We start from the raw sequence: 72,089 nt of genomic DNA, 5'->3' as shown, positions 1-72,089 counted from the left end.
CTAGGGTCTCAGCTATCTGAAGAGCAAGAGAAGACTTTGCTAAGATTTTTATTCAATAACAAAGATGTCTTTGCTTGGTCAGCCAATGATCTCTGTGGTGTCAATAGAGATGTCATTGAGCACTCATTCAATGTGGATCCATCCTTTAGTCCAAGAAAGCAAAGGCTTCGGAAAATGTCTGAAGATAAAGCTGAAGGTGCTCGGAACGAAGTGAAGAGACTTCTTAGTGCTGGTGTTATCAGAGAGGTCAAATACCCAGATTGGCTAGCCAACACTGTTATGGTGAAGAAGGCCAACGACAAATGGAGAATGTGCATTGATTTTATAGATCTCAACAAGGCTTGTCCAAAGGATGAGTTCCCATTGCCAAGAATATACTCTCTAGTAGATGCAGCAGCTTCTTTAGAGCTCATGAGTCTACTGGTTGTTACTCAGGCTACCACCAAATTTGGATGAAGAAGGAAGATGAGCCGAAGACTAGCTTCATAACCCCCAGTGGCACATATTGCTATCTTCGGATGCCTGAGGGGCTTAAAATGCTGGAGGAAGCTTCAGCAGAATGACAGCTAGGGTTCTTCATTCTCAAATAGGCAGGAATGTGCTGACCTTTGTTGATGATATCATAGTCAAAAGCACGAAGCAAGAAAATCATATTGCTGATTTGCAAGAGACATTTGCCAATTTCAAGCAAGCTGGTCTGAAGTTAAATCCAGAAAAGTGTGTTTTTGGGGTGAAGAAGGGCAAGTTCCTTGGCTGTCTAGTATCAACGAAGGGAATTGAAGCCAACCCACGCAAGATTGAAGCTATCCTTAGGATGGAGCCGCCAAGCACAAAGAAAGGGGCTCAACGGCTGGCAGGTAGATTAGCATCATTAAACAAATTCATATCCAGATCAGCAGAAAGAAATCTGCCATTCTTTGAAATACTGAAGTCAGCCAAAGTTTTCAATGGGGCCCGGCTCAGCAAAAAGCCTTCGAAGAGTTGAAGCAATACTTGATTGATTTAACAACACTAATTCCACCTTCGCCAGGGGCTCCATTGCTCTTATATGTGGCAACTTCGCACTCTGCAGTTAGTGCGGCGCTTGTGCAGGAGAAGCTAGATGGTGAAGTCAAAAAGCAGTCTCCAGTGTACTTCATCTCCAAAGTTTTAAGTTTATCAAAGAAAAATTACACAGAGTTGGAAAAGGTGTTGTATGCTGTGTTAATGGCCTCCAGGAAGCTTCGACGTTATTTTCAAGCATATCACATAATTGTTCCTTCGTCACAGCCTCTGAAGGACATAATGAGGAACAGAGAAGCTACTGGAAGGATTGGAAAATGGGTTGCGGAGCTTAACGAATTCACTATTGACTATGTGCATAGATCCTCAATTCAGTCTCAGGCGTTAGCAGACTTCATCGCTGATTGGACGCCAGGGGCTCAGGAAGAAGAAATAAACAAAGACACCGAAGCTTGGACAATATTCTGCGATGGTTCTTGGGGAACCTTCGGTGCAGGAGCGGCTGCTGTCCTAGTAGCGCCTTCGAAAGTCAGAACATGTTATGCAGCCAGGCTTGACTTTATTTGTACAAATAATATTGCTGAATACGAAGCACTTCTGTTGGGGCTTCGGAAGTTAAGGGCAATGGGAATAAGAAGGGCCATCCTGAAAACTAATTCTCAAGTCATTTCTGGCCATGTAGACAAAAGTAGCAAGGCAAGAGACCCGAAGCTTGAAAAATATCTGGATACAGTTTGAAGGTTGGAGGCTTCTTTCGAAGGGTTTTCTGTCTAGAATATTCCAAGAGGTGAAAATGAGCATGCAGATCTACTAGCCAAATCAGCGGCTTAGGAGCTCCCTCTACCTTCAGAAGTATTTTTTGAAACAATAAAAGCACCTTCGGTCGAACTCATAGAGAGAGCAGTGCTTGCAATTTCCCCAGTACATAGTGAAGATTGGAGGACTGAAATTATATCTTTCCTCCAAGGTAATTGTCTTTCAGATGACGAAACTTATAATAAGAGAATGGAAGCAAGGACAAGACCGTATGTGATAATAGAAGGAGAATTATATAAACAAGGAGTCTGTTCTCCACTCCTCAAGTGTTTATCAAGAGCTGAAGGTATTGAATTAATGAAGGAGATACATACAGGTCTCTGTGGATCTCATATTGGGTCTAGGCCCTTGCTGGAAAAAGTGTTTAGACAAGGATTTTACTGGCCGAAGGAAGCTTCGGATGCAGCAGAGCTAGTCCAGAAATGTGCAAATTGTCAAAAATGTGCAAAAGACCAGAACCAACCTTCATCTCTCACCCAGCTAATACAGCCTACTTGGCCATTGCAAAGATGGGGCCTGGATTTGTTAGGCCCACTTCCACCAGCGCAAGGTAATTTGAAATATGTTGTGGTGGCTGTAGAATATTTTCTAAGTGGATTGAAGCGAAGCCTTTGGCTACAATAACTTCGATTACAGTCTAGAAATTCTTCTGGCAAAATATTGTTTGTTGCTTCGGCGTGCCGAAGGCTATAACTGTTGACAATGGAACACAGTTTGACGTCGAAACGTTCAAGGATTTCTGTGACTAAATTGGCACGAAGATTCATTTTGCATCAGTTAGGCATCCGGAGTCAAATGGGCTGGTAGAAAGAGCAAATGGCATTATTATGACGAGAATAATGAAGCTAATCTTCAATCAGCCCAGAGGAAAGTGGCCAGATGAGTTGATTAAAGTGGTGTGGAGCCACAATACAACCATATCAAGATCAACAGGATTCACACCTTTCAAGCTATTATTTGGTGACAAAGCTATAACTCCAGAAGAAGCTAAAGCAGGGTTAATAAGAACAGCAGCTTCGACTGAAGACGAAGCTGATTATCACGTAGCAAAAGATACTATATAAGGGACCAGACTTCAGGCTGTGGAGAACATCAATAAATATCAAGCCGAAACAATAAAATGGCATGACAGAAAAGTTCGGTTGAAAAATATTAAGCTAGGGCATTTGGTGCTTCGGAGAGTGGCCAATCCGGACACGGTAGGCAAATTGCAGCTGAAGTGGGAAGGACCTTTTCTGGTGGTATCTTCGTCGAGGCCCGGTTCTTACAGATTGAAGGATATGGACGACAACGACATTCTTAGATCTTGGAATGCGGATGAACTTCGGCGATATTATGTGTAATTTGATGTGATCTTTTTCCATTTTTTCTATGGCACCCTTTTCCTTTCCAAAGGGGGAGGAAGGTTTTTAATGGGGCCATAGCTTGTAAATTTTTCTTTCTTATTTAGCTCCACGAGAGCCAAATCCCCAAAAGAATATAAAATGTAAAATCTGAGCATGCACCATTGAGTGCAGAAAAGGAAAAAAAGCAGGGAGAAGCTCAAAAGTCATCCCCAAGGGGATGCAGAGCACGACGAAGCTACAAAAAGTCGTTCCTAAGGGAGCGCAACATAAGTTTTCTGCTCAAAAGTCGCTCCTAAGGGAATGCATAGCCAAATACTGCCGAAATATAAGGCGAAGAAGTTTAAAAGCCGTTCCTAAGGGGATGCAGAACTTATACCACCGAAATAGAAGGCGAAGAAGTTCAAAAGACGTTCCTAAGGGGATGCAGAACTTATACCACCGAAATAGAAGGTGAAGAAGCTCAAAAGACGTTCCTAAGGGGATGCAGAGCTTAAAACTCAAAAGATGTTCCTAAGGGGATGCAGAGTCTGGGTGTGGCTTCGTAAGCGTGTGTTTGGACATTCATTTGCACATTACATCACATCATTCATTGCATTCATACACATTCATTTAGACATTTATAGGATCATCATCATAATATGGAATACAAACAGATGCTTCGGCTCTGATGACAAAGCTTCGATGAGTACAAAGAAGCAAAGATATGCTTCGTTGTGAACGAAAAGAAGGGAAGGTGTTTTTCGCCTTCGGCTCAAAAAATACAAGTTTCGTCCACATCAAAGCAGTTCATACATGAATGGAAAGGTAAAAATATATTACAAGGTATGGACAAATTTACAGAGTAGTGTTTGATTCCTAAATTACAATATCTTTTACAAAGTTAATTCAAAATTTCTCTAGAGCTTTTTGCAGCAGCTTCATCAGTATCCGTCAAGCTTCGGATCATTGATCTTCGGCTTCGTCATCCTGTACATAACAAAGTGGTATAAGGAAAATAGAAATCTCAGGAGAAGGTAAGCAACAGGTACAAGTTTAATACCGGCTTGAGATGACTTCGAGCTTCGTCACCAGCTAAGTCTAGCCCACCCTTCGTCCAGATTTGTGTTATAAATCTATTTCCAATGCTTCGGGCCAGGCTGGGGATGTCAGTCAAGTCCGCTGGTGATAGGCTGATGTTTGGCCTGTTTACAATTTTTCCATGCGTGCAACTAGCCTTCATAAAAGCTACAGTTGTGCCGCGAGAAGCTAGCAGGGCACAAAAGTCACCATGCCCAGCTATAACTTCGTCAAGCGCCTCAACTTCGCCCTCAATATGTTCGAAGGTGCTTGACAGGTCTTCAATCGAAGGTTCAAAATTTTCAGAACTGGCTCCCACCGAGTTGAAGACCTGTTTCAGCCGTTGCACGCTCTGGTTGCCGATGTTTAGGCATTTGTCCTGAAGCTCCTTCAAGGATTTTTGCAAATTCGAACTTTTTTCAACTTCGGTTGCAAGCTTCATATCAAAACTCTTCTTTTCTTGCTTGAAGCTTTCTGACTTTACGAGAAGTTCACTGTTTAATCTGGCAATTTTGGCTTGGGCCTCTGCCAATGAACCCTCCATAGTTTGAAGAACAAAATCTTTCTTTTGAAGAGCAGCTTCATGATCTTTGATTTTACTTTCCAAGTCTTCAATTATAACCTTATTTTTCTTATCTTCGAGGTCCTGTTGCATCCTCAAGGCTTTACTTAGTAGCATACTCTGTGCAAAATAACCTTCATCAGAAATCACCTTCATCGCAAAACAATAAAAAGTTGAGGGAAAAACTTTACCTTAAAATTAGAATAGAATAAGCTGCCGACGATATGCTGTCGTCGGTAGCGACTGATGTCGGCTTCAAGCTTCGGATAGCCAACACTCTTCGACAGAGTGCTGATAATCTTTGCTCCAGTTCGGTCTCGAATACATCCTAAGATTTCTTCGTTAATTCAGCCGAAGAGCATTGCTCCTGGCTGGTAGCCACAGGATATAGCATACTCCTGCAGCTCCTCTTTCTCAGCCTTGGATAATTCTTGACCAATTATATTTTGAAAATTGAAGCCTTTTTCTTCCGAAATATCTTCGGCAATTTCCTTCCCTTTTTCAGGCACTGTGGCCAGGACTTCTTCTGTTGAAGCAGTAGCCTCCTCCGCAGCGAAATCCAAGAGCACTTTATCGATATCAGATAATGTACTTTCCATGTTGGTAGCTTCGGTAGTCGCAGCTTCGGCAGAAACAACAACTTCGGCATCTGGTGTTATTTTTGACGCTAAGGCCAGCGGTGGCGTTTTTTCAATAGCTTGCATAATAGTAACAATCCTTCGCCTTTTTGGCCCAACCGCCTTCTTCGCTGCCGAAGGCTCGTCCTTCTTCTGTAAAAGCTTCGTCAGTTGCGGCCCTAGTGGACTTAGCAGCTTGATAGGTAAGGATTCGGTCATTACCTTTTAAATTTCTTCTACTTCAGCAGCAGAAGGTGTTGAAGGAGTTTCTTCTATCTCAGCTGTTTTTGGCTCCGGAGTTGCAGCCTTTCTCTTCTTTGAAATAGTCACCTTCTCTCAGAATTGGATTTCCTCTTTTTTATAGCTTCTTCATCCTCTTTCACCATTCTAGCAGCCTGTCTGCTTAGAACACTGACAACTCTCTTTCTTTTTGGACCTTTGGCACCCTTGCTTAGTCGTTCATAGTCAGGGTATTCAAAGTTTAGAGCATCCATTACCCGATTCAACCTTCGTTTTGGTCGGGTGCTGAAGGCTGCAGTCATCAGTTGATCTTCTTTTTTGGTATAATTACCCAAAATTTCGTTGCACATAGTTTCTATCATTTCTAACCACTCTTGGCAAGGCCCTTTGAATTGTTTCTCAAATTTGAAGCGATAGGGCAATCGGACAAGTTCATCCTTCTTCGTTCCTTTCAGCTTCTGCATATTCCAACCACTCAATGTTGGAGATACCCTGTTCGCAAAGTATTCTTGCACTAGATCCCTGGCACTGATATGTTCAGCCACCACTCTGAATTCTGCCACAGCTAGCTGGCATGGTAACCCTAGCTTCATGTTGCACAAGGGTCTAGTCATCCCAAAGCTTAAGCTCAGAGGGCTCATCACCAGTGTCTTTAGCTTCTCCCTCTTTTTCTCATCAGCCTTGATATAAAACCACTCACGTTTCCAGCCAGTTGGCCATTTGGTCCGATAGCTGAGGACCGGGACGTTCGTATCCTTGCGATACGCGAAGTTATAACAGCCAAAATTTTCATGTAGGCCGTCTTCTCTAGCCTTTGTTTGGTAATGTAGCTCATGCACTCGGCAAAAAGCTTCGACATTTGGGTCCATCCCTTGGCTTCGAAGGGCCCAAATGAAAATGCTGAGCCTAACGATGGTGTTAGGGGTCAGCTGATGAAGAAATATTTCATAATTGTCCAAAATTTCTCCAATTATCTCGTTTAGCAGAAACCATAATCCTGCTCTAAAAAAACTTTTGAAAACTAACACCTCATCATCTTTCGGTGTCGGAGTGGTTTCTTCCCCGGCAAAATGAATCAGCTTCTTCTCAGCTTCTCCGATGTAGCCCAGCTTCATCATCATGGGCATATTAGCTTCAGAAACAGTAGATTTTTCAAAATCCAAGTGGCTGGGTTTTGACGGGATCAGAATGCTATAATCCTCTTCTTCTTCTTCATCAGCGATTTCTTCCTCAACATCTTGTTCAGTTTTAGCAGCAGGTGCACCTTCTTCAATGGCTCCCTCTGTCACAACTAGTCCCGATTGTCTCATCACTTCGGAGATCGGAGCAGTCTCGGTGGCTTCGGCCTCCTCTCCGTCACGGGTCACCCTCGCAGTTGAGCGTACTCTGGCCATCTGATGTTGAATTTCTTGCAGTTCTTACGAAGTTGATGTTTTTTACAGTCTTTTGACGAAGCTCCCTCTATTGACGAAGCTAATTCAAGACGATGGCTTGCTCGAAAATGCATTGAAAAAGCTTCAGCTATGGTTAAACTTTTCAACAGCACAATAGTGCAATGGCAATGAATGTTGTGGTAACTTCACACCTACCCATCTGTTTATATAGTGTTGCAGGTGGAAAGGTGGATCGCCAAGTTGCCCACACCCGCTGAACAGTTACTCGCACCCGCTGAACGATGGACCACCCGACGCTTGGGAGGAGAATCGCTAGACCGTGCGTACCCGCAGCATGGTGGGCCACCTCGCGCTCGGAATATTTTAATCGTTTCTCGACAACAAGCTTAGGGAAGGTGTTTTTTGGACCTTCGGCATTCCGAAGGCTTGGAGATATTTTCACGGATCAAGCTCGTTACGAAAAATGATCTAGCACCGCGAAGGGGCTACTGTTGGGGGTCTGCTTCGTCGCCGAAGGCCCTTTAATAAGAAACACCTTTAGAAGATCAGCACAGAAGCAAACATAGCGCGAAGGTACACGCCGAAGCTACCTTCCAGGGAGCTTCGGCATAGCAACATGCCTTGATACGAAGGGCTGCACCGACTTAAAGAGGAAAAGACCAATCGACCCATGGTAATTTGTGCCATGATTGTAACTAGTTGTAGAAGACATAAATGTAATTTTGACTGGGCTGCGTCCCGTGCCTATAAATAGATGAACAGTACCCCTGTACTGTTCACGCTGATTTGTATTCGCTCGTGCGTTACGCTTGTACTTTTGCCTTCTGTCAAGACGAAGGTACAAATGTAATTCAATATTGTTCTTATTCATTCATGATTATATAATAAAATATATATTAACGATGTCACATGATTATTCGTGTTATTTCTCATGTTTCATATGCTTCGTCTTTCATTAATATATGCTGCGATGATGAATGTACGTCCTTCATGAACTTCGTCCGAAGATCGTTATATCCTTAGGGAAATAATGCTTCGAAGGACGAAGGGCATTAACCATTAACCTATTTTATGTTGCCTTGTTCTTAATTCATAGCATTTCAGAACAAGTCCTCAACATAATCCTTTTCGCTTACTCCGATAATGTGTAATGTCTGCGTGATGGGTTAAACGCTCTTAGGCGATATGATGGAGATACAGAAAACTGGACATGCCGAGTCATGGTGCACACCTGCACGATTGTCTGAGGTCCTCAGGACAAGGACATCTGTAGGTGGGCCTAATACAAAAAGGGAAATAGGGTCAAACCTTTTCCTAAATGATTTTGGTGGTTGAATTGCCCAACACAAACAACTGGACTAACTAGTTTGCTCTAGAATGCATGTTCTACAGGTGCCAAAGGTTCAACACAAACCAATAAAAAGGTAAAGTTAGGGTTCAAAAAGAAAGGAGCAAAAGAAACCGAAGGCTGCCCTGGTCTGGCGCACCGGACTATCCGGTGTGCCACCGGACAGTGTCCGGTGCACCACCAGACAGTGTCTGGTGCACCAGGGTGAATCAACTCGAACTCGCCACCTTCGGGTTTCTGGAAAAGCCACTTCGCTATAATTCATCGGTCTGTCCGGTGTGCCAGCGGTGCAACGGCTACAGTGCAACGGTCGACTCCAACGGAAACCTGTAAAAGCGCTATAGTGCACAGACAGTGCGCGCAGAGTTAGAGCAAGCGCCAGAAGGCGCACCGGACAGTGAACAGTGACTGTCCGGTGCACCACCGGACTGTCCGGTGGTACCAGCTGTTAGAGATCCAACGGTCGAACCCTAACGGTTGGGTGACGTGGCTGGCGCACCAGACAGTGTCCGTTGGCGCACCGGACTGTCCGATGCGCCCATCAACAGACAGCCTCCCCAACGACCATTTTGGTAGTTGGGGCAATAAATACCACCAACCACCACACTTCAAGGCATCCAAGTTTTCAGCCATTGCATTCAATACAAGAGCTATAGACTTCACTCCAAGACACAAACAAGAGATCAAATCCTCTCCCAAGTCCACAATCACTCCAAACATTTAGTGACTAGTGAGAGAGAGATATTTGTGTTCATTTGAGTTCTTGTCGCTTGGATCGCTTTTCTTCTTCCTCCATTCTTGTTCTCGAGCAACTTGTAATCAAGCAAGAGACACCAAGTTGTGGTGGTCCTTGTAAGGGGTCTAAGTGACCCGTTGATTAAGGAGAAAAGCTCACTCGGTCTAGGTGACCGTTTGAGAGAGGGAAAGGGTTGAAAGAGACCCGGTCTTTGTGACCACCTCAACGGGGAGTAGGTTTGCAAGAACCGAACCTCGGTAAAACAAATCACTGTGTCATCCGCCTTATTTGCTTGTGATTTGTTTTCGCCCTCTCTTTCGGACTCGCTTTTATTTCTAACGCTAACCTGGCTTGTAGATTATGCTTAAAGTTTATAAATTTCAGATTTGCCTATTCACCCCCCTCTAGGCGACTTTCAATTGGTATCAGAGCCTAGTACTTCATTAGATCCTAACCGCTCGCTCGAAGTGATGTCAGGAGATCACGCCAAGAGGGAGATCAGGAACGGCAGCGACAAGTCCACAAGCTCGGGGAGAACCCATTCCAGGGAGTCCGCCCACAAGCATAAGGAGGAATCCTCTACCTGTATCAAAACACAACGGAAGGGTGACAAGAAGAAGAAGATGAAGAAAGTGGTCTACTACGAGACCGACTCTTTGTCACCTTCCACCTCCGGCTCCGAATCGGTATCCGCCACTTCTAAGCGCCATGAGCGCAAGAAGTATAGTAAGATGCCCCTCCGCTATCCTCGCATTTCCAAACGCACTCCATTACTTTCCGTCCCATTAGGCAAACCAACGGTTTTTTACGGTGAAGACTATTATATGTAGAGTGATAAAATGAGGCATCACCTAACCTCACTCCACAAAAGCATATGGGATATTGTTGAGTATGGAGCGCAGGTACCGAAGAAAGGGGACAAGGACTATGATTCGGAGGAGGTAGACCAAATCCGGCACTTCAACTCCCAAGCCACTACTATACTCCTCGCCTCTCTAAGTCGAGAGGAGTATAATAAGGTGCAAGGGTTGAAGAGTGCCAAAGAAATTTGGGACGTGCTCAAGACCGCACACGAAGGAGATGAGGTGACCAAGATCACCAAACGGGAAACGATCGAGGGGGAGCTCGGTCAATTTATGCTCAACCAAGGAGAGGAGCCACAAGCCATGTACAACCGGCTCAAGACCTTGGTAAACCATGTGCGCAACCTCGGGAGCACAAAATGGGATGACCATGGAATGGTCAAGGTTATTCTAAGATCACTCGTTTTTCTTAATCCTACACAAGTTCAATTAATTCGTGGTGATCCTAGATATAAGCTAATGTCTCCCGAGGAAGTGATAGGAAAGTTTGTGAGCTTTGAGTTGATGATCAAAGGCTCCAAACAAATCATCGAGTGAGGCACCACCTCCACACCTGAGGTGCAACCCGTTGCATTCAAAGTGATGGAGGAGAAGAAAGAAGAGTCTACATCAAGTAGGCTCCGCATCGACGCCTCCAAGCTCGACAATGAGGAGATGGCGCTCATCTTCAAGAGTTTCCGCCAAATCCTCAAGCAAAGGAGGGGGAAAGATTACAAGCCCCGCTCCAAGAAAGTTTGCTACAAATGTGGTAAGCCCGGTCATTTTATTGCTAAATGTCCATTGTCTAGTGATAGTGACAGGGGCGACGACAAGAAGGGAAAGAGGAAGGAAAAGAAGAGATACTACAAGAAGAAGGGCGGCGATGCCCACGTATGTCGGGAATGGGACTCCGATGAGAGCTCCACCGACTCCTCCTCCGATGAGGACGCCGCTAACATCGCCGTCAACAAGGGTCTCCTCTTCCCTAACGTCAGCCACAAGTGCCTCATGGCAAAGGAAGACAAAAAGAAGAAGTTAAAATCTAGAGCTTCTACTAAATATGCAACATCTAGTGATGAGGCTAGCTCTAGTGATGATGAGGATGATTTGCTCACACTTTTTGCCATCCTCAACATGCAACAAAAGGAAAAATTGAATGAATTAATTAGTGCTATTCATGAGAAGGATGAACTTTTGGATAGCCAAGAGTACTTCCTTATTAAGGAAAACAAGAAGCATGTTAAGGTTAAAAATGCTTATGCTCAAGAGATAGAAAAATGTGAAAAATTGATTAGTGAGCTTAGCACTTGCCATGATACTATCTTCAACCTTAGAAATGAGAATGCTAAATTAATTGCTAAGGTTGAGAAGTTAAATGTTTGTGATGATTCTCTTGTCAACCTCAAAAATGATAATGCTAGTTTAATTTCTAAAATTGACAAGTTGAATGAATCACTTTCTAGCCTTAAGATTGAAAATGATAATTTAATTGCTAAGGCTAAGGATTTAAATGTTTGCAATGATTCTATTTCCAATCTTAGAAATGAGAATGCCATGTTACATGCTAAGATTGATGAATTAAATACTTGCAAACCCTCTACATCTACTGTTGATCATGTTTCCATTTGTACTAGATGTAGAGACATTAATGTTGATGCTATCCATGATCACCTAGCTTTAATTAAACAACAAAATGATCACATAGCTCAACTTAGTGCTAAGATTAATGAGCATGACTTAGAGAATGAAAAATTTCAATTTGCTAGAAGTATGCTCTATAGTGGGAGACGTCCTGGCATTAAGGATGGCATTGGCTTCCAACGGGGAGACAATATCAAGCTTAATGCCCCTAAGAAATTGTCTAACTTTGTTAAGGGCAAAGCTCCCATGGCTCAGGATAACGAGGGCTATATTTTATATCCTGCTGGTTATCCCAAGCATAAGATTAGGATAATTCATTCTACGAAGTCTCACTCTAGCTCTCATCATGCTTTTATGTATAAGAGTGAGACATCTAGTTCTAGGCAATCCACCCATGTTAAATTACCTAAAAGGAAATCTCCTATTGCATCAAATGAACCCAATGTTTCATTTAAGACTTTTGATGCTTCTTATGTGCTCACTAACAAATTAGGAAAAAATAGTTGCCAAATATGTTGGGGGCAAACACAAGGGCTCCATGACTTGTGTTTGGGTACCCAAGGTGCTTGTTTCAAATGTCAAAGGAACCAAGACCGTTTGGGTACCTAAGAACAAGGCCTAAACTTGTCTTGTAGGTTTATGCATCTGGGGGCTCAAGTTGGATCATTGATAGCGGGTGCACAAACCACATGACTGGGGAGAAAAGGATGTTCTCCTCCTATGAGAAAAATAATGATCCCCAAAGAGCTATCACATTCAGGGATGGAAATCAAGGTTTGGTCAAAGGACTTGGTAAAATTGCTATATCACCCGACTATTCTTTTTCCAATGTTTTTCTTGTAGATTCCTTAGATTATAACTTGCTTTCTGTTTCTCAATTATGCAAAATGGGTTACAACTGTCTTTTTACGGATATAGGTGTTACTGTCTTTAGAAGAAGTGATGATTCAATAGCATTTAAGGGAGTATTAGAGGGTCAGCTATACTTAGTTGATTTTAATAGAGCTGAACTCGATACTTGCTTAATTGCTAAGACTAACATGGGTTGGCTCTGGCACCGCCGACTAGCCCACGTTGGGATGAAGAATCTTCACAAGCTTCTAAAGGGAGAACACATTTTGGGACTAACAAATGTTCATTTTGAGAAAGACAGGGTTTGTAGCGCATGTCAAGCAGGGAAGCAAGTTGGTGTTCATCATCCACACAAGAACATCATGACGACCGACAGGCCGCTTGAGCTACTCCACATGGATCTATTCGACCCGATCGCTTACATAAGCATCGGCGGGAGTAAGTATTGTCTTGTAATTGTGGATGATTATTCTCGCTTCACTTGGGTGTTCTTTTTGCAGGAAAAATCACAAACCAAAGAGACTTTAAAGGGATTCTTGTGACGAGCTCAAAATGAGTTTGGATTGAGGATCAAAAAGATTAGAAGCGATAATGGGACGGAGTTCAAGAACTCTCAAATCAAAGGCTTTCTTAAGGACGAGGGCATCAAGCATGAGTTCTCTTCTCCCTACACACCTCAACAAAATGGTGTAGTGGAAAGGAAGAATAGAACTCTACTTGACATGGCGAGGACCATGCTTGATGAGTACAAGACTTTGGATCGGTTTTGGGTGGAAGCAATCAACACCGCTTGCTATGCCATCAACCGTCTCTACCTTCACCGAATCCTCAAGAAGACATCATATGAACTCCTAACCAGTAAAAAGACCAATGTTTCATATTTTAGAGGCTTTGGTAGCAAATGTTTCATTCTTGTTAAAAGAGGTAGAAAATCTAAATTTGCTCCTAAGGCTGTAGAAGGCTTTTTACTTGGTTATGACTCAAAGACAAGGGCATATAGAGTCTTTAACAAGTCCACTGGTCTAGTTGAAGTTTCTTGTGACATTGTGTTTGATGAGACTAATGGCTCTCAAGTAGAGCAAGTTGATCTTGATGAGCTAGATGATGAAGAGGCTCCATGTGTCGCGCTAAGGAACATGTCCATTGGGGATGTATGTCCTAAGGAATCCGAAGAGCCCACACAAGCACAAGATCAACCGTCATCTTCCATGCAAGCATCTCCACCAACTCAAGATGAGGATGAAGCTCAAGATGATGAAAATGAAGATCAAGAAGAGCCACCTCAAGAGGAGGACAATGATCAAGGGGGAGAAGCCCATGATCAAGACAAGGAAGATGATCAGGGTCCAAGACCGCCTCACCCAAGAGTCCACCAAGCGATACAACGAGATCACCCCGTGAACTCCATCCTTGGCGATATTCATAAGGGGGTAACCACTCGATCTCGTGTCGCACATTTTTGTGAACATTACTCTTTTGTGACTTCTATTGAGCCATACAGGGTGGAAGACGCATTAAGGGATTCAGATTGGGTGTTGGCAATGCAAGAGGAACTCAACAACTTCACGAGGAATGAGGTATGACATTTAGTTCCACGTCCTAACCAAAATGTTGTAGGAACCAAGTGGGTATTCCGCAACAAGCAAGATGAGCATGGTGTGGTGACAAGGAACAAAGCCCGACTTGTGGCCAAGGGATATTCACAAGTCGAAGGTTTGGATTTTGGTGAAACCTATGCACCCGTAGCTAGGCTTGAGTCAATTCGCATTTTACTTGCCTATGCTACTTACCATGGCTTTAAGCTCTATCAAATGGACGTGAAAAGTGCCTTCCTCAATGGACCAATCAAGGAGGAGGTCTATGTTGAGCAACCTCCCGGCTTTGAAGATAGTGAGTACCCTAATCATGTTTACAAACTCTCTAAGGCGATTTATGGGCTCAAGCAAGCCCCAAGAGCATGGTATGAATGCCTAAGAGATTTCCTTATCGCTAATGGCTTCAAAGTCGGCAAAGCCGATCCTACTCTCTTTACTAAAACCATTGCAAATGATTTGTTTGTATGCCAAATCTATGTTGATGAAATCATATTTGGGTCTACTAACAAATCTACTTGTGAAGAGTTTAGTAGGATTATGATTCAAAAATTCGAGATGTCTATGATGGGGAGTTGAAGTATTTCTTAGGATTTCAAGTGAAGCAACTCCAAGAGGGCACCTTCATTAGCCAAACCAAGTACATTCAAGATATACTTACCAAGTTTGGAATGAAGGATGCCAAGCCCATCAAGACACCCATGGGAACTAATGGGCATCTCGACCTCGACACAGGAGGTAAATCAGTAGATCAAAAGGTATATCGGTCGATGATAGGATCTTTACTCTATTTATGTGCATCTCGACCAGATATTATGCTTTCCGTATGCATGTGTGCAAGATTCCAAGCCGATCCTAAGGAAGATCACCTTAGGGCCGTAAAAAGAATCTTGAGATATTTAGTTCATACACCTAAGTTTGGTCTTTGGTACCCCAAGGGATCCACCTTTGATTTGATAGGTTATTCATATGCTGATTGGCCAGGGTGTAAAATTGATAGAGTATTAGCCCAAAGCAAAAGGACCGCACCACCATGCCAATTTCAAAAATTTTCGAAACAAGTTTAAGTTTTTAAATGTTCTTCAATTGGTATCTTTGAAATTAGTATTCCTCTAAGAAATTCTATCTCAAGTGGTATCTACATTTTAAGGAGGAGTTTGTCAAAAATTGGTATCTAAAATATTTGATATTCTTTCAATTTGTAAAACCCTCTTGAACACTAAGAGGAGAATTTCATTAAGGGGGAGTTTTGTCTAGTCAAAGGAAAAGCATTTGAAACAAGGGGAGAAAATTTAAAATCTTGAAAATGCTTCTCGAAATCTTACTCATAAACCTTTGACTATTTGCAAAAGACTTTGAAAAGAATTTCCAAAAGCATTTGTAAAAATAAAACAAGTGGTGCAAGCGTGGTCCAAAATATTAAAAAGAAAGAAAGCAATCCATGCATATCTTATGAAAATGTAAATTGGTTTAATTCCAAGCAACCTTTGCACTTACCTTATGCAAACTAGTTCAATTCTGCACTTATATATTTGCTTTGGTTTGTGTTGGCATCAATCACCAAAAAGGGGGAGATTGAAAGGGAAATAGGGTCAAACCTTTTCCTAAATGATTTTGGTGGTTGAATTGCCCAACACAAACAATTGGACTAACTAGTTTGCTATAGATTACATGTTCTACAGGTGCCAAAGGTTCAACACAAACCAATAAAAAGTTAAAGTTAGGGTTCAAATATAAAGGAGCAAAAGAAACCAAAGGCTGCCCTGGTCTGGCGCACCGGACTGTCCGGTGCACCAGGGTGAATCAACTCGAACTCGCCACCTTCGCGTTTCTGGAAAAGCCACTCCGCTATAATTCACCGAACTGTCTGGTGTTGCACCGGATTGTCCGGTGTGCCAGCGGTGCAACGGCTACAACGCAACGGTCGACTCCAATGGAAACCTATAAAAGCGCTACAGTGCGCGCAGAGTCAGAGCAGGCGCCAGAAGAGTCATAGCAGGCACAGAGTCTGGGACTGTCCGGTGGTCCCAGCTGTCAGAGCTCCAACGGTCGAACCCTAACAGTTGGGTGACGTGGCTGGCGCACCGGACAGTGTCCGATGGCACACCGGACTGTCCGGTGCGCCCATCGACAGACAGCCTCCCCAATGGCCATTTTGGTGGTTGGGGCTATAAATACCCCCAAACCACCACACTTCAAGGCATCCAAGTTTTCAGCCATTGCATTCAATACAAGAGCTCTAGACTTCACTCTAAGACACAAACAAGAGATCAAATCCTCTCCCAAGTCCACAATCACTCCAAACATTTAGTGACTAGTGAGAGAGAGATATTTGTGTTCATTTGAGTTCTTGTCGCTTGGATCGCTTTTCTTCTTCCTCCATTCTTGTTCTCAAGCAACTTGTAATCAAGCAAGAGACACCAAGTTGTGGTGGTCCTTGTAAGGGGTCTAAGTGACCCGTTGATTAAGGAGAAAAGCTCACTCGGTCTAGGTGACCGTTTGAGAGAGGGAAAGGGTTGAAAGAGACCCGGTCTTTGTGACCACGTCAACGGGGAGTAGGTTTGCAAGAACCAAACCTCGGTAAAACAAATCACTGTGTCATCCGCCTTATTTGCTTGTGATTTGTTTTCGCCCTCTCTTTTAGACTCGCTTTTATTTCTAACGCTAACCCGGCTTGTAGATTGTGCTTAAAGTTTATAAATTTCAGATTTGCATATTCACACCCCTCTAGGTGGCTTTCAAATACCTTGGGAGGTTCCGTCACAGCTGTTATCGGAGCGAAGCCCATTTCTTCGGACATTACTTAGTGTTTCAAAAGATTTTAAAATACTTACCTTTGAATATTCTTTCATTCTTACCTTGATCTTTTCTTGTAGCAACTTATCTTTTGAAGTCGGGTAAAAGACTGTCAAATAATAGGTTATGCGTAGGAGGTATGGGATCAACAAGAGGTTGTTTCCATAATCGCAGGTCATGCATGCATCATATTTAAACAATACTAAGTAATCTTCCCCCCTTATAGAGACATGGCACGCACCAAGACTACTCAGCGGAAGGCGACCGGACCTCGGGGCGTACCTCGGCACCAGTTGGCTCCTCAGCATGAAGGGAACAATAGTGGAAGTAATGATCCCATAGGGGATCTGGAGTTTAAAGTTGAACGGCTAATGGTGGAACTGTGCCATGGAAGCAGGGAGCGTGCGCGTGATAGACACTGTATTGCTGAGCTGTCAGCAGAGGTTGACCGTTTGCAGCAGGAGATTGTGGAGCGAGATAGGGCTATAGACTGGGATGTAAATTCACGATCTATAGACTGGGATTGCGAGGTGACTGCTCGAGGTGGAAGAGCTAAGTGCAGCCCCGGAAAATATGCAAGCATATAATAACACTATGCACGAAGAAGTGCACGTGCTGTATGACCAGTTGCATCCGAACATGTCACCGGAGGTTGCGGCGATGGGAGCCAGAACATCAGGAGTAGCTAGCGGAGGACCTTATGGGGAGTTGGATCTCTTTGAAGGCCCTCCTTCCATGAACCTCACGGATGATCGTTCTCCTGAAGCTAACAGTGGAGCGGGGGCAGCCAAGGACACAAATAACTAGAGTAGTATAGTAGTAGATTGTTTCCTTATGTAATCTAAATAAGGAAAAGTGAGTTGTATAAGTTGAGTATGTATAATTAGAACCAGTTTGGAATAATGTAACATAGGTTGTGCACTCGTGGCATGTAATAATCAAGTATGTTTTCTTCTTCAGATGCCATCCATAACTCATGCTCAAGATGGGGCTGGAACTTCTCGCGGTGGGGAGGAACTCCGAATCCGTCGCCTGTACCTCCCACGTTGGCAGAGGCTATCGCTGCCTTAATTAATGCCACTACTGATAATACTCATTTTCTTCGAGAAATGATTGGGAATCAAATTCATCAGCAGGCAGGCAGACGTCAACCCAAGGCCCCAGAGACACCACGTACCTGGAGTTTTCAGAAACTCGTCGTCCGCTTTTTGTTAAAGCAGAAGAATCTTTGGAGGCGGATGAATGGATTCGGGTCATGGAACAGAAATTTGGATTAATTCGGTGCATAGAGACCCAGAAGCCCCTGTTTGCTGCCTAGCAACTGAGAGGTAACACCAGTACCTGGTGGGCAAACTTCACAGTTGTTCAACCTGAAGGACATCTGGTCATGTGGGCAAAGTTCAAATAAGTGTTCAGGGAACACTACATTCCAGTTGGTGTTTTTACAGATGAAACTTGAAGAGTTTGTATGCTTAAAGCAAGGGGGAAACTCGGTGATGCAATACCTCGCCAAATTCAACCATCTCTCCCAGTATGCTATAGAGTAAGTTGACACAGACCTGAAAAAGAAGAATTGCTTCATGAGAGGTCTAAATGATTGACTACAGCGAAAGATGGCCACTTGCCTAGATCTTACTTACAGCAGGGCCGTGAGCACAGTGCTTCCGGTGGAAGCCAAGAATTCGGGGCAGGGAAAGACAAAGAGATGTGGGCGTGAAGGGGGTGAAGGATCCTCTCAAGGATCGGAGAAGCGGACAAGGTTGGTGATTCGTCCTTATAACCCAAATCGCTCTTTTCCTCATCCACCCACCTATCCTTTCAAGCAACCAGTTTTCTTCCGTCCCACTCCTGCCCCTGCTCAGAACAATCAGCTGAGTGCCCCTGGTTCTCGTTTCTCTGCCTTACCCAGTTCATCTAACAACTACTTTAACTATGGGAAGTCTGGACACTTCATCAAGGACTGTCCCTATCCAAAGCAAAATAAATCTAATTTCCAACAGACTTCTAGGAGCACATCTCAAGGCAAGGGAAATGTAGCAAGCACTCAGGCAGGTAAAAATACAAGAAAAACTAGGCTAGTCTACTATACTCAAGTGGCTACCACCCCGAAAGGAGAGCCTGTGATGATGTGTACGTTTTCCGTTGCTAATCATCCCGCTGTCATCCTTTTTGATTCTGGTGCATCACATACTTTCATGAGCAAGACTTTTGTTGAGAAGCATTGCATACCTAGTGTTGAATGAAAGGAGGGTTTTGTTATTCAACCACCCGGGGGTCAAATTTTTACTAAGGAAGTAGTCTTCCACGTACCCGTGAATTTAGCCGGACATGAGTTCCCTACCAATATGATAGTTATAAAGGGGCAAGATGTAGATGTAATTCTAGGCATGAATTGGTTAGCCCCGAATAAGGCTATTATCAATGTTGATCAAAGGACTATTCAGCTAAGTCATGGACAATAAGAAGTCAAGTTGTCCATCCCTATATCTGTCTTAGTTAAAGTATCTAGACAAGTTTTTGAAGCCGTAGTGCAAGAGATACAAGACATCTCGGTTGTGTTTGAGTTTCCAGATGTATTCCCTGAAGATTTACCTAGATTACCTCCGGAGAGGGATGTGGAGTTTGTGATTGAATTGAAACCCGGTATGGCTCCTATTTCTAGAAGATCGTATTGTATGCCTCCCAATGAGTTGGCAGAACTCAAGACGCAATTGCAATACTTATTGGAAAAAGGATTTATCAGACCAAGTTCATTACCATGGGGATGTCCAGCCATCTTTGTCAAGAAGAAGGATCAAACCCTACGAATGTGTGTGGACTACAGACCCCTTAATGTAGTGACCATTAAAAACAAGTATCCCCTTCCCTGGATCGATCTTTTATTCGATCAGCTTACTGGAGCCCTGGTATTTTCTAAAATTGGTCTCAGATCGGGCTATCATTAGATCAGAATTCAACCTGAGGATATACCCAAGACAACTTTCACCACTCGATATGGGTTATTTGAGTATTTGGTTATGCCATTTGGATTGAAAAATGCTCTAGCCCATTTCACATACTTAATGAATTCGGTATTCATGCCCGAATTAGACAAGTTTGTGGTGGTCTTTATTGATGACATTTTGATCTATTCAAAGAATAAGGAGGAGCATGCAGAACATTTGTGGATTGTTTTAACGCGCTTGAGAGAACATCAACTTTATGCTAAATTCAGCAAGTGCACGTTCTGGTTGGAGGAAATCCAATTTTTAGGACACATTTTATCAGCTAAGGGAATTGCGGTTGATCCCAACAAGGTTAAGGATATTCTAGAATGGAGATCTCCTACCACAATGCATCAAGTTAGAAGTTTCCTTGGACTGGCTGGATATTACCGCAGGTTTATCCCAGATTTCTCCAAGATCGTTAAACCTATTACTGAGCTACTGAAGAATGATGTTAAGTTTGACTGGTCTCCCAAGTGCAATGAGGCCTTTCAACAATTGAAAACCTTACTGACTACTGCATCGGTTTTGGCTCAACCGGATGTTGAGAAGCCATTTGATGTATATTGTGACGCATCAGGCATTGAGCTTGTATGTGTTCTGATGCAATAAGGACGAGTAATAGCGTATGCCTCAAGGTAGCTGTGCCGGCATGAGGAACATTACCCATCACACGATTTGGAACTAGTCGCAATAGTTCACGCCCTTAAAATTTGGTGTCATTATCTACTGGAAATGTATGTCATATGTATACCGATCACAAGAGTTTAAAATACATTTTCACCTAGTCGGAGTTAAACATGAGACAGAGAAGATGGCTCGAGCTGATCAAGGACTATGACCTAGAAATTCATTATCACCCATGGAAGGCTAATGTGGTAGCTGATGCCTTGAGTCATAAAGCCTTTTGTCATTGTCTCACTATGGGATTACCTGACACCACCTTATGTCAGGAAATGGAAAGATTAAATCTGGGGATAGTGCAACATGGAACCCTGATGCATTTGAAGCTTGAGTCAGTCATTCAACAAAAGATTATTGATGCTCAAAGGATTGATAAGGGTATGAAGCATATTCACGAGAAAATGGAGGCCGACAAAGCTACTTATTTTAGGAATGATAACCAAGGAGTGTTATGGTTTAAAGACCGCATAGTGGTGCCTAAGAATGCTGAACTCCGTCAACAAATCATGGATGAAGCCCATCTTAGTCTGTATTCTATTCATCTAGGAAGTACTAAGACGTACCAAGATTTAAAACAACATTATTGGTGGACTAAGATGAAGATTGAAATCGCTCGCTATGTGACAAAATGTGATACTTGTAGACGAGTCAAAGCAGTGCATATGAAAACTGCTGGACCTTTGCAATCATTGCCTATCCCAACATGGAAATGGGAGGATATAAGTATGGATTTTGTTGTGGGATTATCCAAGATATCTAAAGCACATGACTCTATTTGGGTTATAGTGGACCGGCTTACAAAGACAGCTCATTTTCTTCCGGTCAAAACTGATCACCCAGTTGTTGTTTATGCTCAATTGTACATTTCTCGTATTCTCAGCCTGCATGGAGTGCCAAAGATGATATTGTCGGACCAAGGGTCGCAATTTATATCCAAGTTTTGGGAAGAGCTGCACAAATCTTTGGGCACTAAATTGCTCCACAGTTCGGCCTATCATCCTCAAATGAGCAGACAAACAGAAGGGGTAAATCAAATACTAGAAGATATGTTACAAGCCTGCGTCTTGGAGTTTTCACAAAAGTGGGATGATTGTCAGCCGCTGGCAGAATTTTCTTATAATTATAGTTAGCACGAGAGTATTAGAATGGCACCGTTTGAAGCTCTGTACAGACGGCGATGTAGAACACCCTTGAATTGGTCAGAACTAGGAGAACGGTGGTTTTTAGGCCTGATTTGGTTAAAGAAACAAAAGAAAAGGTTCAACGCATGAAACATAACTTGTGAGAAGCTCAAGCACGACAGAAAAATTATGCGGATAAACGACATCGACCATTGACTTTTCAAGTCGGAGATCATGTGTACTTGAAAGTATCATCGATGAAGGGTGTTAGTCGATTTGGGGCTAAAGGAAAGTTAGCACCCCGATACATTGGCCCATTCCCTATTCTTGAACGATGTGGGTAGGTTGTGTATAGACTTTGGCTGCCAGAATCACTGTCTGTTGTACATAATGTGTTCCATGTATCTCAATTAAAGAAGTGTCTTCGGATCCCTGATCGAACTATGGAAGTGGCTAATGTTAATTTGGAACCGGACTTAATCTATTCAGAACATCCCATCCGAGTTTTGGATCAAAAATACCGAATTACTCGAAGAAGGACTCTCAAGTTTTACAAAGTACAGTGGAACCAACACACAGAAGAAGAAGCCACATGGGAGTCTGAAGATTTCTTAGAAAAACATTTACCAAGTTTTTAGCCTCCTGTAATCTTTAAAGTTTATGTACTTTATTGTAAAGTTAGAACAAACCCACACACCCACCCCCTGCTATGTAAGAGAAAGTAGGAAATAAAGTTGTGATGTGTTTCCTTGTCCATTACTTACCCTAGAGCCTTAAATCTCGAAACGAGATTCTTTTATGGGGGAAGGATGTAACACCCCTGGTGTTACGAGAACTAAAACTTTGGCATGACATCATATGCATTGGAATTTAATTTTGTATGCTACACCTAGAGTGCATCCACTAGGCTAAAATTTCAAAGCAAACAGGTGATGTGATGATCTGACTAGATCAAAGAGGTTCTTGACCCTAGGATAGGGTATTTTCGCAAGGATTAGAAGCATGTAGATTTGTGAGATGAGGACTAGGGGATGATCTCAAAAGTTAGTAGAAATGTTCAAGAAAGATTAAACTTAGAGAGATTAAGTGTTATTCGAACCCTAGAACACTCAAAACCCTAATTGGAACCCTGAAAACCCTAATTAGTGCCCTATAGGGTGATCTCAATTTCTATGCACTTTTGGTCAAAAGTGTATATATCAAAGTGAAAGAGTAACAAAAGTTAAGCAACTTTCATGTTTGGGGATTTCCAAGTTTTGTGGAGCAAATTGGAGTAAATTTCAAAAGATACCAAAAGCACCCATATGGCTAACTCTGAATATAGTGTTAACAGGCCAAGTTCAAGCCTTGTTATCTCCTGATCTGTGAGGATTTTGTTATGGGTCATCACAACAAAGTTGTAGAGCTACCATAGTAGTACAAATTTGATTAAGTGACCAAGCCCTAGAACCGTATGAAATCTAGTGCAAAATACATCCAAAGTGAGGCTAATAGATTCCTAAATTTCAGACTTGGAACAGTAATCTGAAACCTGAAATTCAGTGCTTAGTGTAACACCCCAGGTGTTACCCAAAGCCCTGGCTAAAGGAGCACACTTGTGTCCTACTCACCCTATATGCTAGATTGGAAAGTAAAGGCACTAAAAGCTTAGAAGCATGGTTAAGCCAAGTATTGATCATCAAAAGAAAGGAACCCTAGCCTTCATATAATTTTCACCCATGAACAAGGTTCTAAAACCCTAATTCCCCTCTTAAGCGATTAAAACCCTAAGCATGAGATTAAAGGGGAAAGAGTGGGCAAATGGCCAAATCACAAAAGGGAACCTTTACCAAAGATGAAGTATATTAGTAAATCTACAAAATGTATTAAGAGAGGTATTGCAAAAAGGGCCAACAAAAACCCCAAAACCATTCACCAAGTGGGGAGCACACTAGAGCCATTCAAAATTTTCTAAGTCCCCAAAACCAACCATAGCCCAAAGATCAAATGTGTTCACCCTTGTGCTGGCGCCAAAACCACTTGGACTAAATAGCAAAAAGTGGCCAAATTACACAAGGCATCCACCTGCAAAATTTGAAATCAAACCATGGTCATTTGACATGGTTTGGCATCAGTTTTGTTGCTGGTGAACAGTGCAGACACACAAGACTTGGCGCCCACATATCTCACAAGCTAGGGCAGATCTTCCATTAAAACTTACACAAACTAGCTAGCCCTAGGTGCCAGGAAGAGATCTTGCACAAGACATTTGGCGAGATTTGCATGCTTTGGAGCTCTGCAGGCGCAAGAACTCGGGCAGATGAACACGACCACGTGTTCGACGCGCCCTGGTGATGCTAGAGCACGCCCTCGACGTCCCGCCCACGCGTGTAGCCCCGCGCCGTGCCAACCCCGCGTCCACGCTCGCGCCCGCGGCTATAAAAGTCACCTCGACCTCGACCGTACACCCCCGCGCGTCCCAAACCTAGCCCGAGCACATGTTCGCCAGCGTTTGCCTAGAGAGCAAAGTGCCAGCGGCCGAGCAAGCCACGACCACTGTAGACCGGCCAAACCAGCCACTCCCCGTCCCGTCCGATCCTCGGGTTAGCTTCTACAGACCTTAGTGAAGCTCCCCAAGCCGCGGATTGAACCATACCTCGCCGGAGACGTTGGATCAATGTCGCCGGACTTCAACCGGCCGCCGTCGCACGTAGACCGAGCTCTATGGTATGCCATTCGTCGATTCCTTGTACCTATAGCATCCTTAGCATCCCGTGGAGCTCCCTGTGCCATTTGATTGAACCCTACCGCCGTGAGCAGGCCGGAGCACACGCCGCCGATGAGCCCGACCGCCTACGCACGCGGTCAGCCATATTCCGGCCATCACCGTCGACGACCCGCACCTCGACGTGACCGCCAGGACCTCCCGGACCTCACCCAACCCTTCATCGGACCTCCCTCACCGCTGGTAAGCCGCGCCACCCTTTTCCTCTCCACGGTTACTGTTGCAAGGGGGAAGGAGCTCGGGTTGAAAGAAAGAAAAGCCAGGGGGGTTTTGCGAAGTCAGTGACTTAGAGGAATAGTTCCGCAGGGGTACGGTTTAAAGGATTAGTTAAGGGAAATCCCAGGGGCCTCGGCGCAAACTGGTTTTCATTAAACCCTTTTAACTTTATTCTTTTAAATGCATACAGAACTTGCAAAATTCATTATTCCAATTTTATCCAGCCAAATTTGGTCAAACTAATTTTGCTAGGTTCTAAATAATATGAACTACTTAGTAAAAATAACAAACACCCTAAGTACTGCAAGAATTTTTAAAGTTTTGATTTAAATAAGTATACTGCCAAAACTAAATAAATAGAGGAAAAATAGAAACACTTTTGGACTGAGGGTAAGAAAAATCAGAGGCATGCCCAACTACTAACTACCCTGTTTAAAAATGTTGAACTCCCCAGTATACTAGATTAAGAAGAGATTAACGACAAAAACTTGTTTTAGTCCAAACATTTAAAAAATGGATAAGGGGATTAAAAATAAGAACCAGAGGGCAACAACATTTTTCCTAGCTTACTTAAGTAGCATAGTTTACAAGAAAATTTAATTGAACCCTCTATTAGCACAAAAGAAATGCACCACATTTCATTTCATGAAAACAATGAGAACTTAGAAAAATCCTAGAAAAATAATCCTAAGAAGAAACCACCGCAATCCATAGGATAACTAATAATATGCTTATTTGAATTTAGGAAAAATATAAGTTCTGTTGTTTGACATTTTTCAAATGACAAGTTAGTTATAAGTACATTTTTGACATAAAACTTTAGAAAATCAAAATTAAATAACCAACAGGACGTTTTCTGTAATTTTTGGCACAGAGACCTATTATCACCCATGAGTCTTGGCAAAAATAAATTTTAGTCCAGAAACCTCACCTAAATCAGAGCTGTAGTGCAAAGTGACTATCTACCCCTCACTTTCGTTATTTTTGCACAAGGATTATCTGAATTAATTCTAACCTCAAATTTTTAGAATTAACTCCGGAGATCCATGTTAACCCACTGTAATTTTTGTAACATTTTTGGAAAATTCTAAATTGCCATGGTAGTTCAAAGGCACTCAATAATAAGCATAATAGAAAGTAAAAGGGGAATTGTGGAAGAAATTAATGATGTACATTTAAATCCTCCTAAGAGTCCAAACAAAACATAAAAGGAGGTGGTTAAAAGTTTTAAGTTCAATCAAGACCCTAAGATGAGTGCATGGAACCCTTAACACACCCTCCGACAAAGAAAACCCTAGTGTACCCACTATTTTTCAAAATTGTTTCACCCTACATAGTGCTTACAAATTGCCCTATCATTAATATACATGTACCTTATTCATTGCATTCGATAGATTGTAATCTCACTGACGGAGAGTACATTCTCGTTCCGGAGCAAGGAGTTGCTCAGGAGGTAGTCCAGGAACCAGCACCAGAGCCTGCCATCGAGGATCTGCCTGCCCCAGCTTTGGAAGGCAAGCCCCGATTTTATGCATAACCGTTTATTATGCTATCTTACTACACTTAATGTTTGTAGGTTTGTAAATGTGCACTTAAGTGTAGGAGTTGATTGAAACCCTAGTTGCATGAACTTAGGAATCCTTTTGAGATGGATACTAGTATGCTAGGTCGAGTAGCTGCTTTGCTAATTAGGGATCTCGGTAGAAGTCGAGTGATTTTTCTAGCACTCGCGCGAGGTCAGGAATTGATTGTATCAATTTTTGATAACAGAATGATGATAGTCTATGGACATAGATCCATGGGGATGTGTGGTCTACGAGACAAAATTGGAATAAGGATTAACGTGCGGATACCTGTGTCAAGCGTTTGAACGTACTAAGCACATGCCGAGAAATATGGTAAATCGTTAAGCCTAGTACATGAGTGAACCTGGCAGCAGACTTTACCCCTCACGCGACCTGAGACGTGGTCTCCCATTCCGGTTATGGTGGGTACAAGTGCGGTCACTGCACGACGGCAGTCGGGTCAGTGAGGCATTGTACGCCAAGGCGGTGAGCCTTGTTCTGTTGATGGGGAATCGATGGGGACGGTTAGGTGTGTGGGGACGGAGTGCCTCGCCACGTCGTGTGTTTAGTTTTACCTTGCAAGGATAAAAACTCGATTTGAAACGTCTGCTTCTCGCAGCTAATGAGACTGCTTGATCCATTGTACTGCATTGAGTAATAAGTGGAAAGGAGTAGATTGGCAAAAGATGTTGATTGCTAAAATGATTGATACCATGTATGATTAGCTAGGTACACATCAACTCTTAAGAGAATCACACTAAAACTTGAAAAGATAAAACTTGATTTTAGACTCAGTTAGTGCTTTTGGCAAACCAAACCCCTCATCCAAACGGCTGCATGTCTAGAGGTAGAGGAGTAGACTCCTCACACCGGGTAAGTCTAGCTGAGTATTAGTATACTCAGCCTTGCTTGTGGCATAATTTTTTACAGGTTCTCTGGAGGATATGGTTGCTGGAGTGACTTGGTCGTCTACCTTGCCACCGGGTTGGATAGTCGAGTGGGACCCTACCTCAGCAGGAGAGGAGCATGAGGAGTGATGGGCCAGGCTTCCCCATCCTCCCGTGTATTTATCGATAGTTAAATTCCGCTGCATCCCGAACAATGATTACTACTTTTGCAAAACTCCGATGATGTTGTAATAACCTTAAGCACTTATTTAATGAATGGTTTTATGCTTTATTGTATTGCTCTGTGCCTCACCTTCGAGTGAGTATGTGGTACTTGATCCTGTTAGTGGCCTTGTCGAACTAGATCCGAGGGACTGACGTTTTATTCCTATTTAAGTGTGGTCTAGCCTCTAAGGTGGGACTTATGCACTTAAGTTGGAATAATTCGGGCAGTTCTGCCACAGCTAGTATCGGAGCTTGTACCACCACAGAGAAATCAATAAATCGTAATTACCAACATTTTCACCAGTAAAACTTGCTTAGAAACCAATGTCGGATAGATCGGTAAGACGATAAGGATAGACCTAGGACGTGGAGCCTTGGGATACTAGATGGGTAGCTAGGTGGCTATTTGAATATGCCCTATAGGCTGCTATGATATAGATGGAGGATTTCTCTATTCCTATATGCATGATGTGAGGTCGTTTAGGACGAGCATGCATACATCATTTTTCTAGTTACTTAGTTAAAGTTCAAGGTTTATAAAAGCTACACAATCAAAGAGACACCCGTAATAAGAATTTAAGTCTACATTGAAGATCTCAACTTAGCCATGGGAAAGCCAAGCACTAGTTTCCTTTTATTTTTGGTAATTCGTTTTATTTTTTGCTTACGCTTGCCCTTACACAGATGATTTCTCACGAATCCTTGAAAGGAGGGAATGCACATTCCCACACAGACGGGCTTGCACGAGAGGGTTTTCCCCATATTTTGTGGGAGGTACTGCAGGGAGCCAGTTATGCTACGCCTCCCCAGTACGCAGTGCAGTTGTTCGAGGAGCACCGGGTACCCCGCTGTAGGGTGAGGATGACTTTGGAGCCTCATCCCTTGCAGCTAGGCTGGCGTTCGTTGGACTCCGAGTCTTTCGGTTTCAGGGCTGAGGATACTATTGAGTCCACTGCTCTCCACGTGCTAACGACCTTCTGCGGCTTTCACCCCTTGGAGCTATCAACCCATCCCATTGGCTTGTTCCCCGCTGAGAAGGAGGACGACCCAATGTGGAAGGATCGAGTGGAGCACGCCAAGGATGTGTGGGCTCTCTACCCGGGACAGACTGCTCACCTGACGGTTCGGTGCATGAATGCCCTGTATCGTCTGCAGGCAGTGCAAGGCCAGGCAATGTCCTAGCTGATGGGACTAGTGGAGTCTACCAAGATCACCCTGGATAACAGGGAGGACCTTGTGGTAGACTTGTCCACTGAGCTGGTGGAAAAGGACCTCTAGGTAGAGCAGATGGCCACCCAAATCTAAGAGCTTGAGGATCAGGTGGAGGCCAAGGAGAACACCATCGAGGTTCTGGAAGATCAGCTCCAGACCACGCAGCAATAGCTTGAGGAAGCCAACCAACACTTGGATCTGCACCATCAAGAAATTCAAGACATGGAGGCAGAAGGGGCCGATGAGGATGTAAACATCGAGGGAGGAGAGGAGTCGGAGCCTGCATCCAGCTTGGACACTGCTGGCTCAGGGAGACCACCTTCCCCCGAGTCTAGTGTTGCCTCGTTTGCCCATTAGATTTCAAAGTTAGGATAGAAGTGCACGGCAGTAGAACTCCTCTAAACTAGCTTAGCTTTTGCACCTTGGAGGTACTAGGCTAGAGAGAGTCGAGTATTTTGAGCACTGCTGTAACTGTTGGAAAAACTCTTTTGGCATGTGACTGATGGATGGCTTCTACTTTTAAGTATGATTGAAATTTTATATTCTGTTGGTACAATTGTGGAAGCAAGGAAGTAATTGGAATCTTACCAACCTTGTTATTTAAGATCTTTTATCATGTACAACCACAGATTTCAAAGTGTGATATTAAGACGCATCCTACATTTCAGATGGCAGGAAGAGCGCTCCGTGGCCAGAATGAGCGCATTCCTCCACCACCGTCGCCGCCTCCTACCATGCAGGACCTGATGGCTCAGCAGAATGAGATTCTGCGATAGCTAGCTCAGCGTCAGCCACCACCTCAGCATTATGGTGGTGGTGATCATCATCAACGTCCCCCAGCAGCGGCCACCTATCAGGAGTTCCTCAGCACTGAGCCGTCATTGTTCACTCGGGCAGAGGACCCACTTGATGCTGATGTGTGGCTCAGGGTGGTGGAATCCAAGTTCCCACTGCTTAATGGAGATTGTTCAGATGTGACCAAGGTCCGTTTCTCCACCCAACAGCTTCGTGGACCCGCGCGGACATGGTGGGACCATTTCCTCGCTATGCAGCCAGTTGACCACATGGTTGAGTGGGGAGAGTTCAAGGCAGCATTCAGAGGACATCACATACCAGCAGGCATCATGGACCGCAAGCTCAATGAGTTTCTGGCACTCACGCAGGGGAGTCGTACCGTGTTACAGTACGCTCAAGCCTTCAATGATCTATGTCAGTACGCAGGCTATCATACTGACACAGATGACAAGAAGAGAGAATAATTTAGGAGAGGCCTCAGTACTAAGCTCCGCGATCATCTCAACACAGTCAGGGCCAACAGCTACAATGAGTTAGTCAACATGGCCATCTCTAAGGAGGACTGCATCACAGCCCGTCAGGCAGAAAAGAAGAGGAAGACCCCTATGGCAGGACCTTCAGCTTAGCCTCAGCGCTTCAGGATTGTGTCTGACACTCAGAGTAGGGGACCTCAGCAGTAGCAAGGACGATGGGTGATCCGACCGCAGCAGCAGCAGCAGGCACCCAACCGCTCTCAACCCCCAGTTCAGAGGAACAACAACCGCCACAGCGGCAGTACCATCAGAGCAATGACAACAGGTGTTTCGCTTGTGGCAGCACGGAACATTATGCCAAGAATTGTCCCAAGAACCAGCAGAGGCAAGGGCAGAATGCAAATCAGAACCAAGGCAAGAGGCAGAGGGTGCAAGTGAGGCAGGGCAGGCTAAACTTCACCACAGTGGCTGACATTCGAGAGGGAGCACCCTTCATGACTGGTATCTTTTCCGTTTTGAATTACCCTGCTATCATTCTTTTTGATTCTGGTGCATCACACAGTTTTATCAATGCAAAATTTAGTGCCAAGTGTCAGTTACTGTTTCACCACACAAATGGGGGCATTACGATTTCAACACCAGGAGGAAGGGTTGCCACCTATCAACTCAACCGGCATGTGCCTATAAAATTTGGCAGTCTTATAATTAAAACCACCCTCCTTATTATGGGATTAGAGAGCGTGGATATCATCTTGGGAACTGACTGGTTATCATGGCATCAGGCATTACTTGATATCGCAGCAAGAGCCGTTGAAATACACTCACCTACTTGTGGTGAAATCACATTGTACTTGCCTAGCCAAGGCTGTACCCGTTCTTGTGCCTTCGCCTTAATAGAGTCACCCGTAGAGAGGATTCCCGTGGTCTGTGAGTACCCTAATGTTTTCCTAGACGAATTGTCAGGGATTCCCCGCGATAGAGACATAGAGTTTGCAATAGAGCTGCAACCCGGGACTGCACCTATATCCAAGAGACCCTATAGGATGCCTCCAGCAGAGTTAGTAGAGCTGAAGAAGCAGTTACAAGAATTGTTGGATAAGGGATTCATTCGCCCAAGTACTTCACCATGGGGATGTTCGGCCTTGTTCGTCAAGAAGAAGGATGAGAGTCTGAGATTGTGTGTGGACTACCGCCCCCTCAATGCGGTAACGATTAAAAATAAATATCCCTTGCCCCGCATTGATGTGTTTTTGATCAGTTGGTAGGAGCCAAGGTGTTTTCCAAGATAGACCTTCTCTCTGACTATCATCAAATCAAGATCCGGGCCAGCGATATTCCGAAGACGGCTTTCTCTACCAGATACAGACTTTATGAGTACTTGGTGATGTCATTCGGGCTGACCAATGCCCCGACATATTTCATGTATTTGATGAATTCAATATTTATGCCAGAACTGGACAAGTTTGTGGTGGTCTTCATTGATGATATCTTGGTCTATTCAAAAAATGAAGACGAGCATACCGAGCATTTGCACATCATACTTCAGCGACTGTGGGATCATCACTTGTATGCTAAATTGTCCAAATGTGATTTCTGGCTGAGGGAGATTAAGTTCTTGGGGCACACCATTTCTCAGGATGGGATATCAGTTGATCCTGAGAAAGTGCAAGATGTGATAGATTGGAAGCCTCCTACCACCGTACGACAGATTCGGAGTTTTCCGGGATTGGCAGGATATTATCGGAGATTCATTCCGGATTTCTCTAGGATTGCTAAGCCAATGACGGAATTGTTGAAGAAGGGAGTAAGATTTGAATGGAGTCAGAAATGTGAGGATGCCTTTCATGCATTAAGGCAGCATCTGACAATCGCACCCGTGCAAGCACAGCCTGACAACACCAAATCTTTTGATGTGTATTGCGATGCTTCGGGCACTGGACTGGGTTGTGTTTTGATGCAAGACAATCGAGTTATTGCCTACGCATCTAGAGCACTAAGGCCTCATGAGCAGAATTACCCCACGCATGATCTGGAGTTAGCAGCAGTAGTTCATGCTCTGAAGATATGGAGACATTATCTAATGGGAACTCATTGTAACATCTACACTGACCACAAGAGTCTCAAGTATATTTTCACTCAGGCTGATCTTAATATGAGATAGAGAAGGTGGTTGGAATCGATCAAGGACTATGATCTGGAAGTACATTACCATCCTGGCAAGGCCAATGTTGTGGCAGATGCCTTAAGTCGAAAAGCCCAGTGCAACTGTGTAACTATGGACTCTAAGATCGCCACTCTGTGTGACAAGCTGCGCAAGCTGAACATGGAAGTTGTTTCCCCAGGTACCTTGTCTTATATCTCAGTGGAGCCAACTTTGCAAGAGCAGATAATCATGGCATAGATTGGTGACAAGGGTGTTCAAGTCATTAAGGAAATGCTCGAACAAAAAGTAGATAAGTACAAATGCTTTCATCAGGCCCGCAAGGGAGTTCTCTAGTTTGAAGATCGATTGGTTGTTCCTAAAAATCCAGAACTCAGGAAGAAAATATTGGACGAAGCTTATCTTTCCAAATTTTCCATGCACCCCGGCAGTAACAAGATGTATCATGACCTCATATCCTTGTATTGGTGGACCAGAATGAAGACAGAAATTGCTAAGTATGTATCTGAGTGCGACACTTGCCAAAGAATCAAGGCTAGTCATTTGAAGGTAGCAGGTACCTTACAGCCTCTTCCCATCCCTTCTTGGAAATGGGAGGAAATTTGCATGGATTTCATTGTGGGTTTGCCCAACACCTCCTGGCACCACGATTCTATTTAGGTCATTGTGGATAGGCTAACCAAAACAGCTCATTTCTTGCCAGTGCATACCACCCACAAGGCAGAGAAATATGCAGAGATCTATATTGACCAAATAGTGCGTTTGCATGGAATTCCGAGGACTATTGTGTCTGATAGAGGAGCACTGTTTGTGGCACATTTTTGGGAGCAACTACAAAAGTCACTTGGAACAACCGTGATTAGAAGCTCAGCATACCATCCTCAAACAGATGGTTAGACAGAAAGAGTAAATCAGATTCTTGAGGACATGTTGAGGGCATGTGTGTTACACTATGGTAAGAATTGGGATAAGTGCCTTTCTCTAGCAGAATTCTCTTACAATAATAGCTACCAATCCATCCTAAAGATGACACCTTTCGAGGCCCTGTATGGGAGAAGGTGTAGAACCCCGCTAAATTGGTCACAAGCGGGAGAAAGGGAGGTTTTTGGACCTGACATAGTGCTTGAAGCCGAGAATAAAGTCAGAATCATTAAGAAGAACTTGGAAGCTGCTCAAGCCAGGCAGAAGAACTATCATGATAAAAGAAGGAAGCCTCTACAATTCGAAGTGGGGGATCATGTGTATCTCAAGGTGTCACCCACCAAGGGTGTTCAGAGATTTGGGATCAAGGGCAAATTAGCTCCTCGCTACATTGGGCCCTATGAAATCAAGGAGACTTGTGGACCTGTAGCATACCAGTTGAAGTTGCCGCCTCATATGTTAGCCATTCATGATGTGTTCCATGTGTCTTAGCTAAGGAAGTGTGTCCGCTTACCCACAGAAGTATTACCTGAACCAGAATTGGAAATAGAACCGGACTTGTCATATCAAGAGCACCCCATCAAGGTATTGGACTAGAATGAGAGGTGAACTCGAGCGAGGTCAATCCGAATGTAAGGTTCAGTGGAGCAACCATTCAGAAGAAGAGGCCACGTGGGAAACTGAGGATTTTCTGCGCTCTCGCTTCCCCAATTTTCTGCCTACAGGAATCGGTACGTAACCCAAAACACCCACCCCAACCTGCCCTTTGAATCTAAATATAAGAGAAACGTAGTTAATAAGAGTAGAGTAAGTTGTGAAAATAAATCTAGAAGGATTTCCTTCTGAAGTTGCAAAGAGAATGACATTTGAAGATCATTTAACTAGAGAATCTTGATCAAAAGGAACCACAACACACTAACACGCACCTTCTTGGTACCCCACTAAAGGATCCCTACCCAATCTCGGGGCGAGATTCCTTTAAGGGGGAGGGCTGTAACACCCCAGGTGTTACCCAAAGCCCTGGCTAAAGGAGCACACTTGTGTCCTACTCACCCTATATGCTAGATTGGAAAGTAAAGGCACTAAAAGCGTAGAAGCATGGTTAAGCCAAGTATTGATCATCAAAATAAAGGAACCCTAGCCTTCATACAATTTTCACCCATGAACAAGGTTCTAAAACCCTAATTCCCCTCTTAAGCCATTAAAACCCTAAGCATGGGATTAAAGGGGAAAGAGTGGGCAAATGGCCAAATCAATAAAGGGAACCTTTACCAAAGATGAAGTATATTAGTAAATCTACAAAATGTATTAAGAGAGGTATTGCAAAAAGGGCCAACAAAAACCCCAAAACCATTCACCAAGTGGGGAGCACACTAGAGCCATTCAAAATTTTCTAAGTCACCAAAACCAACCATAGCCCAAAGATCAAATGTGTTCACCCTTGTGCGGGCGCCAAAACCACTTGGACTAAATAGCAAAAAGTGGCCAAATTACCCAAGGCACCCACCTACAAAATTTGAAATTAAACCATGGTCGTTTGACATGGTTTGGCATTAGTTTTTCGCTGGTGAATAGTGCAGACAGACAAGACTTGGCGCCCACATATCTCACAAGCTAGGGCAGATCTTCCATTGGAACTTACACAAACTAGCTAGCCCTAGGTGCCAAGAAGAGATCTTGCACAAGACATTTGGCGAGATTCGCACGCTTTGGAGCTCTGCAGGCGCAAGAACTCGAGTAGATGAACACGACCACGTGTTCGACGCGCCCTAGCGACGCCAGAGCATGCCCTCGGCGCCCCCCCACACGCGCAGCCCCACACCGTGCCAACCCCGCGTCCATGCCCGCGCCCGTGGCTATAAAAGCCACCTCGGCCTCGACCGTACACCCCCGCGCGTCCCTGACCCAGCCCGAGCACAAGTTCGCCGGCGTTTGCCCAGAGAGTGAAGTGCCAGCGGCCGTGCAAGCCACGACCACTGTAGACCAGCCAAACCAGCCACTCCCCGTCCTGTCCGACCCTCGGGTTAGCTTCTACAGACCTCAGTGAAGCTCCCCAAGCCGCGGATTGAACCAGACCTCGCCGGAGACGCCGGATCAACGTCGCCGGACTTCAACCGGCCGCCGTCGCACGTAGACCGAGCTTCACGGTAAGCCATTCGTCGATTCCTTGTACCTATAGCATCCTTAGCATCCCGTGAAGCTCCCTGTGCCATTTGATTGAACCCTACCGCCGTGAGCAGGCCGGAGCACACGCCGCCGATGAGCCCTTCCGCCTGCTCACGCGGTCAGCCCTATTCCGGCCATCACCATCGATGACCCACACCTTGACGTGACCGCCAGGACCTCCCGGACCTCAACCAACTCTTCACCGGACCTCCCTCGCCGCCGGTAAGCCGCGCCACCCTTTTTCCTCTCCACGGTTACTGTTGCAAGGGGGAATGTAGCATCCCAAAAATTCAAATTCTGAAATTTTCTCAAACTCACCCTAAATTCAAAATGAATTTCAAATTTCATTTCAAAATGTTTGTTTGCGAGTTGATATCAACAAATAAATTATAGTGGTCTATATTCTCTCTAAAATCCTCCTCAAAATATCCTACAAATATTTCCCCAGTGATCCCCCTCAAATTCTTTCCAGAAATACTGCTCAGATATTTCCCCAGTAACCCCCTTTGATTTCTTTCTAGAAATACTGCCCAAATATTCCACCGATGTATCTCCGGATATTTTCCTCTTGAGAAATACCTTCAGAATCATTTTTCAAGACCCTACAAATATTTTCTTCATAACTTTCCTCATGCCCATACATATACGTATGCCTCCAGTGTCATACGGTGAGCTCTACAAGCTAATTACACTTATACAAGACAAATACATGCTAACCTCCCACTAATCCTCTCATCCTCCCACTAATCCTCTCATCCCTCCCCCTAATCCCCCCACCATGGCTATAAATAGAGGGGCAAGGGCCTCCTCTCTTCCCACCCCAAGCCATTTCATGGCAACTCTCTCCCCCCCCACACACACCCACTCCATGTTCCACACAAGCACACACTAGCACAAGGATCGTTCGATCGTTCTTCGATCGTTCGTCCCCTGTTCTTAGTTTGTTCGTTCGTTCGTCCGATCGTTCGATCGTTCGTCCGATCGTTCGATCGTTCGTCCGATCGTTCATGGTTCGTTCGTCCGTTCGTCCGATCGTTCGATCGTTCGTCCGTTCGTTCGTCCAAATAATCTTTTTCCTACCGTTATGCTGCCGAAATTCCGATCGTTCGTTCATTCGATCGTTCATCGTTCGTTCATAGTTCCTATTCATCGTTCATCGTTCGTTCATAGTCCCTATTCATCGTTCTTCCAGATAATCTTTGTCCTGCCGTTATGCTGCCGAAATTCCGATCGTTCGTTCGTTCGATCATTCGATCGTTCATCGTTCGTTCATAGTCCCTATTCATCGTTCATCGTTCGTTCATAGTCCCTATTCATCGTTCTTCCAGATAATCTTTGTCCTGCCGTTATGCTGCCGAAATTCCGATCGTTCGTTCGTACGATCATTCGATCGTTCGTTCGTCCAAATAATCTTTTCCTGCCGTTATGCTGCCGAAATTCCGATCGTTCGTTCGTCCGATCATTCGATCGTTCGTCCGTTCGTTCATAGTTCCTATTCATCGTTCATCGTTCGTTCATACGACTATTCACTATCACTATTCACCATTACTATTCACCATTACTATTCATCGTTACTATTCACATACACTATTCATTATTGTTACTATTTATCATTACTATTCATCATCGTTACTATTCATCGATGATATCTGTAATTTCTTTTCCATCGCCACTATTCATCGTTACTAATCATCGTTACTATTCATCGGTCAAATAGTCATCCCAAATTTCAACTACTCATCCATCATGATGTCCAGTCCACCTAAGACCAGCCAGACCCATGTTCCAATCATACGAACTCCGGTGACTGTGATTTTCCTTCCAGTAGGGAACTTCCCATCTGGTCACCCATCCCAGGTTTCTCCGAGTTGAGCACGCTTAACTTTGAGATTCCTTCGAACCAGGCTCCCAAACTCAGATTCCAATAATTCTCGTTTCTAAATTTTTATCAAACTATTCCCTATCCAGCCATGTCATCCCTTAAACATGGTTCATATTTCAGAAGACTCCCAAAATACTCTTGTCCCATATTCTACCTATAACTCTCATGTTCATACTAAGTCAGACGATTCATTCGTCACTATTCTCACCAACAGTGAACTTCACTGTGCTACACCACATACACCCAGCTATAAATACACCCAGCTACCCTCTCCCTCTCCACACACACTCAACACCCTCAGCCAAGGCAAACACCCCACCCACTCAGTTACTCTGCTCTGCCAGCTACACGCATAGTGTCGCTTCGCCTCCAGTCCACCCTCCTGGTAAGCACCTCCGCTCCACCACTAGTAATATCACAACACCACATGACACAGATTCTACTCAAGACTCTACCCATCCATATATCGCTATTCTGACCACTATACTAAATATTTGTTGGTATACTTGCTTGTTTGTATGTTTGCTTGTTCATGTTGCATAGTTATCGGAGCGTTCGTGCCGTCTCGTGGAGGCCAGATCTACAAGTCTACACCAGGCGGTGGAGCCAGAAGCCAGTTCCGCGAGCTCCCCTTCCCCCTTCGCCGAATAAGCACGGCAAGCTCACTGGATCCCTTTGATGCATAAATTACCTATGTTTTTCAACCACAACCCTCAGCCTGTTATTTTATGCATGATATGATTTTGTGACAAGTTATTATGGCCACCCAAGCCGCTTGCCGCAATCACTCCTTAATATATTTGTTACAAATGATTTGAGAAAGGGTGTGAGTTTTCAAAAGAAAATGCTTTTCAAAATGTGTATGATGAAGGGTTTTCACCCTTATCACCTTGTGAGTGGGATAATCAGGGACTCCCTGGTTTAGGGGAGGGCCTAAGGTGATGGCTCAGCTGGTTTAGGCGTGAGCAGAAGGATTATCCCCTCGTATAAGGACCGGTTTGTCATCTTCACTACCTGTACTCTTTAATAGTACAACCACTCGAGACTGTGTGGGCAGTCACTCAATCTGAACTCGTACGGTCCAACCCTAGGGTTATGAAGGCTGGGGAGCACCGGGAGGATAAGGAGGGGGAAAGTTTTGTCCGGTTTGGACATGGTGGTGGCCTGACTCCTTCCGGATAACCGTTAAGGTTAGGACGTGCGGGGAAAGAAAGAGAGTCGGATTCGGGTCTCATTGGCCATGGGATCGCAGAGCCGAACTAGTGGGTAAAGTGTACACCTCTACGCAGAGTTTGAAAACCTATTCGAATAGTCTATGTCCATAGGAATGGACGAGTCTGGTGTGGTATGGCAATTAGTGGTTGTTTTCAAAAAAAGGGTGCGTTTGAGAAAAGTGGTTTTTTAAAAGGACCGGCGGTTGAGCCGTGAGCTATGGTGGACGGGAAGTCCAGTAGCTGTTTTTGAAAATGAAAACCAGTGGGAAACTGCTGAGATACCCGGATGGTTTAGTCCAGGGGTTTTTGTTATAATACTGAAAAACTTCCTGCTCCTTTTGGAGAGGATGCGCTTTGCAAAAATGCAAAATGTTTTTCAAAACAACTCTGCATAAAATATTGCTGTTTCTGCAAATATCCTGAGCTCCACATATTCCATGCATTATATCTGATTTCCCCATTCCGCGGGTGAAGGTGGGCTGCTGAGTACGTTTGTACTCACCCTTGCTTATTTGTTGTTTTTTCAGAAAAAGGAGATCGGGTAAGAGTTACGACTGTTCCCAACCTTGCCTGTGGCTGTTGGACCGCTGATTTGCTTCGCTGCGTATATCGGGCTGCTTCAGCCCCACTCTGATGATATGTCCCGAGTTGTGGACCAACTCTTAAAGTTGTTCGCCACCTTTGTAGGTTTGTCTTGTTTGAGCAGATTTGGTATCATCTGATGTATAAATGTGTTTACTAGCCTCCTGGGACTAGTAATTGTATCACATTTGAGTCCCAGAGGATTGGGGACGCTTCAGGTGGTATCAGAGCTGTTAGGTTGGTCGCAGGACGTAACCCTTAGCCTGATCCAAAAGTTTTTGAGTCAAAACTATTTTCTTAAAAAATTCTTGCTCTTATCCCTTCATTTCAAAAATGGTTTCCCCCTTTCCTTCTCTCAGAAGTCAGATGGAGGTTCGCTGCCAAACCAGCTTTTGCCAGAATGAAGATGGTTTTCCCACGTTGTTGAGAGCATGCACAGTCCGCCTCGGAATCAGGAGCCAGCCAGAGTATGATGGTCGTGAATTCGTCGAGCATGGCACAGAGAAGTGTGTCGTGACTGTATACATTGGATCCAGTCCGCACCATGTGGAATGGAGTGTCACTGCTGCTGGGCACAGATTCAAAGACACCTGCCAAGTCGTCGCCCGCAAGGCATTGAGGACCCTATGTCAACTGTATGAAGAAGAAGTGGCTGACACGCCGCTCAGATTCTTTCCGCCCTTTCAGAGAGACCGCCCAGTTTGGATGGCCAGGATGCGTGCATTGGAAGGGAAGCAGCTGCTTGAGGACAACCCCACAGTCGTGTACCTCACTGCCTACCTGCTCACCCTTGATACACAGTATGATTTCTTGGCTCGGCACCATCGTCAGATGATTGCCCGAGCAGAAGATGCAGAGAAGCTCAACCGTAAGCTCCATGTGGATCTCACCTCAGCTCAAGCCTGTGTAGCTGCCTTGGAAAGTCGTGAAGCCATTGCTGTTGAAGCCCTGAAGCAAGCCAAGGATGAGCATGTCCAGAAGTTGATGGAGGCCTACTTGGTAACCCATAACCAACGTAGAGCCCTGCGAATCCAAGAGCCCGCTTCATCCAACCCTATTCAACCCATCAGAGCTGAAGACTCCCAGATTCTTGAAGGTTACCCGGTCTCTATCAGAGGAGAGAAGAAGACTTGGGAACTCCCAGAAGGAGCCATAGTCTTGGAAGGAATTCCAGTCTTCCCTCAGGCTATGGATAAGCAAGAGCACCCCGAGTCCTCCGAAGATCCCCCGCTAGAGTTGTTTGAGCCCCTCACCATGAAGAAGATTCTAGCACCATCCCTTGAAGTCAAGGAAGAAGCTGCAAGCACCCCGCCAGCACCGCCGCCCTCTGAGGAGCTACAAGAGTCAGTCCCGCTTGAAGAAAAGTTTGACCTCGTCCTGCCATCTCAGTCGCCACCGGAAGAAGTCATCAACATCAGCTCCCTGTTGACCCATCCAGGAGATATCTCAGATTGAAGTTGTGCGTCAGCCTTGCCAGAAGAGAAGTTGCCTGGCCTGAAGTTAGTATGCCCAGTCCTCTACATGCATTGGGTAGTGAAGTTTTTCTTCACTTTGGCTAGAGCCCTGCATGTATGAGAGGTAATCGTGTAGTCCCGTGCCTTGAAAAACTCTATTTGTGTGGCCCCCTAGGGCATTTCAAAATGAATTTCGCTTGATGTTTTCTCCCCTTTTGAGTGTATATGTGATGCTTTAACGTTAGTGCTCATAAGTCACATTTAGCATAGTTCTCAATTCAGGAGCCAAGCAATAGTAGTTATGCTTAGCCCCCGAATCTAAGTAGTTCGTGCTTTGGAAAAACTCTATTCTTCCCTTACTCAAAACATTCGATTTGTTTGTGCTTATCATTTCTAAGCTTGTGTGTTTTCTTTTTTTTAAGAAAGGTTTTCTCTAAAAACATAGATCACAAATTAGATCTAATCCTCACCTTATGCTTCCATTCTCATCTTAACCCATCTCAAGAGAAAAGTGCCTTACCCAAGAAGATACCGGGAAGCTTACCCATGAAGCCTGGAATAAGCTACAGAAGAAACCTATCCAGCCGCTCAGTCAAAAGGACCGACCGTGAGAATCAAAGCACTGCCCCTGAGTCAAAGTAAACAGGAAAAGAGGACAGAAGGAGTTATTACCATACAGAGAGGCAAAGATTCTTGGAACCAGAGACCACAAACATCAGGGTCATTGACCCCACCACTCACCCGTGCCCCTCGCACGCGTGCCCGCCTCCATGCGCACTACCGCCACCCACGCCCCCTTTTGCAGCGCACCCACCGCCATCATCGCCGGCAACAGGCCCCCCTTCCCCTTATCGCACCCGCTGCCGCGTAGCACCTACTCCGTCATCACTACTCCGCAACCGGACACCCCCACTCGCCTATAAATCCCCCCACCAGCCCCCTCAACTCCCAACTCGCTCAAAGCACACTCCAGATAAATCCCCTCTGCCAAATCGCAAGCAACTCCATTTTTTCACTCCCTTGCTCCTAAGATCACAATGCTTGGTGATTTTTGGGTTGAAGACTGTTGTACATGGTTCATAGTCTTTGGTTTCCTCCTCTGTATGATGGTAATACTCATCGATAGACTCCTCCAGTGGGAAGAGCAAAGAGAAAGAAAGAGGCAGTGAAAAGTGAGAAGAGAAAAGAAGATAGTGAAGAGAAGATATGAAGAAGGTTCCCCCAGAATCAACCCTGTGTCAGTCATCCCTCCGCAGCCAGCTCAAGTAGCAACAGCAGCAGAAGGACCCATAACACCCTTGTTATGTGGTACTTCAAGGAGTTCAAATCCCCAAGATTCAAGAGTTCTACCCTCATTCTTTTTAAGTGGGGTAGTGTTCCAGTAAGGTTGTTGCTATGGAGAAAAAGAAGAAGGCCTGTAGCAAGCTTGTGGAGTACCAGATCATCGAAGGATATAAGTCTCTAGATGAGAAGTGGTCACCCAAGTTTTGTTGACAAAGCACCAGAAGACCAATCAAGGAAGGAATCCATGTGGGAGTTCACAAGAGGAAGGTTTGCGTGTTGGCATCGATGCTTCTTCAATAAGCTAGCTGCCAAGCGAAACCTAGAAGCCTGAAGATGATCTTTGAGTAGCCAGAATCAGCATTTGCAATCAGCAACCAGATGCTTCTCAAAGGCCAGATTTTGTTGAAGTTCCATCTCCTCGAAGAGTTGCAAAGTGAAGATATGTAGCTGAAGTAAAGCTATACCCATAACCCTTCTAAGCCAAATCTCGAGGACGAGATTCCTTTTAAGTGGGGTAGATTTGTAGCATCCCAAAAATTCAAATTCTGAAATTTTCTCAAACTCACCCTAAATTCAAAATGAATTTCAAATTTCATTTCAAAATGTTTGTTTGCGAGTTGATATCAACAAATAAATTATAGTGGTCTATATTCTCTCTAAAATCCTCCTCAAAATATCCTACAAATATTTCCCCAGTGATCCCCCTCAAATTCTTTCCAGAAATACTGCTCAGATATTTCCCCAGTAACCCCCTTTGATTTCTTTCTAGAAATACTGCCCAAATATTCCACCGATGTATCTCCGGATATTTTCCTCTTGAGAAATACCTTCAGAATCATTTTTCAAGACCCTACAAATATTTTCTTCATAACTTTCCTCATGCCCATACATATACGTATGCCTCCAGTGTCATACGGTGAGCTCTACAAGCTAATTACACTTATACAAGACAAATACATGCTAACCTCCCACTAATCCTCTCATCCTCCCACTAATCCTCTCATCCCTCCCCCTAATCCCCCCACCATGGCTATAAATAGAGGGGCAAGGGCCTCCTCTCTTCCCACCCCAAGCCATTTCATGGCAACTCTCTCCCCCCCCCCCCCACACACACCCACTCCATGTTCCACACAAGCACACACTAGCACAAGGATCGTTCGATCGTTCTTCGATCGTTCGTCCCCTGTTCTTAGTTTGTTCGTTCGTTCGTCCGATCGTTCGATCGTTCGTCCGATCGTTCATGGTTCGTTCGTCCGTTCGTCCGATCGTTCGATCGTTCGTCCGTTCGTTCGTCCAAATAATCTTTTTCCTACCGTTATGCTGCCGAAATTCCGATCGTTCGTTCATTCGATCATTCGATCGTTCATCGTTCGTTCATAGTTCCTATTCATCGTTCATCGTTCGTTCATAGTCCCTATTCATCGTTCTTCCAGATAATCTTTGTCCTGCCGTTATGCTGCCGAAATTCCGATCGTTCGTTCGTTCGATCATTCGATCGTTCATCGTTCGTTCATAGTCCCTATTCATCGTTCATCGTTCGTTCATAGTCCCTATTCATCGTTCTTCCAGATAATCTTTGTCCTGCCGTTATGCTGCCGAAATTCCGATCGTTCGTTCGTACGATCATTCGATCGTTCGTACGTTCGTTCGTCCAAATAATCTTTTCCTGCCGTTATGCTGCCGAAATTCCGATCGTTCGTTCGTCCGATCATTCGATCGTTCGTCCGTTCGTTCATAGTTCCTATTCATCGTTCATCGTTCGTTCATACGAACTATTCACTATCACTATTCACCATTACTATTCACCATTACTATTCATCGTTACTATTCACATACACTATTTATTATTGTTACTATTTATCATTACTATTCATCATCGTTACTATTCATCGATGATATCTGTAATTTCTTTTCCATCGCCACTATTCATCGTTACTAATCATCGTTACTATTCATCGGTCAAATAGTCATCCCAAATTTCAACTACTCATCCATCATGATGTCCAGTCCACCTAAGACCAGCCAGACCCATGTTCCAATCATACGAACTCCGGTGACTGTGATTTTCCTTCCAGTAGGGAACTTCCCATCTGGTCACCCATCCCAGGTTTCTCCGAGTTGAGCACGCTTAACTTTGAGATTCCTTCAAACCAGGCTCCCAAACTCAGATTCCAATAATTCTCGTTTCTAAATTTTTATCAAACTATTCCCTATCCAGCCATGTCATCCCTTAAACATGGTTCATATTTCAGAAGACTCCCAAAATACTCTTGTCCCATATTCTACCTATAACTCTCATGTTCATACTAAGTCAGACGATTCATTCGTCACTATTCTCACCAACATTGAACTTCACTGTGCTACACCACATACACCCAGCTATAAATACACCCAGCTACCCTCTCCCTCTCCACACACACTCAACACCCTCAGCCAAGGCAAACACCCCACCCACTCAGTTACTCTGCTCTGCCAGCTACACGCATAGTGTCGCTTCGCCTCCAGTCCACCCTCCTGGTAAGCACCTCCGCTCCACCACTAGTAATATCACAACACCACATGACACAGATTCTACTCAAGACTCTACCCATCCATATATCGCTATTCTGACCACTATACTAAATATTTGTTGGTATACTTGCTTGTTTGTATGTTTGCTTGTTCATGTTGCATAGTTATCGGAGCGTTCGTGCCGTCTCGTGGAGGCCAGATCTACAAGTCTACACCAGGCGGTGGAGCCAGAAGCCAGTTCCGCGAGCTCCCCTTCCCCCTTCGCCGAATAAGCACGGCAAGCTCACTGGATCCCTTTGATGCATAAATTACCTATGTTTTTCAACCACAACCCTCAGCCTGTTATTTTATGCATGATATGATTTTGTGACAAGTTATTATGGCCACCCAAGCCGCTTGCCGCAATCACTCCTTAATATATTTGTTACAAATGATTTGAGAAAGGGTGTGAGTTTTCAAAAGAAAATGCTTTTCAAAATGTGTATGATGAAGGGTTTTCACCCTTATCACCTTGTGAGTGGGATAATCAGGGACTCCCTGGTTTAGGGGAGGGCCTAAGGTGATGGCTCAGCTGGTTTAGGCGTGAGCAGAAGGATTATCCCCTCGTATAAGGACCGGTTTGTCATCTTCACTACCTGTACTCTTTAATAGTACAACCACTCGAGACTGTGTGGGCAGTCACTCAATCTGAACTCGTACGGTCCAACCCTAGGGTTATGAAGGCTGGGGAGCACCGAGAGGATAAGGAGGGGGAAAGTTTTGTCCGGTTTGGACATGGTGGTGGCCTGACTCCTTCCGGATAACCGTTAAGGTTAGGACGTGCGGGGAAAGAAAGAGAGTCGGATTCAGGTCTCATTGGCCAAGGGATCGCAGAGCCGAACTAGTGGGTAAAGTGTACACCTCTACGCAGAGTTTGAAAACCTATTCGAATAGTTTGTGTCCACAGGAATGGACGAGTCTGGTGTGGTATGGCAATTAGTGGTTGTTTTCAAAAAAAGGGTGCGTTTGAGAAAAGTGGTTTTTTAAAAGGACCGGCGGTTGAGCCGTGAGCTATGGTGGACGGGAAGTCCAGTAGCTGTTTTTGAAAATGAAAACCAGTGGGAAACTGCTGAGATACCTGGATGGTTTAGTCCAGGGGTTTTTGTTATAATACTGAAAAACTTCCTGCTCCTTTTGGAGAGGATGCGCTTTGCAAAAATGCAAAATGTTTTTCAAAACAACTCTGCATAAAATATTGCTGTTTCTGCAAATATCCTGAGCTCCACATATTCCATGCATTATATCTGATTTCCCCATTCCGCGGGTGAAGGTGGGCTGCTGAGTACGTTTGTACTCACCCTTGCTTATTTGTTGTTTTTTCAGAAAAAGGAGATCGGGTAAGAGTTACGACTGTTCCCAACCTTGCTTGTGGCTGTTGGACCGCTGATTTGCTTCGCTGCGTATATCGGGCTGCTTCAGCCCCACTCTGATGATATGTCCCGAGTTGTGGACCAACTCTTAAAGTTGTTCGCCACCTTTGTAGGTTTGTCTTGTTTGAGCAGATTTGGTATCATCTGATGTATAAATGTGTTTACTAGCCTCCTGGGACTAGTAATTGTATCACATTTGAGTCCCAGAGGATTGGGGACGCTTCAGGGAAGGAGCTCGGGTTGAAAGAAAGAAAAGCCAGGGGGGCTTTTGCGAAGTTAGTGACTTAGAGGAATAGTTCTGTAGGGGTACGGTTTAAAGGATTAGTTAAGGGAAACCCCATGGGCCTCGGCGCAAACTGGTTTTCATTAAACCCTTTTAACTTTATTCTTTTAAATGCATATAGAACTTGCAAAGTTCATAACTCCAATTTTATCTAGCCAAATTTGGTCAAACTAATTTTGCTAGGTTTTAAATAATATGAACTACTTAGGAAAAATAACAAACACCCTAAGTACTGCAAGAATTTTTAAAGTTTTGATTTAAATAAGTATACTGCCAAAACTAAATAAATAGAGGAAAAATAAAAATACTTTTGGACTGGGGGTAAAAAAAATCAGAGGCATACCCAACTACTAACTACCCTGTTTAAAAATGTTGAACTCCCCAGTATACTAGATTAAGAAGAGATTAACCACAAAATCTTGTTTTAGTCCAAACATTAAAAAAAATGGAAAAGGGGATTAAAAATAAGAACTAGAGGGCAACCACATTTTTCCTAGCTTACTTAAGTAGCATAGTTCACAAGAAAATTTTGTTGAACCCTTTGTTAGTACAAAAGAAATGCACCACATTTCATTTCATGAAAACAATGAGAACTTAGAAAAATCCTAGAAAAATAATCCTAAAGAGAAACCACCCCAATCCTTGGGATAACTAATAATATGCTAGTTTAAATCTAGGAAAAATATAAGTTCTGTTGTTTGACATTTTTCAAATGACAAGTTAGTTATAAGTACATTTTTGACATAAAACTTTATAAATTCACAATTAAATAACCGACAGGACTTTTTCTGTAACTTTTGGCACAGAGACCTATTATCACTCATGAGTCTTGGCAAAAATAAGTTTTAGTCTAGAAACCTCAACTAAATCAGAGTTGTAGTGCAAAGTGACTATCTACCCCTCAATTTGGTTATTTTTGCACAAGGATTATCTGAATTAATTCTAACCTTAAATTTTAAGAATAAACTCCGGAGATCCATGTTAACCCACTATAATTTTTGTAACATTTTTGGAAAATTCTAAAATACCATGGTAGTTCAAAGGCACTCAATAATAAGCATAATAGAAAGTAAAAGGGGAATTGTGGAAGAAATTAATGATGTACATTTAAATCCTCCTAAGAGTCCAAACAAAACATAAAAGAGGTTGTTAAAAGTTTTAAGTTCAATCAAGACCCTAAGATGAGTGCATGGAACCCTTAAGACACCCTCCGACAAAGAAAACCCTAGTGTTCCGACTATTTTTCAAAATTGTTTCACCCTACATAGTGCTTACAAATTGCCCTATCATTAATATACATGTACCTTATTCATTGCATTCGATAGATTGTAATCTCGCTGACGGAGAGTACATCCTCGTTCCGGAGCAAGGAGTTGCTCAGGAGGTAATCCAGGAGCCAACACCAGAGCCTGCCATCGAGGATCTGCTTGCCCCAGCTTTGGAAGGCAAGCCCTGGTTTTATGCATAACCGTTTATTATGCTATCTTACTATACTTAATATTTTTAGGTTTGTAAATGTGCACTTAAGTGTAGGAGTTGATTGAAACCCTAGTTGTATGAACTCAGGAATCCTTTTGAGATGGATACTAGTATGCTAGATCGAGTAGCTGCTTTGCTAATTAGGGATCTCGGTAGAAGTCGAGTGTTTTTTCTAGCACTCGCGCAAGGTCATGAATTGATTGTATCCATTTTTTATAACAGAATGATGATAGTATGTGGACACGGATCCATGGGGATGCGTGGTCTACGAGACAAAATTGGAATAAGGATTAACGTGTGGATACATATGTAAGTGTTTGAACGTACTAAGCACATGCCGAGAAATATGGTAAATCGGTAAGCCTAGTACCTGAGTGAACCTGGCAGCAGACTTTACCCCTCACGCGACCTGAGATGTGGTCTCCCATTCCGGTTATGGTGGGTACAAGTGCGGTCACTGCACGACGGCAGTCGGGGTCAGTGAGGCATTGTACGCCAAGGCGGTGAGCCATGTTCTGTTGATGGGGAATCGATGGGGACGGTTGTGGTGTGTGGGGACGGAGTGCCTCGCCACGTCGTGTGTTTAGGTTTACCTTGCAAGGATAAAAACTCTATTTGAATCGTCTGCTTCTCGTAGCTAATGAGACTACTTGATCCATTGTACTGCATTGAGTAATAAGTGGAAAGGAGTTGATTGGCAAAAGATGTTGATTGCTAAAATGATTGATACCATGTATGATTAGCTAGGTACACATCTAGTCTTAAGAGAATCACACTAAAACTTGAAAAGCTAAAACTTGATTTTAGACTCAGCTAGTGCTTTTGGCAAACCAAACCCCTCAGCCAAACAGCTGTATGTCTAGAGGTAGAGGAGTAGACTCCTCACACCGGGTAAGTCTAGCTGAGTATTAGTATACTCAGCCTTGCTTGTGGCATATTTTTTTACAGGTTCTCTAGAGGATATGGTTGATGGAGTGACTTGGCCGTCTACCTTGCCACCGGGTTGGACAGTCGAGTGGGACCCTACCTCAGCAGGAGAGGAGCATGAGGAGTGATGGGCCAGGCTTCCCCATCCTCCCGTGTATTTACCGATAGTTAAATTCCGCTGCATCCCAAACAATGATTACTACTTTTGCAAAACTCTGATGATGTTGTAATAACCTTACACTACAAGAAACTGATAAATGTTCGTTGGTAAAATTAAGAACGTGGGTACCCACGTTCTTACTTGAGTTAAGTTCATGGGTTAATTTAAGAACGTGGGTACCCATGTTTTTAAGTTAAGTTCGTGGGCCGTGGATAAAATCGTCGAACTTAACGCGTTAGGAACGTGGGTACCCACGTTCTTAAGTTAAGTTCGTCGGGCTCGTGGATACCGTCGAACTTAACCGTGAAAACCTAAACCCACTCATCCCACGCGCGTGCATCTCTCTCTCACTCTGTCTCCTCCCACGCGCCCACACGTACGCGCTCCTCCTCCCTCACCAATTCACTGCGCCACCGTGCCACCACCTGGAGCCTGCGCCTCCACCGCCGGGAGCCCGCGCCGCCACCACCCAGAGCCCGCGCTGCCACCGCCCGGAGCCCGCGCCGTCACCGCGACCGGGCCGCGCCGCCGCCGCGCCGCCGTGAGCGGGCTGCGCCACCGCGAGCGGGCCGAGCCGCCGCCCCGGCTCGCCAGCTCGGCACCGACCGCCCCGGCTCGCCCACCCCGCGCTCCTACTCGTCAATAGAAGGTGTCAGTTCTTTCTGCAGTTTTCTCGATTCTTCAACTATAAAGGTGTCAGTTCTTCAATATCACAGTTTACAAAATTTAATCCTCTAATCTGAAAGCCTCTGAAGTCGAGATTGAAGCTCACGTGCCTATGTGGTTAAAATAGCTTTCTCGCCAAAAACCTCGCCAGCATGCTGTAGATAGAACAAATGTCAGATATCATGTACCATGACCCTAGGCAGATCAAAAGGTTTTATAAAATGATGATTGAATAGATATTAGGTCAGAGGGTAAGACCATATCATTTGTAACTTGTGATATTGTAAACTGACACCTTAATCCATATTTCTGATCACATATTGTCAGTTCATTCTTGTGCTTTTGATATGCAGAATGAACCATAAGTTCATTGTTGTGCTTTTGAAGAATGAACCATAAGTTCATTCTTGTGCTTTATAGTTGAAGAAATATGGCCACAAGAACTGACACCTTAACCCCACATTGTGAAACATTATGCATATCAATAGCACAAGAATGAACCACCAACCTCAACAACAATATGAACACATATGGTTCTTTAGCAGTACAGCAGTATGTGAAGCATTTTTAATTTCAGCAGGAGTGTACAACCCAATATAACTGGATATGTATATATAGGATCTGGAATATTAATTATAATGATCACTGCATATGTTCTTTTAAATGTTTATTATAGCTCATTCATCATTTTGCTTAGTGGTACGGTCATAAAACTAAACAAAATACAGAAAGCCAAGAAAATTGATCAAGGGGAATCAGCTGGTAATAATAACTACGCACATATGATTATGGGAAATACTGGGAAACATTATATTCTAGACTAATTGTGATTTTGAGTAGACAACTAAGTGCATATATAAGTATTGCATGATTTTGATTACTAATAGTGATTTTGATGATCTTTCTTTTGAAGACGGTCTAACATATAAGCGCATGATTTAGATGAACAAAATTACTTAATGATGTTTATATGCTTAATGATGTTTATTTACACTTTTTTTATACATTGGGTTATTTAGTTTTGCAAATGGATGACAATAGAAGAAGGGCGATGTATGATGGATTCAATAGTGTGACTCTAGGTCACTCAAAGGAATGGGTTAGGGTTGCAAAACAATTCGTGGATCTCGCATTTTCCGGTGGACCTCGTGTGGTGAAGTGTCCGTGTACCAAGTGTCGGAATTTTAAGTATGTGAGAAAGATCGAAGAACTGGAGCATCACCTTTGCAAGAATGGGTTTATGCCTAACTATCTTGTGTGGCGCTCACATGGAGAAGTAGAGCAGAATATCACAGAGTCAGAAAGAATTGATGATGATGAGGAGGATCGGATGGATGACTTGGTGGCTGATATTAGTAGAGAGTATCCAACATTGGCCTCGGAACAGGGTACACCAGAGGAAGTGCAGGAGTTTTATAAGCTTCTTCACGCGTTAGAGGAAAAAGTGCATGATGACACCACTGTGACCGTGTTGCAGGTGGTTACACGTCTTATGGCAATGAAGGCAAAGTATAACTTCTCGAATAACTGCTATAACGATATAATCAATCTGATTATTGATCTCATCCCATCGAACCATAAGATGTCAAAAGACTTATACCAGTCTAAAAAGATCGTGTCCGGTCTTGGGATGAAGTATAAGAAGATTGATGTGTGCGAAGATAATTGCATGTTGTTCTGGAAGGAATATGAAGCGGCCACCCATTGTCAGATATGCGGTAAATCAAGATATGCGGAGGTACTAAAAGAGGATGGATCTACTTTTGCTACAAAAGTGGCAGTTAAACAACTTCGATATATGCCCATCACCCCAAGGCTTAAACGTCTGTTTTTAACCCCAGAAACTACGAAGCTAATGTTGTGGCATAAGGAAGGAGATCGTGAGAGCCAAGATCCAGACATTATGATGCATCCATCAGATGGCGATGCTTGTAAGGCTCTGGATCGTTTTGACCCAAAATTTGCAAGAGACGCTAGGAGTGTTCGTCTAGGCTTGTCCACTGATGGTTTCACTCCTTACGACAACAGTTCAACTTCATACTCTTGTTGGCCGGTTTTCATCATGCCCTACAACCCCCTCCCAACAAATGCATGAAAGAAGGGTTCATATTTCTTGCCCTTATTATTCCAGGGCCTAAACATCCTGGAAAGAAGATCAATGTATTCATGCAACCGTTGATTGAAGAGTTCAAAGAGCTATGGGTAGGGGTAAAGGCTTATGATGGTCATCTAAAACGTGAATTTACCTTACGTGTTGTATATTTGTGGTCAATTCATGATTTGCCTGCTTATGGTATTTGGTCTGGCTGGTGTGTCCACGGTCGACTGTGTTGTCCCATATGCATGGGGGACACACAAGCATATCGATTGGAGCATGGTAAAAAGGTCTCATTCTTTGATTGTCATCGACGGTTTCTTCCATCCAATCACCCGTTTCGAAATGATACGAAGTCATTTAGAAGAGGCATAAAAGTTAAAGATGGTCCACCAAAACGTTTAATGGGTGAAGATATCCTGATACAACATCATGCCCTTCAAAGGGCTGCAGAAGGTCATGAGTTTGAAGGCTATGGTCAAGATCACAACTGGACTCATATTTCTTTTCTCTGGGAACTTCCGTATGCGAAGGTATTGATTTTACCACACAACATAGATTTGATGCACCAAGAGCGCAATGTTGCTGAAAGCATCATAAGCATGTGTCTAAACATTAAGGGTAAAACAAAAGACAACATCAATGCCAGGAAAGATTTAGCTAATCTTTGCGATCGCCCTAGCCTTGAGGTCAAATTAAATCCTAATGGAAAGGAGAGGACACCACGAGCTCCATACTGTCTAAAGCCGGAAGAGAGAAAAGAAGTATTTCAATGGTTGAAAATGTTGAAGTTTCCAGACCGCTATGCAGCTAACATAAAACGTACTGTTGACCTCGACACTAATAAATTAAATGGTTTGAAGGCTCACGATTACCATATTTTGATGGAAAGACTTATGCTGGTAATGTTCCGTGGCTATTTGAAGCCTCCTCTGTGGAAGATGATTGCTGAACTTAGTTACATATATAGACATATATGTGCTAAGCATATCTCAAAGAAATTGATGATTCAATTTGAGAAACAAATCGCGGTGCTTGTATGCAAGATGGAAAAAGTATTTCCGCCTAGATTTATGAATGTGATGCAACATTTGCTAGTGCACTTACCGAGGTCTAGATCCAGATCATCCTGAAGTTTTATGTGATGACAGCGCGACAGAAAAGCTGGTAGGTGTAAATAATAACTATCTATTCTTAATTAACTTGTGACTCATTTATAATTAACATAAATTGTTTTGTAGACTCGTTATGCCGAGGAGGTTAGGAGGAAAGCAGGAGACGATGATCTAGATTGGAGGGAGGCACCTTTCGATCCGGATGCAGCATATGTTGCTGGTGGTGGGCTACCACATGGGAGGTATGATAAGATCAAAGTTGTGATATATAAAAACTATTGGTTCATAACTTGTCATGTTTCTAGGTTGGGGATCGGTGATGGGGTTGTGAGTCGCGATAGCTTTGGTTGTCGGTCTGTTTCCTCGGTGGGGAGTAGATCTCGAACTTCAACTTCGAGGGAATCAGAGCTTGATGAGCAACTAAGACAGCAACAACAACAAGTTCAATAACTATCTCAACAAGTTCAGATGATGCAGGGAATGCTGATGCAGGTAATAATTTTAGTAATCCGCTCAGAAACTGCCCAATCTCATAATCTTCCCATATTTTTTATCTAACTTGCTCTCAACAAATTCTCAACAAATTCACCACCACCAACCAACCACACCTTCTTCCCATATAACCATCCATCGATCAGCAGCAGCAACTCAAGGCCGGCTGCTGGGGAGTTTGGAGCAGACCTCTAGCAGCCTCGCCTCTGTAGCTAGGAATTGTAGTAGAGGGGGTGAAGAAGAAGACTAGAAGAAGAGGGCCATGGCGACCTCCTTCCAGGGAACCACCACAGTGGCCTGCAGTGCACAGCAGCCTGCTGGGCAGTCAGCCGAGAGTAGGGGCTAGGAATTGTAGTAGAGGGGGTGAAGTCCACTGCAGTGCACAGCAGCCTGCTGGGCAGTCAGCCGAGAGTAGGGGCTTGCTCCCTCAGCTCTGCTCAGCTCTGGTCTGGGCAGTAACCGGAAAAAGTCTAATGCAGCAAATCTGGTCAGCTTGCTCCCTCAGCTATGCTTTTGCAGATGCAGCAAAACAAGTAGTTGCTCCTGCTCCTGTATTATGCTCCAGCTCCTGTATTATGCTCCTGCTCGTGGCCTAATTTCTGTGTGTGTGTGTGCAACTGCTCCTGCTCCTGTATTATGCTCTTGCTCCTGCTGCTGCTTTACTGCTGCTGCACAAGTTACTGCTGCTGCACAAGTTCCTGCACAAGTTCCTGCTGCTGTATTTCTGTGTGTATAGTATGATCTGATTTTTTTATAATGAAAAGGAGAGGTTGCAGTCAGGATCACCATTTCTGAAAAGGAGAGGTTACAGTCAGGCTCCTGTATTTCTGCTGCACAAGTTCCTGCTCCTGTATTTCTGTGTGTATAGTACGGTTTCATCTTTGCTGGCTTGCTATATGGCAATAGCTTAGCCGTTGTGTTTCTGTGGTTCTGGTATTTCAGTAATGTCATTCAATGGCTCTGCAATGCCCACTGTTCCTTTGCATTTTTCATACCTCTATCTGATATGTTAACTGTGAGCTCCTCGTGTTTACTGTTAGAACCTCCAGTCGTAGTTCATCATGTTTTAATTCCTTGAAGCGCGGCTGCTATTTAATAGCGTGTTTGCTCCGTGTTTTGTTTTTTGTTTGAGGAATAAGATAGATCATTATCTTTTAATTCCTCACTTTTTATTTGGTTTGTGGAATAGAAAAAGTTGATCTATTACCATCACATTTCTCATAGACCAATAATTAGTAATAAAATGAGAATGCATTTATTCTACCAGATTCATGGAATCAAGATTAGCACATAGTAACACAATACAATAATATAAGCTTATTTTATTTGCAGATGTATAGTGCTCAGATGGGATCTCCAATGGGACCCCAGTTCACCCGTCCGTCACAATCTGGACAGACCCCAAACACCAACGAAACACAGGTATAGTTTTGTAGTATATTTACTTTAATTTACAATTATAATCATGCATTGTTTTATTTGGTTATAGGGTTCTGAGACCGGACAAGGAAACCCACAGATGGACATTCAGTGGTCGATGCCTCCTAGAGGACAAATTCTTCCTCCTCCACAACCAGGTATGGGATATTGGCCGCCACCACCATGGGGATATCCTACACATCCAATGGCGCCTTGGGGACGCCCCCCATGGCCAACACAGCCACTTCCGTCATCAGCGGTACGTTCCTGAATTTAATGCTAGTTGATTTCAATGCTAGTTGATTTTTCGAATATACTTAGTTGGGGTCTTAAACGTTGATACCATTTTTCCACAAACTCAGTTACTTGGGGTCTAAAACGATGGTACCATTTTCCATAAACTCGGTTAGGTTTAAGTTAATTTGACACTAACAAAATCCAGGATAAGACAGCTACATGTAGGAGTGGACTTCATATTAATTTGTATGATGTGTCTACCATAAGGAATACCACTCTAAAAGTGATAAGCCATGCTTAACTATCGAGACTATTAGATATATGGGCCATGTGATGTCTAAGAGCAATTTCAAGAGAGGCTTTAAATATGATCATATTTTAAAATATAGGCTCCATGTCCTGTTTTTAAAATATATGGTCTGATACCGTAAAATACCATTAGAAATACCCTGTCCTGTTCATTTTCGTTACACTAGTCCTTACGCTAGGTGCCTTAAGATGGAGTATGATTTTAGAACGAAAAATATATCTCAAAGTATAGTACTGCATGATCACGAGGGACGCCATGAAGGAAGTCGCGTTGCAGTAGAAGAAAGCCCTGTAACGGCTCGGGTGGCTGCTCCGGAGGACCGGGTCGCCGGCTACGTGGCCGGTCTGGCCGTCGTCCCAGAGGCCACCGGGCGGGTTCATGGCGGCTTGGTAGGTGACGGCTGCTGCGAGCGCTGCGAGGAGCAGCAGGTATTTGGGCTTCTTTTCGTACCAGGGATCTCGCGGCTCGCCATTGCTGGCAGCTGCAGCTACATGCGGCAGTACGAAGCCAGCGTCTCCCTCCGTCACATCGAAGACGGACAGGAGTCTCTGCAGGAGACGCTGGACCGACTCCGACACGACCAGAACGACCTGGAGCATGATGCAGAGTAGAACCGCGACGACCAGGACGAGGACGTAGATGGACGTGGACACCATCCTGGAGCTCCCGGCGGCGAACGCGCCCATGAGGCCGACCAGGTCGAGGACCACGCACACGCCGAGCGCGTGCGACTGTATTCCTCTCGCCGAGAGCTTCCTGTTCACGAGCAGCATGATGATGGCCAGCGACGAGACGAAGGCCGTCGCGTTGCAGTAGAAGAAAGCCATGTAGCGGCGGCGGTAGTTGTCGTTGAGCACAGGGTTGCCGATGACGTGGCCTGTGATGTTCTCTTGCCAGAAGCCGCCCGGTGGATTCAAGCCTGCCTGGTAGGTGAGGCTGGCTGCGAGGATGGCAAGCAGGAGCAGGAGGAGCTTGCGCCTCTTCTCCAGTTTCCACCTCATGTCCTCGTCGTCTTCGCTTGAAACGGCTATTGCTGCTGTTAGCTATATAGAACAGTAGATGGCTTAAAATATAGTACTGCTTAAAATATAGAACAGTAGAAGGCTTAGAACGAAAAATATAGTACTGCTTAGAACGAAAAATATAGTACTGCTTAGTACTGCTTAAAATATAGTACTGCTTAGATGGTTCTCTGTTTAGTACTTCAAGTTTGAGATGGTTCTCTGTTTAGTACTTCATTTGTAGTACTTCAAGTTTGAGATGGTTCTCTGCTATGATCATGAGTGGTAGGTACACAAGTTTGAGATGGTTCTCTGTTTAGTACTTCATTTGTTTCTTTGACATGGATTGAACATGTAAAATGATTGAGGACATCATGCATATTTATAAGAATTTTGGTTTATTTTGTAGGATTCCGGCTCTCATCAAGTGACTCCTCCCCCTCACGATAACTTTGCGGACAGATGTCTCAATTCTAGTGGTGGAGCTACGAACAACAATCCGTGTCCTGATCGAGAGCGATGGAGCTAATGTTTGAACTTGTGTATTTGAACTTGTGAACTACAAATGTGAACTATGGATGTGAACTTATGTATTTGGACTTAATTATGTGAATTTGTGAACTTATATTTGGACTTGTGTGAATTTGTGATATGAACATATATCCATGTGTTTGAAATCTGTATTGTATGCGATATTCTGTGTTGCATGTGATATTATGTGTGTCTATTTTTTTATTTCGGTATTTTTTATTTTTTTCTGTAAAAGAGTTAAGAACGTGGGTACCCACGTTCTTAAGTTTAAGAACGTGGGTACCGTCGAACTTAATGGGCAGCCCTCGCCTACCCAGGCACGACCCATAAGTTCGACGGCAACGTGGCCCCGTCGAACTTAAGGTTAAGAACGTGGGTGCCGTCGAACTTATGGAAGAAAATTCGACGGCCCCCGTCGAACTTGAAAACCCACGTTCTTAACCTTAAGTTCGACGGTACCCACGTTCTTAACCTTAAGTTCGACGGTACCCACGTTCTTAACCTTAAGAACGTGGGGGCCGTCGAACTTACTTCTTTAAGTTCGTCCAAAAATCGCCGTCGGCTATGTTCGTGGGTAAACCCACGTTCTTATGTTAAGTTCGACGGCCTATTACATTAAGTTCGACGGTTTTTCACCCACGTTCTTTAACCAGTTTCTTGTAGTGTTAAGCACTTCTTTAATGAATGGTTTTATGCTTTATTGTATTGCTCTGTGTCTCACCTTCGAGTGAGTACGTGGTACTTGATCTTGTTAGTGGCCTTGTCAGACTAGATCCGAGGGACTGACGTTTTATTCCTATTTAAGTGTGGTCTAGCCTCTAAGGTGGGACTTAGGCACTTAAGTTGGAATAATTCAGGCGGTTCCGCTACACTTAGTACTTGGTTTGAAGCCCTTAGGTGGCCAGTCCAGGGAGTTTAAGGTTGTGATCTATATAGATAGATTAGAGACCATAAGATGGTGATTAAATGTTCTTAAGCTAGGTGGGCTTGATCCTGTGCAAATACTAGAGAAATTGTTGCTCTAAGTTGTGCTGACAGGATGTTGTTGACTGAATATTGTTCAGTGTAACTGAGTCCGAGAGTTGTTTGTTGGTTCAACTTTGGAACATCCTCGAGATTATTCTGGGGGATTAAGGAGCCATGTTTATGTAGCAAAGTTGGAGACCATATATCAATGGACATGTTTTATTAGGAGGGTCTAGCTTGATGCTGCATAAGTTTGGGAGATAATGGAGCCCAAACTGCTTCTGTCAGAGGAAAAGAAGGGAGGGTAACTGTAAATCAAAAATTCAGACCAAGGAAAAGGTACCAGCGTAGTATAGCTGAATTTTGGGCACCATAACTTTGGATTTATGAGGTTTGGGTCTAAGAACCCTATAGTGACTTTGAAGATCTTTGATTAGTGAATAAGTTCTGTTAATAGATACTGATTTGTTATTATCATATATGGAGAGAAAAGGAGGGCTGGCCAGGGAAGGTTCAGTCAGGTAATGAAGTTCAGGGTAATCTGAAATATCTGCAGAAGATCTTTTCTCCCTACCGTGTTTCACTTTTGTGTAAAGATGGAGATAAAGGTGAGGTGAATAGCAGGGGTGTTCAAGACTTTAACCATCACTGAAATATCCCAAGTGAACTGGAAGACATCTACCTAGGCAGCCTTATCTGCTGTGCTCGGTGGTGGTAAAAATCTACCATGTCTATTTCCTTAATGTGCTCCTAAGCCATGCGTGGATTCTTGGAGATGAGCCACGCACTTGCGATCATGTAGGTGATAGCCTCATCCAGTTAGGCATCTCTGTCCATCCTCTAAACCCAGCCATCAATTGAGTCGGCTCTGTCCATATAAAGGATAACCGAGGGGGTGGAAGGGGAGTAAAGGAGAGATCCTTGCCATTCTCATAACCCGTTGTGAGTGACTTCAACACAGTATTGTTGCCTTCACTTCCCCCAAACTATACCCTGGAAACACTCCAGCCTCTGGCCATGTAGCTTCGCGTGTCTGGTGACCACGTCGCCGACGTCTCAACCTCGCGTGGCCAGGCGTGCACGATATGGTTCTGCGCCCCTGGTTTAGCGTTCCAATGTTTGTGTTTGTTGGAGAAGCTCACCGAAGTGGTCGTTTGGTCATTGCTATTCTGAATAGCTTGGAACGCGAGCTCGACGCCGCGTATTAGATCCATGAACTGCACCTGTGTTGACCGACCAATTCCCACTTGTCCTGAGCCGGCTCACGTGAGCATTATATACTACGTGAACTACTAGTGCTACCCATTCTATTTGTTTGAGCTCCACGGTGTTGTTGCCTTGGGAAAACGACGTCGTGAACCTAGAACCCCGTCGTGGTCGTGGGTGGGTCTATGCAGTGCCTGTTAACTAGGTTCCTGCCCCAAAATCATTCGGGTTAGGATAGGATTGCAATTAAAGAGTGTTTAAAAGAGTGCCCAAGCTTCACGCCACCATGACCAGGGTTTAATTTCGTTAACGCCGTCGGCCGGGCTCGGGGACGAGAATTGTGAAAATGAAAGAATCGGGGGGTCAGAAGGAAAAGTGTCAGAGAGACATAGAAACAGGACATGGGCTCTTTCCAAGTTGATTGAACGGCCAGGGGTCTCGGTGTAAATCTGCCAGCGCGGGTTGCGGGGGCGCACAGTTCTGCATGGACTTGGACCAGTTGGGCCGATTTTGACCCAGTTCTATTATAGAATTCTCCTTTTCTTTTTGCTGACCACTTAGGAAATGTGTGCAAAATTGTAGAAAAATGGAAAAAATTATGAAATCAATTTTTCTAAATTCATAATATCAAGTAGTATTTAATAAAAATAATTGCAAGATTTTTATTTCAAACTCTAAATTATATAGCATTTAAAGGTGCTTAGACCAAGCCTTTTAGAATTTTAGAAATTGTTGAATAATTCCAAAAATCATAAAACATTTTGGGTAGGCTTAATAAGATGATTAGAGCCCTTTAGTGAAGTTTGAAATAGTTTGGACACTGTTTGACCAGAAACCTAATGACTGGTCTCATAGGATTAATTACTTAATACTAATCGTAAAAGAATACCTAACGAGAAAACCTTAGTGATTGAATTGTACCATGAAGGAAAGTTGTATTCAAGTTGCAACTTATTGTATTTCTATTGTGTAACTGCATATCATGACATAGCATAAGCATTCATGTACAAGTATTATCATGTATAGAACACGAGGAAGAAACTGTAGTAGAAGAAGAGGTTGTCTCCCAGACTGAGAATCCTCCAGTGGAGAACAACTTTTACTTCGACATCTGCGGTGTGGAACCTGAACCTCCTGCAACACAAGGCAAGCCCTGGTGCATTATCCCTTTTCCTTGTTATTTTAAAATCTTTATCACCTTATATGATGCATTAGGTGATAGGAATTGTGTGATAAACAATTGATGCATTTCCTTCCTTGGAAAATTGGTTACCATTCCTTGTTGCCTGTTTTAAACAAGTTTTCTAATGCTTAGTCTTGCTATAGAAAACAAAAGGTTTTGTTTTGAAAAAGGTGATGATTCACATGGGATGGGAATTTTTACAAAGAAAAGAATGATGATGGTTGATCCATCATGGTCGTGATGGGTTCAACATCTAAAAAGAAGTACCTATGTTAGGTACCAAACTTTAGGGTTTAGGTAATAAAGACGAGACCGGGCGAGTGACTTACACGAGAAGGGAGTCTATGTGTAGTGTCTCTGTCTGAGTCGCTTAATGACCGAGCCGATGTAGGCCTGCTGGTCGAGGACCTTTCAACTAGCCATATGCCTCGTCATGGGTAAGCTTTGCCTCAGTTGGACCAATACCAGGAAGGCTACCACACAATGGGAGTGGAGAGATGGCGAGAGTAGCATGTATCCTCTGTGGCAAGAGGCTAGATGGTGGAGTATCTGTGCCCTCGGTTGGCGTGAACCCATTCTAGTCTTGAGAAACCCGGGTGCAAGTTGACATATGCAAGGGTTAAGTGATACACATGTCGTGTGGTTGGAGATACCCAGCTGGGTATTAATCGATTTGGATCGTCGTTACTTCTCGGACATGAAGACTTGATCACTGACTTACACGTAGCAGCAAGTGAACTGAAGGAGTGATAAAAGATGGCTAGTATAGGCCAAGTGCTTGATCTAAGAATAGAAAGAAATCTAGATGCAGGTTATTACTTGACCTGATGAGTAAAATGAATTCTTAAGGATCCAATCATAGTAAGATTTTCTGCAAAAAAGAGTCTTTGAATCTTGATAAGCTTTACCTTGATTCCTAAAGGCCAACATATCCTTGATAGTCATTTTCCTTTGACGAGTAAGACTTGCGAAAGTACACTCCATACTCAGGGTTTTCAAACCCATGTTGTTGTAGGTGATGAAACTGCTAAGTTCTGTTGTTTCTGTTCCAAGGTGGTTCCAAAGCAAGAAGAAGAACACTAAAACCTACCTAGGGAGGGTGTTTTGCCTCCCGAAGATGTAATAAGTTTAAGCACTCAGTACTCAGTTATGTAATAATCAACTCTTTCTATATTTTACTTATGAATGTAAATTGTGTTATTGTAATCCTTTCTGCTTACTCCGGTGATGTGTAATATCTGCGTGATGGGTTAAGCGCTCCTGGGCAATATGATGGAGATACAGAAAACCAGACCTGCTAGTCATTGTGCGCACCTACACGATTGGATGAGGTCCTCAGGACAAGGACATCTATAGGTGGGCCTAATACCTTGGGAGGTTCCGTCAAAAAATATTACTGTGATACAACTACAGTGAGGCCGGAGGAGAGAACACTATTCCTCTTCCTGAAGCTGACGAAGTGGTAGTTTTCAAGGGCTTTATGAAGGCTGGTCTTCGGTTTCCTCTGCATAAGGTGCTAGTCGAAGTGCTTAAAAGGTTCGAGATATACCTTCATCAGCTTACCCCCGAAGCCTTGATTAAAATTGGGGTTTTTATTTGGGCAATGAGGAGTCAAGGGTTGGAACTAGACGCGACTGCTTCTGCAATATACACGAATTATCTTACCAGACGAAGGCAATGGGGAAGGAACAGTACCACAACAACTTTGGTTGTTATTCCTTCGTATACCGCTCTGATGCCAGACGCCATGTGCCAACGTTTCGGAAGTAATGGCCATGATCTTGGATGAGGCAATGGTTTTATGTTAAGAATTATTTGATTGAGAGGGAGGATATGAAAGATATAATTCAGCATATGATACAATCACGATTTGGCATTCAAAGGCTCTCGATTGTGAATAGTGATAAGGCACAAGCCTGCCTAGTGGCGTTTAACACTGTGTGCAGTTACATTAGCACCAGAGACTTGGTCCAAGAGAACAGAGCTTTTAAGGTATGACCCTTGTCAATGAGTGGGAAATGTTGAAGGAGACCACTGACAGTTCAAGCGAAGGTGGTCTAGTTTATTTGAAGTATACATACCGCTATAGAAGCCAGTTTGGGGAGCTAGATGACGAAAGGCTTGAGGTCATTGAGGTGACTACTGATGATTTGTTGGGGCATACATGAAAGATGAAGATGAAGCCATGAACATTTGGCACCAAAAGGCTAAATAGATTATTTGATGTTATTGGTTTTGTCTATCCTTACTACTGCTTTCCGGCTCGAAAGCAGGGGACAAAAAGAAAAATTGCATCAACGACCCCCTCTACCACGCCAAAACCAAAGAAAATGGAAGTTGTAACTCACCACCGAAGTCGTATTTTTTGGAGAAAGCTGCTATACCGCCTACTGTTGTGGGTTCAAAGACAGCGATTGTTGAGTCTGCTGAAGATACCCCTCAGCTTCAGAGGTAATAATTTTTTCCTTTTTCCTTGCTTTAAATCAAAAGAAATTTAATCTAATGTTGTTTTTGGAATTTTTTCAACAGACGATGAAGATACCCGCTGCGGCAGCCGAAGTTCCCACTATTCAGCAGGAGGAGACAACAAAAGAGAGTCTTAAGGCCGAACAGCAGCCGAAGCTGCAGAGTTCTCCAGTAGTGCCAGGGCTATCAAAGATAGCAACAGCTACAACAGTGACACCTAGGAAAGGGAGGACGATGGTCAGTGTTCTAGACGCTGTTCTGAGTCCTTCGAAGATGGCTACTCCTGCCCCTACTAGGGTTTCCAAAGACAAGCCTGGAGAATCGGAAGAAGTTATTGTCGTAAGTGCTGCTCCTGATTGCACTAAGGCTGGACCTTTGAAAATTAGGCCAACAGAACACAAAATCGAGAGTCTGCCTGAGAAAATATCACTGCTGATACCCGAAGCGGTGTCGACCAAAGATCTTGAATTCATCATCTGTCACGCTTCGGGAAAACAACTGACACAGAAGCAGATTGCCGAAGCTCAGCATTATGCTAGGGACTTGAAGTATCCTCGAGGATCCCTAGTGTACGAAGGTGATGAAGAGAATGACTTCCTATACTGCCTTCCGGACAGCAAGGAAATTGATGTCGGCCGCGAAATGATGGATAACATGGGTTACCCGAAGCTTGAGCTCGGGGCTATCCTTAATGCCAATAGTTTAAAGGTTTGTGTTTACTATTTCCCTCAATCTTCTGATAATCATTTTAAGTATATTATTTTCTTTTTTTAATAAACATTTCTTTTATTATTAGGTCTTATTTTAAGTAAAGCTCTGATGGCTCAAAAGGAATGTGAGGATGAGAGCACAAAAATAGCCTTACGCCCCGTTTGGATCATTGGAATTGAATTCCGTTCTAATAATAATAATTTAGACATATATCAATTAAGCTAATTCAATTTTATACAAAATATATTTGTATACTATTATTATTAAGATGTCGGAGATATTTATGTGCTACATTTTTATTATAGAGGAGTGAGACGAAGAGTGTCATGTAAATTACATAGTAGAAACAAATTCTACTAATGCATAAAATTATTTCACATCCTCCACACCCCATGAATTTGAGGTAGGCTTATATTTGAACTTTGGAAAGTGGTGGAATGTCAAATTCTAAACCAAATAAGTTATTTTATTGAGTGAATTCCAATTTCTCTAAAATGAAGGGATCCAAATGCCCTGTTAGGGAATTTGCGCTCGGAGGTTATAACTCTTCCTAATGAGGCACTTGAGAAAGATAAAATCCTACTTTCTTTGGTCGAAAGGTTAAAAGCAAGCGAAGCTAATTTGGCCAAACTCTATGAAGTGGACCAAAAGATTTTAAAATTTGAGAAAGAAAAAGAAGCAGATGCAAAACATATAGCTGATCTGGAATATGCTTTATCTATTCAAGTTGGATTGCACAGATCTGAAGTAGCAGGACTGGAAAAGAAGCTTGATGAAGTTACTGAAAACCTCAACGTTGAGCAATCAAAGCGTAAGATATCCGACACTGAATGGTTGAGGGTTCAAAAGAGCTTCGTCAGGCGAAGGAGGAGTGCTATAACATTGCTATGCAATGCTCAAACAAGTTGAAAAATGCTTTTATTAGTGTTGGTGCATTCTTGGTTGAGCAAAATTTCATTCGCGGTGATCCCGAAGGTGTGATCGAATGGATTGAGAGCGAAGTTGAAGCATTTGACGAAGTTCTAAGTGGCAGGGGAGATTTTTGTGCATGCGTAGGGGCTCGAGGGCTGTATCACTACTTGAAAAAGCTGGCTGTGAACATGCTAAGGTTGTAATTCAGCCAAACTTCTTAGTTTCAGCGAATGACATTAAAGAGCCTTCAGCCGAAGCTACAACCTTTGGTGGAAAATTCTATTCTGAAGTATGGATGAATGGCAGCCGAGAGATAGCAGACGAAGCTATTAGGCAAAGCGAAGAAGAATGTCATCTTGCCTCAGAAGAAGCTAGAAAAGTTGAAGAGGTCGCTAAGCATGAAAGACATATAGGTACGTTTATCATATTTTAACTTCGTAAGTATTTTAGCTCCACAAGTATTTTAGCTTCGTATCTGACAAAAACTTATATTTTGGTGTGGCTGAACTCTCTCCTCCTCTAGAGCCATAAAACTCTGACACTGTTCTAGCCCTGAAGGGTACTCTCGATGAAATCAGAATAGCGAATGCAGCAATTGATGAAGTTGTAGAAAGACTTCTAAACAAAGCTGCTGAAAGAGTCCCGAAGGAGGAGGATTAAACTGTGTAAAAACATTTGCAAAATTTGTATGTTGTTTTTATGTAAAAAACAATTGCAAACTATGTGATTCATTGTGTAATATATTTCTTTGTGTAGTGTGAAAGTGCCATACATAACGTTTTTGAGCAAAAGGCGAAAAAACACCTTCCCTTCTTTTCACGCTTCATAAAGAAAAATCCCTTTTTCACAAAAGTGGCAGTATTAAACTCGAAGGTCTTGCCATAGATCATGCATAAGGAATAATGTTGCCAAAGTGATAGTATTAGTCTCAAAGGTCTTGTTGTAGGTCTTGTATAAGGAATCTGTACCATTTAATAGCAAAGGGTAGAGATGCAATATCCCTTCATAGTTCCTTGACAAAAATGTTGGGGACCTTCGGCGTCCGAAGGTCCTCAAAAACATAATTTAACAATGTTTCTGGAGTATAAATGTCTGAACAGGTATCTTCGGACTCGTATCAGAAAGGGAGAAGCTCAAAAGATACGAAGGTTGACACAGCGCCGAAGCTGTGAAGCAGTAAAGCTTCGGCATGTTCGCAGAAGAGGGAACCGACTTAAAGATGAAAAGGCCATTTAGACCTCGATAGATTGCTATGGAATTATCACCAAATGTAAAGGGCATGTATGTAATTTTGTATGGGATGTACCCCGTGCCTATAAATAGGTGAACAGTACTCCCGTACTGTTCACGTTGACTTGGCATTTGCTTTTGCGTCACACTTGTATTTTCATCTCCTTCCAAGCCGAAGGTACATCTATAATTCAATATTGTCTCTATTTCTCTATGATGAGTTAATAAAGTTAGATGAATAATGTTATATGATTATTTATGCTATCTTTTATGTTTCATATGCCTCGTCTTTTACTAATGTATGCTGTATTGATGAAGGTTAGTCCTTCATGACCTTCGTCCGGAGATCGTTATATCCTAAGGGAAATAATGCTTCAAAGGACGAAGGACCTTAATGTTTAACATTTTCTGTGTTGCCTTGTTCTTAACTCATAGCATTTGAGAACAAGTCTCCAACATTGGCGCCCACCTCCGGTGAACTCACTTCCACTCCTTGAGCTTTTCAACACCTTCGGCAAGCATCACCTTCGTCATGCCGCCGAAGAAGGCTTCAGCACCAGGGGCTGGCACGCTGCAGTCGCTCGACCCCAATCAAGACGTCCTTTCTCTTAGGGAGGCACGAAGCCAGAAGAGGAAGGCTACCAGTCCAACACCTCCGGAGGATGATCTAGATCAGGAGATTCAAAACTTGGAAATCCTTCAGCAGCAGGTTCAACGCAAGAAGGAAAAGATGGCCAGAGTAGCTGAGCTGCAGAGGCAGATAGACGAAGCCTCTGAAGAAGTTCGTCATCTTGCTCAGGACGAGCAACACCGAAGGCCTCAGCATCAAGACCTTCATCAGGAGGGTTTTCCCAACGAAGATGATTGGTATGACAATTTCCATCATGGGAATTTTGTTTTTGATGATGCTTCTCCTCTGTCCGCTGAGTTGCAGGCTACACCTTGGCCCCCGTCATACAAGCCGCCTCAGCTCCCTGTATTCGATGGCCACTCAGACCCGAAGCAGTTTTTGATGAGCTACGAAGCAACAGTGTCTTCGTATGGTGGCAATGCTTCAGTCATGGCCAAATCTTTTGTTATGGCTGTTAGAAGTGTTGCTCAAACCTGGTATTCCTCCCTTCGACCAGGAACGATCACTTCATGGCAGAAGTTGAAGGATTTGTTGTTAACCAGTTTTCAAGGATTTCAGACTAAGCCGGTCACTGCTCAGGCTCTGTTCCAGTGCAATCAGGACCACGAAGAATACCTTCAGGCATATGTCCGAAGGTTCTTGCGTCTGAGGGCACAGGCACCAACGGTGCCCAATGAAATTGTCATCGAGGCCATGATCAAGGGGCTTCGGCCAGGTCCGTCAGCTCAGTACTTCGCCAGGAAGCCTCCTCAAACTTTGGAGAAGCTTCTCCAGAAAATGGATGAATACATTCGGGCCGACAATGATTTTCGCCAAAGAAGGGAGGAGGCTTTCAGGTTTTCTGAAATGACCAGGGGCTTCGGAGGGAGGTTTTACCCGAGGCATGTGAGATCAATTCACAATTCTACACAAAATGATGACAGAGGAAGCCAACAGCAAAGGCCACAAAACTCCTCACAGGCCTCTGGACAACAGCAAAGCTCCTTCCGGCCACCAGCTCCAAGAGGCAGAGGCGCCAGGGGCTTCGGAGGAAGATTTGGCGATCAACCGAGAAGAATCTTTTGCTTATTCTGCGGTGAGAACAAAGGCCATACTACCAGGATGTGCCATGTTACTATACAGAAGCAAAAGGAAATAGCTGAAGCAGCAGCACAACAAGCCCAGCCGAAGCAGGTCATGCATACAGCTTCGTATCATTCGCCCTACATCCCAGAATATGTGGGCAACCATCCTGCAGTCTCTGCTGCTTCGGCGAGTCAGCCTCAAGCTTCCTGGCAACAGCCTCCACCTCCACCTCCGTTGCAACAAGGCCAGCAGCCAGAAGGGAGCCAATATGCTCCGCATCAAAGGGACTTCAGAGAACAGTCCGAAGCTCGCACGGTCAACAGCACTGTGCCAGAATCAAAGCACATCTATTGACAAATATCCTACCTTAATAGCAATGTTTTTCATTCAGTTTTATTTTCTGTAATAAAGGACATTGTTTAGGTGTCATGTAACTAGTTTCGTTGATTCCTACAAGAAAAATATGTTTTCTTCACAGGCTTGTGATAATAAAAGGACCTTCGGACTATCGAAAATTCTTCGAAGCAACAAAAAGTCGTTCTAAGGAACGCAGAGTAAGTTTGACGAAGTCACAAAAAGACGTTCCGAAGGGAGCGCAGTGTAAGTTTTCTGCTCCAAAGTCGTTCCAAAAGGAATGCAGAGCATACAGCGAAAAGTCAACGCTGATACCGCCTAAGTAAAAGGCGAAGAAGCTCCAAAGACGTTCCTAAGGGAATGCAGAGCTTATACCGCCTAAGTAAAAGGCGAAGAAGCTCCAAAGACGTTCCTAAGGGAATGCAGAGCTTATACCGCCTAAGTAAAAGGCGAAGAAGCTCCAAAGACGTTCCTAAGGGAATGCAGAGCTTACAGCGAAAAGTCAACGCTGATTCCGCTGAAGTAAAAGGCGAAGAAGCTCCTAAGGGAGGCTTATAGCGAAAAGTCAATGCTGATTCACAAAAAGATTATGTGTTTTATCGCAAATATGCGTGTATCTTCGGAATATCACCTTACATAGCATAACATCATCACATCATCCTTGCATAACATAAGCATCATACATCATAATGCATGTGGCACAAGAAAGAGATATGACATTAATCTTCGGAAAAACGCTTTGAAAAAGGGGCAAATCATGCCAAGTCACAAGGAGAAACAATATTGATTTCTGAAGTATAGCCTTGAAGATTGTTTCTACGAAGCTTCAGCACTTTTCCAGGATATTTCGGATATTGTTGTGATAAATGGTAATTCTTCTTCACGAAGCATGAAAAGAAGGGAAGGTGTTTTTTCGCCAAAGACTCAAAAACGGTACGTATGTAAAGTTTCATGCATCGTAAAGAATTGAATAACAAAAATAGATATATTACGTTCACGATTACAAAATGTTACATTTCAGAAGTTTTTTACAAAAATGTTTAATCCTCTCTCAAAACGACTTCTGCAGCCTCATTCAGGAGCCGATTCACGACTTCGTCCATAATATCTTCGGCCATCTTTTTAATTTCGTCGTCCCCCTTCGGCTGAGGGTCCGAAGGTGCTTTAGTCGTATCTGAAGGACAGGACACGGCTATGCTGCTATTACAAACGGAAATTGAGGTTTAAAACTAAAAATTACAACACAATACAAATTATTAGTTAATACCTAGTTGACCTTCGGGCTCTGTGCTCTTTTCAGCAGCCTTAGCCACTTCTCTAGCATTGTGGATGCCCTTTTCACTTCTCTGAATAATTTCTCCTGCCATTTCTCGGCCACCGTTATCCCAGATATCAGTAAAAAATTTTCCACCAATTATGCTTGCTTCGGCCGAAGGATCTCTTGTATCTTCAAAGGACAAGGAGGCTTCGGACTGTGCCAAAATCTTTACGTGTTCGCAGCCCTTCTTTTCTAAGATGGTGGCAATCCCTCTGGCGCCAGAGAAGGCGCATATATCACCTCGGCTATTTAAAATTTCTTCGAAGGCTTCAGCTTCGCGGCCAATCCATTCAATAACACCTTCGGGATTGCCTCTGGAAAAATTTTCCTCACTTGAGAATGCTCCGACCTTGGCAAAGCTAGCTTTTAATTTCTTAACACAATCTATAGATTTGTTGTAGCATCTCTTTTTGGACGAACGAAGCTCTTCAACAGTCACTTCTAAGTGATCTGCCCATTGATCGCTGAGTTCACGCTTTGTTTCTTCGAGTATGCGTTCTTCCTTGGCTCTGGCCAGCTGTTTCCGAAGGTCTTCAATTTCACGTTTTTGAGCTTCAGCTTGAATTTTAAAAGCAGCTTCGTCCTCTTTTACTTTATTTATTAATGAGTATAATATTTTGTCTTTTTCGAGACCTTCGTTCCTCAGTTCAATTACTTCGGAACGAAGGTTGCTCAGGGCTATTGTACACCCTTCGTCTTCAGTATCTTTCTGTGCTCTGAGAGCATTGCTAAGTATCAAGCCCTGCAAAAAGGAATATGTGTGTGTGTCAGTGGGTTTAAATGAACGGAAAAATACAAGGATTTCATTTATCGTACCTTTAAACTGTTATAAGCTAGGCTGTCAGCCAGATCGTTTTTTGACAGCACCGAAAGTCCGTCTTCTAAAGTTGGGAATCCGAAGCTTCTGCTTATCTCCCGACAGACAGAAATTTCCTTGTTGTCGGGGAGACAGTACAAGAAGTCTTCTTCTCCACTGCCATTAAATATTAACGCCCCCTTTGGATATTTCAGTTTTTGGGCATAATGCTGGGCCTCTTGTTCTTCTTTTTCTGATAATTTTTTCCCCGAAGCATGACGAAAAATATAATCACGAATTTTGGGGGATGCTTCGGGGGCAACAACACTAGTTTCTTCAAAAGTTGGCTTTGTTATTTTCTCTGCCTCACTTTCCAAAGTTTTTGCGGGCTCTGAGGGCCCAGCTTCGGCTTCAATCTCTTGCTCTGGAGCTGTAGAACCAGAAATTTCAACTGTTGTTTCAGGAGTAACAGCAGCTTTCTTCGGAGGTGTGCTCGAAGATTTGATCGTTTCCAATACATCTAGCACATTAGCCATTCTCTTTCTCTTCGGAGTTGCAGCTGGCACTTTTTCATTTTTTGCTGTCCCAATGATTGCTGTAGGACTCAAAACTTCTGATGTTTTGGAGCCCTCAGTTGCTTCTTTTACCTCTTCAATTTTTTCTGTGAGCGGCGCTTCGGTTTTCTCTTTTGTTTCTGACAACAAAATGTTTGATTGTTCTGATTCTATCTTTGGTGGCACTTCGGCCGTTTCTGCGATCTCTGGCAACAAGGCTGGCTCGATTGGTTTTTCAGCTTCGGTGGCTGAAGAAGTTTTCCCGGTAAACTCCGGCACCGAAGCTGGTTCAATATAACGCGGCTGATGCGTAAGAACCTTTATCTTTTTCCTTTTCGGTTCTGGTTCGCTAGGAGCAGCTGCAGCTTCTTCTTTTGCAGAGGTTGTGTTTTTTCTCTTCTGCCTCCGAATGGGATGGCAATAATCAGGGTAGACAAACCCAATGGCATCAAATACCCGATTCAGTCTCTTCTTTTTTCGGCCTCCGAAGGCTGCTGACATTGCATTATCTTCAGCCTTCGAGTAGGTTCCGAGCAGCTCATCACTTAAATTGTCAATGCTTTTCAACCACTCATCATCTGGCTCAATAAATTTATCTCCAAATTTGAAGGTGTACTTCAGTCTCACAAGCCCACCTTCGTCGGCCTCTTTTATGGTTTCTTGTGGCATTTCCCATTTCTCAGCAAGCGGCCACACCCTGAAGGCGATATGCTCTTGTACTAAGTCCCTTGTTCCTATAAAAGAGCAGACAACGCCGAAGGCCCTCTGGCATTCTTCGGCAGCTTCATTCATTTCCACCTTCGGCCTTCGAAGGCCGAAGCTTTGCCAAATAGGTCGCATGATTATACCTTTGATGTCTTCCCGTGCTTTCAAATCATTTTTTACATAAAACCATTCTGTCATCCAGCCGCTAGGCCACCTCTTCCGAAAAGTTGGCACGGGACAGCTTGACTCAGACCGAGAAACAAAACTGTAGCAGCCAAAGTTGTTGTGATACTGTTCTTTACCCCAAGGTATTGTCTCGTATGATAATTCGTGCATATTGCAGAAACTTTTTGCATCAGGCTTTAGACCTTGGCTTCGCACGGCCCACACGAAGATGTTCAGCCTTATGATAGCCTCGGGGGTAAGTTGGTGAAGATAGACTTCAAAAATCTTCAACACTTCCACGACGAAGCTGCTCAAGGGCAATCGTAGCCCAGCCTTCAAAAAGCTTCGGAATACTACGACTTCATTTTCCTCAGGGTGTGGACAAGTCTTCTCCCCTTCGTCGGCCCTCACAATGGACAAATCCCGGAAATACCTTCCTCTCATATTAACAAGATGATTCTCTTTGATAGTTGATTTACCATAAACTGAATGGCTTGGTCGCCAGGGGCGATCTTCGGAGTCTTCGCCACCACTGTCTACATCATAACTTTCACTGTCACCAGTATCTTCAGACAGTCCTTCCAGAATCTCATTGGTGATTTTTTCTGTGTTGGTCTTTGACATCGCTATAAGAAATCCTAAATTCTTCTCTTCATCAAGAGTCAGCTTCATCTCAGCAGCAGCCTTCTTAGCAGCTTCAGACATCTTCGGAAGCACTAAAAAACTGTTTTCAATTCCGAAGCTTCAAAGCTAAAAAGCTTAGCAAAACACAGTGCACAAGAGCTAAAAACTGAGTAAGCGGGAGTGGTTGGCCAGAAAGCGTGCAAAATGAGTTTGCGGTATGGCCGTATTTATACGCTCGGTGCGTTGAAAGTTGAAAGACCCCACTTGTCATTGAATGTTGCTATTCTAGCATAGGGAAGGTGTTTTTTCGGACCTTCGGCGTAAAGCCTTCGTCCATATCGCAATCTAAATTTATTATTTCTAACAAATTAATATTGCGAGGGGCTACTGTTGGGGACCTTCGGCGTCCGAAGGTCCTCAAAAACATAATTTAACAATGTTTCTGGAGTATAAATGTCTGAACAGGTATCTTCGGACTCGTATCAGAAAGGGAGAAGCTCAAAAGATACGAAGGTTGACACAGCGCCGAAGCTGTGAAGCAGTAAAGCTTCGGCATGTTCGCAGAAGAGGGAACCGACTTAAAGATGAAAAGGCCATTTAGACCTCGATAGATTGCTATGGAATTATCACCAAATGTAAAGGGCATGTATGTAATTTTGTATGGGATGTACCCCGTGCCTATAAATAGGTGAACAGTACTCCCGTACTGTTCACGTTGACTTGGCATTTGCTTTTGCGTCACACTTGTATTTTCATCTCCTTCCAAGCCGAAGGTACATCTATAATTCAATATTGTCTCTATTTCTCTATGATGAGTTAATAAAGTTAGATGAATAATGTTATATGATTATTTATGCTATCTTTTATGTTTCATATGCCTCGTCTTTTACTAATGTATGCTGTATTGATGAAGGTTAGTCCTTCATGACCTTCGTCCGGAGATCGTTATATCCTAAGGGAAATAATGCTTCAAAGGACGAAGGACCTTAATGTTTAACATTTTCTGTGTTGCCTTGTTCTTAACTCATAGCATTTGAGAACAAGTCTCCAACAAAAAACACGCTTAAATTTGAAGACTAACCATTGCGGACAAAGGAGGAATTTCCCATCTTTTCCGCCTTTTTGATGATGTGAAATG

The 72,089-nt window shown here is 43.7% G+C and overlaps 1 long non-coding RNA gene across 1 annotated transcript; it reads left to right on the top strand.

The window, feature by feature from the left end:
* Nucleotides 1-52,059: 52,059 nt before the first annotated feature.
* On the top strand, nucleotides 52,060-54,074 carry LOC103639397 (uncharacterized). The gene is made up of 5 exons (XR_559412.2): nucleotides 52,060-52,127; nucleotides 52,202-52,317; nucleotides 52,381-52,567; nucleotides 53,900-53,989; nucleotides 54,057-54,074. It is a non-coding gene; the product is annotated as an uncharacterized lncRNA (long non-coding RNA).
* The last annotated feature ends 18,015 nt before the right edge of the window (nucleotides 54,075-72,089 follow it).

Source organism: Zea mays, chromosome 1 (genome assembly GCF_902167145.1).
Source record: "Zea mays cultivar B73 chromosome 1, Zm-B73-REFERENCE-NAM-5.0, whole genome shotgun sequence".
Classification (NCBI taxonomy): Eukaryota; Viridiplantae; Streptophyta; class Magnoliopsida; order Poales; family Poaceae; genus Zea; species Zea mays.
Note: the sequence above shows the minus strand (reverse complement) of the source record. Positions and strands in the feature narration are given on the sequence as shown.